Below are 70955 nucleotides of genomic sequence, written 5' to 3' on the forward strand. Positions count from 1 at the left end.
TCCTGGGGTTTCATTTTTATCACAGGAGGTCCCTGTGGTTTTGATAAGTGACCAAATTAGTCCATCCGTTAGTTGACCATTAGTTGATTGTACGGACTGACACGTGGACCAATCAGACGTCGACACGTGGCACATATATTAATTTTTTTAATTAAAAAAAAATATTTTTTAAATTTAAAAAAAAAAAAAAAAAAAAAAAAACCGGAAAAAACTGGGGGTGGCCGAGCCACCCCCTTGGCAATTTGGGGGTGGCTCAGCCACCCCCTTTGGCCACCCCCAGTTCGTCCGTTTTTTTTTTTTTTTTTTTTTTTAATTAAAAAAAAAACATTTTTTTTAATTAAAAAAAATTAAAGAAAAAAATTAATATATGTGCCACGTGTCGACGTCTGATTGGTCCACGTGTCAGTCTAACGGTCAACTAACGGATGGACTAATTTGGTCACTTATCAAAACCACAGGAACCTCCTGTGATAAAAATGAAACCCCAAGAGGAAAAAAATAAAGTTGGAAAACCCTAAGAGGTTTTGGAGTATTTAACCTTATATATATATATATATATATATATATATATGGCTGGACCACCCCCAAGAGACATGGGGTGGTTTGGCCACCCCTGGCAGGCCATTGGGGTGACTCTCAAGCCACCCCTAGCTAAAATGGGGGTATTCTGGCCACCCCCTATGGCCAAGATTAGATGGATGGCCAGTCACCCTTATTTTTTTTTTATTAATTTATTTATTATTTTTTTTTAATCTTAAATAATATTTTATTTTATTTTTTATTAGTAGAACCGGTGTCCCATTTATAGTTCTAGAATTTCTGAAAAGAAATCATAACCATGAATTAAATATTCTTCAATTCATTTTGAACCAGAGAGAATCTTATTCCTTGAGTGTCATGCAATTTGGTTGAGACTATTGTTAAAGGGCCACAAGAACATCGACATAACATATGATTACTTAATTTACTTTCTTAAAGAATGAATTGTCAATAAGGATCGAGGTACAGCTCAAATTCGTAAAGACCCATAATCAAGTTGCAGTCGTTTTCACAAAGCCTCTCTCAAGGATGAGAATTTTAGCAAGCTACGAAGGTTACTTAGATTTAAAGGGGGGTGTATTGACTAAACTTAAATTTAAATAATTTCTTTTTCTTACAAGTTACATTTTTCAAAAAAAAAAAAAAAAAAAGTTACCAAGTTATATTTCGTATAATATTGAATTTGTATTTTATAAAAAAAAATTCAATCTAAACGTTTACTTTATCAAAATGGGTCGTTAATAAAAGTATGACTTCTTGATACATATTTTCGTACTTTAATCGACAACAATCAAACTTGCAATAAGGCCATGGCTATCGATCTTGTAAATTTATTTTATTTTTTTATTTTAGGGTTGTGCCCCTAGCTAATTTTATTTAAACTCAACAAAGATGGTTTAGCCGATAGAGTTGGAGTACGTAGTTTTCAATTTAAGAAACAATCACAGAATGATTTATATTCAATTTCACTAAAATTCTTTGATTTATTATTATTATTTTTTTTTTTTTGAATTTGTAAACAAATTATGAGCTATTATGCCTGTAAATTCAGCTTCTTATGTTGCATCACTACCTATTAAAAAAGGGTTAAATTTACTTTACCCCCTGAAGTTTCAGAAATTTTCAATTCGAATCCTAATGTTTAAAAATTAGCAATAATGTACTCCTCTAATGTTTCAAAAATTTTCAATTAAAACATTTTGTTACTAATTTTCGTCAAATTACACAGAAATCTATAAAATTACGTAATTACCTTCAATGATTTTTTTTTGAAAAAAAATATTCTATCCAATTTGACGAAAATTAGTAACGAAGAGTCTGAATTAAAAATTTTTAAAACATTAACAAAGTACATTACCAATTTTTAAACATTAAAATTCGAATCGAAAAACCTTTAAAATTTAAAAAGATAAAGTGAATTTAACTTCAATTAACAAATTTCACATACTCTTTATTAATTGGTGAGCCAATCAATGGGTCCACCAATTCCTTGATTGGCTCACCAACCAATGAGTCACGTGCCCATTACTAGGTAAATTCCACCATGCCTGTCCCATGAATCATGATGATGATCAAATGCTCATCAACGGTCAATATTTTTTTTTTTTTAATTCATCAAGGGTCATCTCTGACTCTTTATTCTCTTTATTCCAATAGCACTAGCATACAAATATGAATCATTCATAGTAATTTTGCTTCTCACATCATATGGCTAGTAATTCGAATGCAAATGTTTAATATATATGGGACTCACACTCATTTGTGCAAACAAGTTTTTGATGGATCACTTACTTATTCGAGCATGAATATTCTCTCGTATTTATTACTCTAAATGTTCATAATTCGAATATTGGTGGTGGTATGGTAAACCAGGATCTTGATTGCAGGCTACAATGGTAGCTGAAGATAATTATGCAGTCGTAGCTGAAGATGCCTCGATTGTTTCCGCTTTATGGCTAGCTCAATGGTAGTTGAGGCTATAACTTCAGCTTTAAAGAACACAAGACGAACATGCAATTAATGTTATAGAGACATGAATGTCAATCCTTGAAGAACGTCAACCGCACGTTGTCCATCAGGATAGTTGGCAGTTGGGATGTAAAGGAACAAAGCTATCTGTAAACTTGCTTGAGTTAGGTTCGATAAAATTTTACTTGTGTGTGACCCGGTTATTAAATGAGCCATTCGTAAACATGAAATTATATTTGATTATTAAACGATACATACTCGTAAAAAACTCGGTTCGCTCGTTTAAAGTTTGTGAACATACTCTTATATATAAGAGCTCGGCTCGCTTATTAGAGCGACTCGTATATATTTTTATATTTACATATTAATTCTTAAATATATGTATGTGTTGTAATATTTAATTAATAAAAATAACTTATATAGTATATAATTTAATGGTAATAGTTAATCATATGGTCATATCTTAAATAATCTAACCATTAAGTATCTAATGCTAGTTGAATCAACAATTTGAATTGTTAATTATATGATTGAATCGAAACTTATTATACTTAATCATATTATTATAGCTTAAGTATAAATTTCTTATAATTTATAAAATTACATTTAATCTATTAAAACTATAACAAATTTTAGTTGCAAAATTGGTCAACTAGAGCTATTTTTCTTATTAATGAGAGAAGAATACATTTTGATAACACAACATCAACTTCTCTTCGGCCCAAAACGCACATAAAAAACAAGAAAGAAAATAATGTTTGATACCTCTTCCCTCTTAAGTCTTTAGAACAAAGTCGAATTTACACATAAAACGCACACCTCAAAACGCATGCTGAAACACATAAAATGCACGCTCATCTTAATGGTTGCGAGTTGCATTCCACCATTTAATCTGAGTTCATCTCTCTTTTACACATCATCTTGATATATGCACTTCTTATTAATCCCATGATTTGCTTTACTTTCCCCAAATCACCTCCGACTCTTCATTTTGGCTTCTTCCTCTCTTCACTTTTCACATTTGAATGTAACCCTAAATCATCCCAAATCAGACATAATGTTTGATCGATGCTCCTTACCCCTAGTGACCACGCCTCCACCTAGCTCCGCTTCATGCAGGCTATGCAGCAGTGGTCATGACAATGTTAACATAGAGAGGTAATTACGTGACGTGAATATAAGTCTTATTTGGTATAATCTTTCTCTTCTCACTTGATAGATCTCTCACATGCATTCAACTTGTTTCCTTGATGGTTGTATCATTAATAAAATTTGTTTATTATGTTTCGTTGAATTTTTTTTTATACATAAATACAAAATTTAAGTAATCTGATGCAAGCCAAGCTCGACAAAAAATTCAACGAGCCAAGCTTGGACAAGCACTATTCGCTCAAGCTCAGCTTGTTTCCACCCCTAGTTGGCAACCTAGCTGCATAAGCAAAGCCTCTTCCTTTCCTTGCCAGTTGCCTTATGTATATACTTGCTTCCGGTTGAGCACAAGCTTTTATCAATCTCTAAGAAACGCCATGGCTTTCGCAGCTCCCACTCATGTGCTCTTTGTGTCATTCCCAGCCCAAGGCCACATTAACCCTTTGCTCAGACTAGGCAAGAGACTTGCTGCCAAGGGCATGTTAGTCACCTTCTCTACAATCGAAAGCATAGGCAAAAATATGCAAAAAGCCAACAACGTCATCTCCGACCAAGCCACTCCAGTAGGGGAGGGTTTTATAAGGTTTGAATTTTTCCAAGATGGTTGGGAAGAAGATGACCCTAACGGAAAAACCTTGAAGTTTACTTGCGTCAGCTTGAGCTTGCTGGAAAAAACGCACTTCACAAAATAATCAAGAAACACGCCGACAAGGATCATCCAATTTCATGTCTTATAAACAACACCTTTATCCCATGGATTTGTGACATGGCCGCCGATCTTGGCATCCCTAATGCCGTCCTCTAGGTTCAATCCTGTGCATCCTTTTCAGCTTATTATCACTATCACCATAACCTAGTGCGTTTCCCATCTGAATCCGAGCCCAAGATCGATGTTCAACTCCCTTCCATGCCTCTTTTAAATTACAATGAGGTCCCTGACTTCTTGCATCCTTCTAGTCCATTTCAGTTTCTAGGGAGGATCATCCTAGGCCAGTTCAAAAACTTATCCAAACCATTCTGCATATTGATGGACACATTCTTGGAGCTCGAGCCCGAGACCATCGGCTACATGTCGAAGCTCTGCATGATCAAGCCTGTGGGCCCCTTATTCATAAACCCAAAAGCATCAAACACAAGTACTATACGTGGCGACGTCTTGAAAGCCAATGATTGCATGGAGTGGCTCAACTCCAAGCCTCCAGCATCGGTCGTGTACATCTCCTTTGGCAGTGTTGCCTATGTCGTACAAGAACAGGTGGATGAGCTTGCTGACGGGGTCTTAAATTCTAGGATCTCTTTCTTATGGGTAATGAAACCACCTCAAAAAGATTCCATTTTCAAGATGAATGTTCTTCCCGATGGGTTTCTGGAAAGAGTTGGGAATAGAGGGAAGGTGATACAATGGAGTCCGCAAGAAGAGGTGTTAGCTCACCCTTTAGTTGCGTGTTTCGTAACCCACTGCGGATGGAACTCCTCTGTGGAAGCCCTCACCTTTTGATGCAGCGTGACTTAGTAGGTTGCAGCGAAGAACAACAATAAAAGAACGGATAAACAATTTCAGATCTTGAGTCTATCAATGACCTAAGAATTCTTTTAAAAACAATAAATACTCTCTAAAGTTTAAAGGAAAAGAGGAATAAACTCAACTCTGAGTATTCTCATTAATCAAAATCAATAATAAACAACTGTTTTCTCTGGAGGCTATAAGCATATATTTATAGCCCAAAACCCTAAACATAATAAAATATGACATAAATACCCAAAAACCTTAAACCTAATAAAATAACGAAATATTGACTCTCAGAACCCTAATCCTACTAAAACAAGGAAATAAAGACGGCTTAACCTAATTAAAATGCTAAATATAACATAAGCAGCTCCGTGTGCAATCGATCGCTGGTACAAATGCGATCAATCGCAGTTCCAAGGACCTAATGCGCAAGTGTCTGGAATTGCGCTCGATCGCAGGTACATGTGCGATCGATCGCAATTTCAGGGGACCTGCGATCTACATCATTCCTTTGGCATGCCGGTGGTGACATTTCCTCAATGGGGTGATCAGGTTATTAATGCAAAGTTCTTGGTGGATGTGTTTGGAGTGGGGGTGAGATTATCCCGTGGCCTAGCAGAAAACAGGTTGATCTTGAGAGATGAGGTTGAGAAATGCTTACTGAAGGCAACGGCAGGCCCCAAGGCAGTGGAAATGAAGCAACATGCATTGAAATGGAAGGCGGCAGCCGCGGAAGCGGTGGCGGAGGGTGGCTCCTCCAACCAGAATATTCAATCATTTGTTGACGAGATTAGAAAGAGATCATGTGGTGCTGTGAATTCCACGTTAACCACTCAATAACAAGAGACCAACCAGCATCTACTATACCCAACATGCAGAATAAACCTCTCCGTCTCTCTCTGACGAAGTCAACATCTTTCAGTCAACTACTTTGTGTTTAATTATGTAAATTCCAGATTAATCTTTATCATCTTTATCCTTTCTTTTGTAATAATATTTTAGATTGTCATTATCTTGGATAAGCAGATAGTATATTATAAATGCTGTGTTTCAGTATTGGGAGATTCATTTAATGAAATTATTAAATTTATCTTATTCTAGTGAGATGAGACTTATTTTACTGATCAAAATATGTTCAATTCTCAACTATTTTTTATTAGGTGTCATTTTTCAAATGTTTCAATATAAAGAAGAGAAATGATAAAGGTACAACTTTTTAACACAATTTTGGCCAAACTTTTTCTTTATGTGGTAATTTTAAAAAATAAAAATAAAAAAATTTCTTAAGCGTACATCTTATATGGTCTTTTTTTTTATTTTATTTGGTATTTCTTTTTTTTAAAAAAAATATCAAATTAAAAAAGGACCACATAGGATGTTATAGCTTCATAATTTTATTTTATTTTATTTTTTAAAAAAAAAACAATAAAAAAGAAGAAAAAAACAATTGGACCAAAATTGTGATTTTATCATACCTCTCTAAAGAAATGGCCTAAACGGCTTTCTGAGTATATCAATCACTTTAATGGTTGTCAAAGTGAAATAAAAGTATGGCAGAAGGTAACGGGATTTGGATTTCCTGGAATTCTTAAGGGAATTCTAGTTTCTGAAATTTCAGATCGAAGCTATTCATTTTCATCCAAAAGTCATTATCTAGCCACGTGTCCCAGTACTACTAATAAACTAATTTTCCCACTACTAATTAAATAAAATAATGATGATTATTAATATCATTAAAATTTTATTATTATTTTATTAGTAGTGGGACACGATAATGAATCTTGGATGAAAATGGATGGCATGAATCTGAAATTTCAGAAACTAAAATTTCTCTAAGAATTCTAGGGGATCCGAATCCGAAGGTAAAACTTCTATAGGGTCTTAGCACAAACCAAGGCCTTTGTGCCCTCTAATAAGAAGGCGACACGTCAGCGTAGAACACTGTAACAAAAATATGGTGTTCCACCTAATCTTTTTTCTAGAATACATAAAACAAAACACATTCTAGAATAACCTTTTCATATTTTTCTCCAAAATCACCCCAGCCACCAACCTGAGGAGACGCCGCCGGAGATGACGCCGGTACAGAAAACGCCTGGTAAGGACCAAGCTCCTCCCTCTCTCCAGCGCCCCTCTCTCACCGGCGGCAACAGAGAAAAAATTTTCTCTGCTGTCGGTGCTCCCTCTCACACACACACTGGCAACAGAGAAAAAATTTCTCTGCTTGGTCCTTACCCGGCGTTTTCTGTACCAGCGGTGTCTCCTCAGGTTGGTTATTGGGGTGATTTTGGAGAAAAATATGAAAATATTATTCTAGAGTGTGTTTTGTTTTAGGTATTCTAGAAAAAAGATTAGGTGGAACACCATATTTTTGTTATAGTGTTCCACGCTGATGTGTCACCTTCTTATTAGAGGGCACAAAGGCCTTAATTTGTGCCAAGACCCTATAAAAGTTATTCTCAATAAGGGATATATTAAATATGAGATTGGAATGTCTTTTGTAGACCATAAAGAGAGCTATTTATTTGGTAGAGTTGACTTGACTTGTATCCATCCTGGCCCAATTGGTTTTCTACCTGGTTTCGGTGTTGGGCCTGTTGGGCCGTTGGCCTCCTTAACCCGACTTTCACCCTCTTTCAAATCATATGCTATTATTCGGCCAGTGTAAGACGCCGCGCGCACACAACAGAATTTTCTTCTTTGTGAAATCGTCAAGCGAGAGTTTTTTTTTTTTTTTAGAGTTACTTGTTTGGAAAAAAAAGTTATTTGTTGTTTTTATTTTTGAAAAGTGTTTTCAAAAACAAAACCAGAACTATTTTTCTGTTGTTTTCTAACAATTTCCGTAGCTGATGATGCCAGGCCTCATGCATGCCTTGAGTCCCTTTTATAAGGTTTAAACTTTAACAGTTTTTTACTTGAATGTAAATATCATGCTGGTTAATTACCATATAAATGGAGTGTTTTCATGAGGAAAAGATCTTATTTATTATTATTTTTTTTTTTTTGAGAGATGGAAAAGATCTTAATTAACTTCTATTTGTTGGCTTCATTATATTCCAGATTGAGTGGGACCACGGTGGATTTTAATTTTATTCCCAATAATAGCTAAATTTTTCTAGCTTCCTTGTTTAATTAATTATAACTCCTAGCTAAGTGTTACTATTTGCACACTTTTAATTGCACAAGAAGGTCATCTAAATACATTTTCAAAAAGTTTCAAATTGGTAGCTCAATCGGTTGGAGATCACGTCTCATGAAATAGAGATCATTAATTTGAATCTATCTTCCCCATTTCCCTCTCCTTGTGCAGCTTAATTCTTTGTTATTTGTTATTTGTACGAGAAATTCAAACTCATTTTTGGGAGTATATTCCAATTATCCTTTCTGAATAATATGATCATAATTGTATTAAATTGATCTAAAAAATTCCGTTAATTGAATCCATATATGTTGCAGGAGCATTTACCAGAAGAAATTCAGAAAATCGTAATGGCCATAAAAAGGACTGAATATAATTGTGTCTATTATATATATATATGATAAACACAATTCCAAATAAAAATTTCACTATAAAATAAATTTTTTTTCATTTTTCCATACCAAACATTTTTATTTTCTCACATTTTCAAAAAAAAAATATTGTTTTTTTACATCAATCAATTTTAAGTACATATTCACAAAACCCATTAACAAAACACAACCATATGGCTATATCATGGCTTGTTGAAATGAAAGGCAGCGTGCATGCCCTTTAACGAAGGCCGTCAGTGGAATGAGAAGTGTTCTTGACGTGTACTGAGAGGTGTTCGCCTGTTCGGAAAAGATGGAAAGAGGGGCACGTGAATTGCTTGGGTACAGAGATTGCAATAAATTTAAGATCCAAACCCCTTAGGGAGTGTCAAGGCGGTTACGGTTAACCGCTAACCGTAACAGTCTTAACGGTTAGTGAAATAGATAACCGTCCGTTTACCGCTTTTTCAAAATTAGACTTTTTTTTTTAGGCTTTTTGGGCGTTTTTAGGCTTTCTTTTAGGGCTTTTTGAGCCTTTTTGGGCTTCTTTTTTGGGGTTTTTGGGCTTTTTTTTACCCTCTTTTTTTTTTAGTATCTTCTTGGACCCAATTGCTATAAAAAAAGCCCATATTAAAAAATCAAAAATATTTGACCCAAAATTTACATTTACTTATACTTTAAAAAAATTTCCTTAAATATTAAATCATAACCGATTAACTTTTTTTTTTTTTTTTTTTTTAAAAAAAACAATATATATAAAATATATATATATTCAACACAACATATAAAAAAATGTTCAGAATTCAGACAACTGTCACAACATATAATGATAATATATTAATACTTAAATTGTGTTTATAAGAAACACATTAGTCATTGTTTAATCCAATGTCAATTACTTAATTTGATATTATACGAATCATGTCATCATTGTACATTAATAATATGATTCACTTTTAAGTCTGGAATAAAGTATTTGAATTGTCATTGAATCATATGATTACGTATTGATATTATACATTTATATTATTCATATGCATATCTAGACTTATATAGATTTATAACATATATAGACTTATAAGTTTATAACATACATTGAAAATAAGTCTCTAGATATTTAATTGTTGTATTACTATGAATTGATTAGCAATGATCAAGTGATTATATATATGTCATATTATATATGTATAATTTGTTATTATATAATCAAATGATTTAATGATCAATTGATCATGTGATATAATCATATAAATTATAGTGATAATATATTAATACTCAAATTGTGATTTAATTATTTTTAACAAAAATTGTGATTTAATGATCAAGTGATTATATGATATAATCATATAAATTATAGTGATAATATATTAATACTCAAATTGTGATTTAATTATTTTTTAAAAAAATTGTGATTTAATAATCAAGTGATTATGTTATATGTATAAATATTTTTATAATTATAATTATAAAAATATATTATATAAAGTGGTTAATAATTAATACGATTAAGCAGTTAAGTGATTAGCGGGCAGTTTTTAACCGCCCGCATTGGCACCCTACCCCAAAAGAAAAAAAGCTGCTAAAATTAAAAGGGAAAGAGAGTAAACCAAAAGGAAGGCAGATAAAAGTGGAGGTGGTGCTAAAGAGAGAAACCAAGAAAGAGCACATGCCTGAAAATCTTTCCTTTTTGTTTTTTTTTTTTTGGTGGCCCACCATTTATTTGATGCTTATCAAGTCTGTCTTTCTTTTTGTCAATCCCATGTCTATTCCTTACTACCCTCAGGATAAATCCCAGGAAAGCTAAGCCGTCTTTATAGGATTTACTCAAAATGATAGAAAGTGAACTGACGGAACTGTGTGGCGAATCCATCGTTCTCAGTTCCCAGGGTTTCTCTCAGTCTCCGTCCCAGTCCCAATAAACGTGTTTTTTTTAACTATGAGAAATGTTAAAAGAATGAAAAATGATAAAATTCATTATTTTTTAACCATCCTTATAGTAAATGAATAAATCTACCATTGAATTTATGTGAGATTCACATGAGACCACAAATCTAATGGTTGATCTATTGAATTTAAAGAATTATCCCTCCAATGATGAAGTGCGGGTTGTTTCTTACATATGTTACATCCAATGAGGAGAAAGTAAGGTTAAACTGTTACAAGTTGCATCCAAGGAGGAGAAGGTAAGGTGGAATATCATTAGCAACACTATCCTAGGCAAACGTGGTTCTCGAGAAAATGCTTTTTTAAAGAAATAGGATAGATGTCGACTACTTGCATGAGAGATAGGGAGAGAGAAAATTCCACTTACAGCGAGAATAACATGGTTTAAATTATCTTTTTGTTATTTAAACAAAAAACATTAATTGTCACAAGGAGCAACTCAATCAACTGGAGACTACGCCTCATGAAGCAACACTACCCTAGGCAAACGTGGATCTTGAAAAAGGCTTTTTTAAAGAAATATGATAGATGTTGACTACTTGCATGAGAGATAGGGAGATAAAATTTCACTTATAGCGAGAATAACATGGTTTAAATTCTCTTTTTGTTATTTAAACAAAAACATTAATTGTCTCAAAGAATAAGTAACTCAATCGACTAGAGACTACATCTCATGAAGCAGAAGTTACCCTCTCCCCCCCTCCCCCCCCCCCCCCCCCCCCTCCCATCTTTTCCCTCCTCTTGTGTAAACATGTCAAACAAAAAAACATTAATTAAACAATTCAAAACACTCAAAATTATTTTCATATTTATGTGACATACAATACTATTTCAAACACAAATAAAAACACATTAATAAACATACCTAATCATCTTTAACTAGGTCATTAGTTGAAGGAATTCAGCAATTTTCATGGAAATAGCCAGTTTCAAAAACAGTTTATGAAAACGCTACGTACCCAAATGCATAATGCTTAATAAAATACCAAGTTATGAAAAATGTTTAGAAACAGACATTGGTGCAGAATCAAAAGAACCCTACGCGAAGCTCGAAAAGCACAAGTGTAGGGGCCTTACTAGGCATTGATTCACTCAGGATGCTTTAACTAGGTCAGTAATGGGAGGAATTGAGCAAGCTCTATAAGATTTCTATGGCTGATCAAGTCCCAGTAGTTGGGAAAGAGAAGGCGCATTCTTCTGCTCTTAGTCCAACACTCTTGCGAAAGTAGCTAAACCTCCAATCCATCATGCCTTCGGCCTGGCATGTGCTTGTGAAAAAAGATAAAATCATCATTATATTATATAATTGTCCTTCATGAATAAAAAGCTGTTTGTTTGTTATTTGGATCCACTTCACTAATGTGACCCATCACCATGCTCTGACAAGTTCAGGTGGGATTGGTTAGCACCAAGGAAGCATCAAATCAACTCGTTGGGATGGGATTCCTTGAGCAATCACGCTCATGCATAGGCCATAAAAGATCAAGGGTCCTATATTAATTATCACGAAACGTGCAAGTCCTTTTATGGTATTGGTGTGGGATCGAAGAGACATGCCAGTACTTTTTGGGGAAAAAGGAACGAAGCATTTATGTGGTTGGAAGAAGGACACGAGACCAAATGAAGGAACCAAACCGTATATGCCAATGGGCTGGTTTCTCAAGAAAAATTAGTATTAGTATTGTGCCAAGACGCAAGTGATAAAGGGTATTCCTTCCTTGCAGTTGCAGTTGCAGTTGCATTCCTATAATTCCAGCTAAACAATATACACGATGGCAATTGAAGCTCCCACTCATGTGCTTCTGGTGTCCTTCCCAGTCCAAGGGAACATTAACCCCTTGCTCAGACTAGGCAAGAGACTCGCTGCCCAGGGTATGCTTGTCACTTTCTCTACAACAGAAACCATTGGAAAAGATATGCGAAAAGCCAATGATATCACTGACCAAGCCACTCCAGTGGGAGATGGTTTTATAAGGTTTGATTTTTTTGAGGATGGTTGGGAAGAGGAGGATCCTAGGCGAAAAGATCTTGACGAATACTTGCCTCAGCTTGAGCTTGCTGGAAAGAATGCACTTCATCAAATAATCAAGAAACATGCTCATCAGGATCGTCCAGTTTCATGTCTTATAAACAACCCCTTTGACCCATGGGTTTGTGATGTTGCCACCGAACTTGGCATACCTAATGCCGTCCTCTGGGTTCAGTCCTGTGCAGTCTTTTCGGCTTATTATCACTATTACCATAACCTAGTGCCTTTCCCATCTGAAACCGAGCCCAAGATTGATGTTCAACTGCCCTGCATGCCTCTTTTAAAATACGATGAGGTCCCTAACTTCTTGCACCCTTCTAGTCCATTTCACATTTTACGGAGGCTCATCCTACGCCAGTTCAACAACTTATCAAAACCATTCTGCATATTGATGGACACGTTCCAGCAGCTCGAGCCCGAGATCATTGATTACATGTCAAAGCTCTGCATTATCAAACCTGTTGGCCCCTTGTTCAAAAACCCAAAAGCAATTCACACAAGTATCCGTGGCGACTTCTTGAAAGCTGATGATTGCATTGAGTGGCTCAACTCAAAGCCCCCAGCATCCGTCGTATACATCTCCTTTGGCAGTACCGCCAACATAGGACAAGCACAAGCGGATGAGCTTGCATACGGGCTCTTAAATTCTGGAACATCCTTTTTGTGGGTAATGAAACCACCTCATAATGGTGCCCCTTTCAAGTTGCACGTTCTACCCAACGGTTTCATGGAAAAAGTTGGGAATAGAGGCAAGGTGATACAATGGAGTCTGCAAGAAGAGGTATTAGCACACCCTTCAGTTGCGTGTTTCATCACCCACTGTGGCTGGAACTCCTCTGTGGAAGCCCTCACCTTAGGCATGCCTGTGGTGACATTTCCTCAATGGGGTGACCAGGTTACTAATGCAAAGTTCTTGGTGGATGTGTTTGGAATGGGGGTGAGATTATCCCGTGGCCAAGCCGAAAACAGATTGATCTTGAGAGACGAGGTTGAGAAGTGCTTGCTGGATGCAATGGCGGGCCCCAAGGCAGTGGAAATGAAGTATAATGCATTGAAATGGAAGAAGGCAGCAAAGGAGGCAGTAGCAGACAGTGGCACATCCGACCAGAATGTTAAAGCATTTGCGGACGAGATTAGGAAGAGAAGTACAGCTGTGACTTCCAAGTCTACCACTCAATAACAGGAGACCAATGTCGATCCAAGATGGTTCATGGATACAGCACAGGTCTTGTTTGGGCTTTCGAGTGTTAAGGAGATATGCGAAGAATTTGTTTTTGGAAGCATATGAATAAAGTGCAGCAAGTGTTCTGGGAATTATGCCTACTTGTCCACAAACGGAAATTAGAGTGGGTGTAACATGTAAAGTATTGCTAAACATCCACTTGTGTCCCTTCAAAATTAATGTGGTTTTTAAAATTACTATTAAATCAAAATTTAATTGTGATCTACTACAAATTTAATAGTAATTTTAAAAGTCACATCAATTTTGTCCTAACATCAATTTTGAGAGGACACAATGAGAATGTTTAGCATTACTCTGTAGTGTAATAAAAAAAAGAAAATAAAATGGCAAGTTTTTCCAATTTCTCCCAACTTCTAAACTAGCTTTACTAGAATTCATCTAAAGTAGGCGAGATTGGCTTTCTCCAAATATCACTTGATGCCTGTCAAAGCTAAATAAAAGCACATACTCATGCATGTTTAAATAGGGTATTGTGAATAAGTATTGCCTATAATTTAAAGAATCATTTGTGTGGTAGAGTTGCCTCACAAACACATAACTACAAATGAAAAACTGAAACAATCTAGCAGCAACAGGCCTAGGATGGAACCTGGCATCTTTGATGAGTAGCCTGATGCATTTGGAGACACCTTTACTGGACACTCATATGTCCTCTGATGAAGTTTCAGTTTCCTGCTATCCTGGTGGCTCCTTTGCAGTGCAGAAAAGTAATAAAAGATTATAAAGAGACAGTCATCATTGTTGTTTCTGCACAAAAAAAAGATTAAAAAGAGGTAGGTTAAGGATGCGGAAGCTTACAGTGACTATCCAAACTTCACATTGTTTCAAAAATTAGAGATATCTTTCTTCTCCTGTCTTTCTTCAAGCCAAACAGAAAATTCAGATTAAATGTAATAAATACTGGACAATCATCCTTGGACTAAATGGCATATCCTTCCTCCATAAACGAGGCACAGAGGGTGGGGCCACTAGTTCAACTCCGTACAGGTGATTGAGTTGTATATACCAAGCAAAAGAACTAATTTATAAAATACAGAAAAGTAATAAAACCTAATACCACTTTAATTTTGGCTCATAATATCACCATCAGACAGAGAAGGGGGATGGATATCATGACCTTTACGATTTATTTATTTTTTAAGCATGACCTTTACAATATATGTACAATATAGTTAGTCAAATACATCCATGCATTACCAATTTAAAGGAAAAAAAAAAAAAAAAAAAAAAAAAAGGAAAGTACTTCATCGGACCATACAATTTACATATTGCAAGCCAACATTTCAGAAACTACTAGACTTTCCCCATGACCTAAAAAACAAAATCATATGGTCAAAAAGATCTTTCTTTGCATTTACACTCAACACGAAATCTACATGACCATAGTTCTCAAGATAAAGCAACTCGGGTTTGGACTGCAATTCCTTGAGTGTGTGATGCACATCCATCACATCAGCTAAATCATCGTTGCCTCCGTAAGCCATCCATATTGGCAATGACTTGGGTATGTGGCCAAGATCAAATACAGGGGGTTTTGGCTGGCCATATAGCTTTAGGTTTTTGAATAGTCCATAGTCATACTTGGAAAAAGTACCCTTCCGAATCACTGCAAAACATAACGAGATTATTGTAAGCAAAACTGCAAGAAATCAGCAATGTCAAAAAAAATTATAATAAAATAAAAAATAAATAAAAATTGAAGCATTCTAATACATTAGCCTCAACACGTTTGCAACTAGAAAGTGTAAAACAAGCTTCTAAAAATTGAAACATAATGCATGAAGACCACTGGAATTCAGTCTTAATAAGGTTATAAAAATTGACTAATAAAGAAGGCTGCTAAAAGAAAACATCTGGAGCATACTTTGGAATAGATGACGCAAGTTCTTTGAAGATGACGGGTGAGGTACATATTCAAGATAGAAATCCACCCGCGAGTTATTGAAGCAACAATTCTTCCCTGCAATTGCATTGAAACAACTTCATCAGAAGTTAATAAATACACCTAAATATCAAGCATCTTAATATAGCACAAGAGCGCCTTCCGACTTTCGGTTTGCATAAGTTACCATATTGTTACTTTCATACACTGTAAGGTTTGAACTTGAGACTTACATCTACCTCACCCCGCTCCTATTAACCATATATAAAACTTGATTAAAAAAGAATAATAAAAACTATTTGGCCTTCCTTCCAGGAAATAGTAACAGCAAAAATGAGCTAACATTTGACATTAGAGCATCAATTGCATCAAGTAATGACGAATCCAGGAAATGGTTCTGGAAGATTTAAACTACCGAAACGCAAATTGGGAATATATAATAACATATTAAATACTAATCCCAATCAAGGGAAAACAAGTGAACGTATTATTTTCAGAGGGTTGCTCAGTGTTGAAACAGGTTGGCTATGCTATTTGTGCTTCATCTAACATGCGACAAGTACTTCAATCAGATGGTACTTTGATACAGTTCAGAAGGCAACCTTTTTCTCTTTTACTATAGGATAAAAATTTGTTTGTCTCGGTTAATTTTGGGACCCAACATTGGGTCTAGTGATCCTTCAACTATCACTAGCATCAGTCTTTGAATCTGCAGAAAGTATATTTTAATTGCTTGTAGCTCCACTGTTACCTTGATATGAACAATTACAATTGCTCAGGAATGTTCCAGATAAAGCCACTGCATTTGCTCCGCAGAAGGAATACAAAACCAGTATGGAGCATTCAAATTACACTGACTTAAACCTAACTACAGTAACAAGGGTCTTTTCACCTAAGCAAATAGACCTACCAAAATAATTAGTTTGATAAGCAGATGTTTCTCCCATAAATGTATCAAGGATCGGTAGGGAGATCTCATTTCCTATTCACTCTTTCTGGTACTTTCCTTTCCATGCTACAAATACTAGGAATAGAGAATCCATATGAAAGAAAAGTCTAACTGTTGGAATAATGTGCCATTATTATTTGCTTTGATACATTGCTGAATTAGGTGAAAGGTACAGAGAGTGGAATATTGATCAAGGATCCCATCAATTCAAATCCAATATATGCAGCTGGTCTAACTATTGTACCAACCAAATGATCCAAACAATTGTATACTCTGCAAATCTTCAATCTCTAGAAGTCCTGAGAAAGAAACCAGTGTAACAAGGAAAAGTAATCGGATGGGGTTGCAATCATCAATCTGATAACACACAGAATATGGCTTCTGTCCCACAAGATTGCAGAAGAAACTCACAAGAACAACTCCCTCCCCGCAGTTCTAAAACTTCATACCATAACTGGATATCTTTACATCCAAAAAGGGAGAAAAAGAAAAAGAAAACAAAAAATTTACCAGAATACAAAATAACTTCATCCAGAAGAAAATACTTCTAACTAGAGATTGCTGAATTTTATTATTCAGACCAAATTGGCTCAACTCATGGGCCAAAGTGATCATCATATGTCACATTTCATAGCATAGAAAATTCCAGTTAGCGGAACACTGATGTAAAATACAAATATTAGATTCAATATTAATCAAAAATAGTACATTACTAAAGATTTTATTAAATTTAGTCAGACATCTAGCACACCCTTTCCCCCCCTCCCCCATTCTTCCTCAAAAAGAATATATCAAATTTTTTTCCCTAACTGCCCCCCAATTCTCAAATTTTTATACCTACTTGTCCTGAATTATTCTGTTTGGGATGGGACTCAGCTTTAAAAGTTAAGCGAACATTACAGGTTTTGAAAAATGGGAACTTGACAAAGCCTTTATTCCAAACAATTTGGGTCTGCTTCACAGATCGCTTTGTTGACATTCAGCTCTATCTAGGGCCCACATCAATATAGAAACAGGATCCTAAAGTAAAAAAAATGTGATCAAGTTTCAAAAGATATTTTCATCAGTGAATTCAACTCATATTGAAGAAACTATTAGGTTGAAAAATTCACTGCTGGTTGACTTGCATGACCGAAGCCAGCAACATAGATATTTCCATGTAAAAAAAAGGTTGGAAGCTGAACACATTATGCCACATTAATCCTTGAAGAATAGATTGGAGAAAAATATTTCCATCAAACATGTCAAACTGAATGTGTGTGTGCATAGAACAATACGCAGATTGCACATATACAGTCAGATGCCCATGTCCTAACAAGCATATGCACACGTATACAAGCATGAAGAGAGAGAGAGAGAGAGAGAGAATAGAAGAACCTGTTATGGTATTTAGCAAGTCATTGCAGTCTACATGGCCGTCACATATGGAATCCATGAGGTTGACTCCCCAATCACTGAAGATTATGTACAGCACAAAAAAATTAAATGGTAAAGCCTCAATTTTAAGCAAAAGAGGAAGAAAAAGAATAGGATAGAAGTAGTTTAAAACCTTCTAAAGTTCAGTTGATGAATGCCCATGGCAAGAATCATCTGTCCAAAACAAATACATCTACAATCATTTTTAACACCAGAAACCATTTCTACAATGTCATTCAACAAAGCAGATGATGAATACCTGATCAAGATGCATATTAACCATTCTAAGTACAAATGGGGCAGTGATATGCTCCAAGTATGATATGGGAGACAGAAGAGCAGCAGCTTCAACCATTTCCACTATATCTGGCTGAGTGAAAGCAGCCAAAGACATGATTGTACCCTGCAAAGAATGAAAATAAGTTAAGTTTATAGGTAAGCAAGCAGCCAAAAGGCAAGAGGTGTATAAGGTAAAAGAAGAGGTGCAACACCTGTGAGTGTCCAACAACAAAAATTTTGGTGTTAGTTATCGAATTTATGTAGCATATCATATCTGTAAGATCATACAGAGCAAGTTCCTGCCAACTCCAATCCCAAAAATCCTGCAAGAAAAACGGAAGCTTAGTATAGTCGCATTACAGAAGCAGAACATGATTTAGAAACTGCAAGTATAAGCATTCCTGATTAAACTGCCATGCAACATAATTACAGTCTCAGGACACTAGTCAATCCTCAGACAAGCTTATGCTGAGATATAAATCAACATGAATATATTAGAATCATGAGAAAAAAAGGACTTAAGAAATCCTTATATAGCAAAGAGCTTTTCAAGATAAATTGATACTGATAATCTCACTGCAAATTTGAGTATCAATATGTACTCCTTTTTTGATCCCCTTCATCCTCTCCCTCGCTCCTGTTTAATAGTTCAATGCTCAACCCTGCCAGAGTGATTCAGGAATAATGGTGTGCTGACCTATTTCAATTTCTCCATAATTTGTTGATAATATTTACACACAGTTATCATACTCTGTAGCTCCATAATGTTTCATATTGTGCTCCTACCTATTTTATTAACAAAATGCAAGGAATTAATCAGCAGAAGAACCAGACTTTTTACATGCAATTTACAGGCACTCCACTAGGAGCACAACCTACCTTAAAGACACTGGAAAATAACTTAACAATATAAGAGAGATGTGCCATGTAACCTTATCTTTCTCAGACAAACATATATGCCCATGACTCCAACGTGTTCCACGCACATTTCCTACCCAAACATCAAAACCATTATCTGCAAGGATGAAGCCCAACGATTGCTCTGAAGAATCCAGAAACCATACATCACCTCCCTGTTTGTATTTGAAATTTAGGAAACAATGAGATCAAGTAAAGCCAGTGTACAAGTTTAACTCAATGGTTTTAAGTACATAATCCCATTGTTGAAAACTTATATTGGAAGAACAATTTTTCAAGCCACTTTAAGGCACATTTTCCAAACTTACTGTATAGAACTGTTGCAATCACCAAGGGTAGGACAATTTAATCTTTCCCAATGGCATACAGTTGAGTTTCATCTAAAAATAGTGTCCAAATTCATGGTTGTAACAAGTGGTAAACGTAAAAAAACTTATAGCAATAAAGACATTTGAATTTGAAAACACACATACAGTCAGAGAACACTGCCTTGAAAGAAGCAGTATAGGCCTCAACATATAATGACGGGAACATTTTTTTCTGAAGAATTGTTGCTTCAACACCAGAAGAACCCTTTTAAATAACTATCAGAACATAAAATTTAAAGAAACAACACCAGTAGTGAGGACCGAGTAAAGAAACATAGATTCATGACCACCAGTATATTGCATACGAAGTTCCATTTTTGAGACCAAGTAAGCTATATAAAGTCATTAGTAGCAAGAGTGAAAGATTTGTTGCGAACTGAATCAAGCACTCCAACTTGCATAACAATATCAATTCTAACTTCATCCAATTTTTATACCCATAAAACCATTTCAAAGATTTCAATTTTTTCTTTTCTTTTCCAATTTCGGGCCAATTGGGATATAGATGTAGCGAAAAAGATTGAGCAAGCTCACCATGAAAAGCCCATGCTGAAGCAGAACCGGAGGACCCCGCTGTTCATTTATATCCCCAGCACGAGACGACACGCGCTGAAGGGCCAATAAATAACCATCCTTTGTTTGAACCTAAGAATACAAGAAAACTTCAAATTTAAGTTTAAGCTAACGACGATTTAAATAATCAAAACAAGACTAGGTCACTAGAAAACTCAAAGAAACCAAAGCAAGTAAAATCCCAACCCCTATTCCACACTTCCACCACAAATTTCAAGGACAACTTTTGAATTGCTCACAAATTTTACCACAGAATGGAGATAGATGGTAAGGCTATTTGACTCCCAAGAAAATTGAGGAAAAGAAAAGCAACAATTACCAAACAAGATTCCAAAATCCAAAAGCTCAATTTAACTCAGAAAGTCTTACCTGAGTTAATTAATTTTGTTTTTTTTGTTCCAGTAAAGAGAATCAATAGCTCTGAGCTTTCCATTTTCTTTCATTTTCCTCCAGTTTCTCACAAACCAAACGAACGGTGACTAAAACAAAGAATCCTACTCTACTCTTCAATTAAAATACAAATTGACGAGAGAGAGAGAGAGAGCGAGAGAGAGGGAGTACCGTGTGCTCGGAGCAATGGTATCCAGCGGGCCGAATGAGGTGCGCGCACAAAGTATCGTTTGTCGGTCGGAGGCGGAAACTAGCATTTCCGTTGAGGCTGACGGCTAACTGTGCGGGGATCTGGGAGTAGAAACTGAGGAGGAAGGCCAGCACTCCCAGCACTGACCTCGCCATTCTCAGAGATCGGAGTGGGCGGGAAGGGAGGGCAAAGGCAAGGGAAGCGACCATGTCTATTTGATTTTGGTATCCCAACGACAAATGCAAACCACGTTTTTATTCCTAACTAACTCTGTATTAGTTATGGATAAAAGGAACATAGCCTCTCAAAATAGAACCAATTTTTAAAATTATTATTAAATTAAAATTTAAATCATAAGAAAAATTAGTTCGGACCATAATATTAATATTGGGAAATAAAATCAAAATATTAAGTAAGAGTAATGCTACGACCTACAAATCACAATTTTATTTCACAATATTGCGTTAGTCTCAACTAACTTTTTAGATTTTTATTTTTATTAGCGATAATCCATTTAGTTCAATAGTTAATTTAAATATTAAATAAGATACAAAAGAAACTATGGAAGTAATTTGCAAAACTGAATTACTTGTCTTCAAAGCAAAAATGGTCGTCATCCACTTTAGTTTTGATATTGACATCCTTTGTAATATATTTATTCATAAAATTATCAAAAACCCAAATTTTATATAATTACATTTTTTAAAAAAATAAAAAAATTACACGTTTTGAAATCGTGAAATCATAGGGGCTATTAGATCTTGCTTCAGAACCGCTATGAACTTAGATAATTAATTAGCTAACCAAACAGAGATTATTAGAAATGTTTGGTAACCAAAACCAATTACTTGCACTCAAGTGTAACTAAATGAAGAAACCCCAACAACCCTTCAGCGTTGCATATAATATTTAATGAAAGTTGGGTAAGGAGCTGACCTAACAACGGGAAAACTCATCGAGGGTCTTCCAGTTTTTTCCTAACCATAAGCCTGAGGATCATCAGAAACCAACCAACCCTGCATGCACGCATGCATGGTGAACAACCTCGTATCGTACGTACGCGTCGGCGTCGGCGTCCATCTCCCTATATAAACCCGACGATGATAGCCTTCATTTCCACCACCATTCAAACCCAAGAGAACTTCTCTGCCTTGTGAATTTCCTTCAGTCATGGCGCCCTCTCGCAACTTCTTCATCTTAGCTTTCTTCATTGTCTTCAACTTCTCCAGCATGATCAACAGCAGCTTGGCCGCTCGCCATCTCTTACAAACAACGCCGGTGGTGCCAACTTTGCCCAAACCAACATTGCCGCCTTTGCCTACAATACCAACATTGCCACAGCCAACGCAGCCAACTTTGCCGACGACTCAACCGTCGCTGCCGATACCGACAACTCTGCCTCCATTTCCGACCTTGCCCACCAGCCCAACAATCCCAAAGGTCACCTTGCCACCATTTCCAACCCTTCCCTCCTTCCCAACTATTCCAACTACATTTCCTTCCATCCCATTCCTCTCATCACCACCGCCTGCAACCAAAAGCCCTTGAATTATGATCAACAACAGACACCTGCAACCGCATATGGCATAAATGGATCACTTTGCTGTTTGAATTTCTATGGATTCTATACATTTATCTAAGCCTTTATTTATTTCAGTCGAAGTTGTGTGCTTGACCTATGCTGTCAGCAACGTCTTTTTTTTATTGCTGCATTTCATTGTATGGAAATACAGTCTTTTATTATTAGAATTAATATCCCATTGTATGGAAATTACTTGCTGTTCTTATATATATTCTATTTAGTAATTTTACTTCGTTCTCTCTTATTCAAGCTGTATGAATTCATATATAGTGATGATATAAAAAATGTAAGTATTAAAAACCAGGCTAAAATCAAATTTAGTGTTTAGGGTTTTGTACTATCTCAATTGAATATATAATAGGATTCCAATCTATAACATGAATTAATTATAAAAGATAGTGTTGCACAATAAATGTTGATTAACAAATTACTATAGTCCCATTAAAGGCATGCACTGAAGCTGAGAAGTTGATCAGGGTGCAACCATCAATGACCCATGAACACAGTTGTTGAACTATAACTAGAAGCTCATGAATTGGGTTCGCAGGGGACCCTAGACCGGCAATCCACGACAATGGGTGTCAATTGATCAGTACATGGTCATATACGTGTACCCCAAAATGCACAATGATGAGTACATGATCATGTACTACAAAAACACATAACGATCGGGCAATTAATTAGTGTATAATCATGTACCAAAGAATATTATAGTGGGCACGCAATTGGTTAAGCATGTAGCCATATGCCCCATACTAGATTGAACCATTGGATATGTGGGTGTGAAAAATATGATGTGTTTATATGAAATGAGAGTCTCTACTATCAAATTCTGATGTAAATTAGTCCTTTTACATAGTAGTGTCAATACGATTATGGTTAGAGGTTATTGGCAATAACCGCTAATCGTAACCGCCTTGGTGGTTATGAGATTTTACTAATCGCAATCGCTAACTGCTAGGCGGTTAGCGGTTAGCGGTTAGCTACTAACCACCGGTTAGCGATTAGTGAAATAGATAACCGTCCGCTAACCGATTTTTCAAAATTAGGCTTTTTTGGGTTTTTTAGGCTTTTTTTACTACTGTAGCATTTTTTACCCTCATTTGTTTTTTGTATTTTTAGTGTCTTCTTAGGTCCAATTGCTATAAAAATAGCTCATATTGAAAAATAAAAAATATTTGACCCCAATTTACGTTTACTTGTACTTAATCATAACTGGTTAACTTAAAAAAAAAAAAAAAAAAAAAAAAAAAAAAAAAAAAAAAAAATTAACACAACATATAAAAAAAGTTCAACACAACATATAAAAGAAGTTCAAATAAAACATATGATATATATGATTATATGTATTATTTGTTATTATATAATCATACGATTTAATGGTCAATTCATCATGTGATATATATATATATAGTGATAATATTACTAAAATTAGAATGGTAATACATTAATACTTAAATTATGTTTATAAGTAACACAATGTTTAATCCAATGTCAATTACTTAATTTGATATTATACGAATTACATTATCATTACTGAATCATATGATTAAGTATTGATATTATACATTTATATTATTTATATGCATATATGTATAATTATAATTTATAACATATATAGACTTATAAGTTTATAACATACATTGGAACTAAGTCTCTAGGTACTTAAGTGTTGTATTAGTATGAATTGGTATACTTATGACTAATGTCATATTATATATGTATAATTTGTTATTATATAATCATATAAATTAGAATGATAATACATTAATACTTCAATTGTGGTTATAAGTAACACATTATTGAATCTAATGCAAATTACTTAATTTGATATTGTACGAATCACATTATCATTATATATTAATAATATGATTAACTTGAATAAAGTATTTGAATTGTCATTGAATCATATGATTAAGTATTGATCTTATACATTTATATTATTCATATACATATATGTATAATTATAATTTATAACATATATAGACTTATAAGTTTATAACATACATTGGAACTAAGTCTCTAGATACTTAATTGTTGTATTAGTATGAATTGGTATACTTATGTGTTATGTCATATTATATATGTATAATTTGTTATTATGTAATCAAATAATTTAATGATCAATTGATCATGTGATATAATCATATAAATTATAGTGATAATATATTAATACTCAAATTGTGATTTAATTATCTAAAAAAAAAATTATGATTTAATGATCAAGTGATTATGTTATATGTATAAATATTATTATAATTATAATTATAATTATAAAAATATATTATATAAAAAGGTGGTTAGTTGTAACATCCCCAGCCCGTTAAGGCTGAGTTTGCCATTTTTCTTCTTTTTACAACAAAAGTTCTTGCAAAGATCTATAAGGTCTATCAGAGTACTTGATTTTAAAGGATACGATAAATGTATAAAACATTATTCAAGAGATTTTATTACAAGCGAAATTAGAAAACATTAAACTTTAGTTGCGGAATATCATATTATTACAATAATTGATATGAAAAGACTTTGAAAGTTAATAATTATTCCCGCCCCCATTCCGGCCTTCTATTCTAGCGTCCTTTCTACCTGAAAACAAGAAATAAAACTGAATGAGCCCAAAGGGGGCCCAGCAAATAAAATCCACAACCATAAATAGTTTTGTTCCTTATTCTCAGTTTTGATAATTGTTTTTACAAATAAATATACATCCAGCCATAATAATAATACATGTATGTACGGTTGCATCTTCCGTAGCATATACGTATTATTACATCTATTATTAGATCATCGTCATAAATCATCTTTATAAATCATCATCATAATGCATCGCTATAAATCATCATTGTAAATCATCATAATATATCATCGTTGTAAATCATCATAGTAAATCATCGTTGAAATTATATTATCATTTTCTCATATTAGGGCCCATGTACACTATTACCCCTGTGTATGAGGGCTGCGGGTCATTGTGACCATGGCACTGAACTGTGGCCTCAGTCATGCCCGACCGTTAATTAATTCTTTTCTTGGTGCACTCAACGGTCATGTTGATGGAATACCACTTTCTAGCATAGCCTCCGTCAGTGATTTCGCCTCCATCCGAGTATCGGTACAGAACTCCTCTCATTTTTACTTATCTTGGGGCAAAAAATACTCTCCTCCATACATGTGCCCTCATTTGATAACATTTAACTCATTTCTTGTACTTTTCTTTGTACTTCTTTTGATGCATCTTAGGGCAACATGTAAGAGGGTTTATCATTATTCTTCTTTCTTATAATCATCATAATTTCTTAACTTTCTTTTCTCAAAAAAATAGAAACTTTTCCAAATATAAACTTGTTGTACTTAGAAAGAATTTAAAGGAATAGAAACATTCTGAATAATTCTTTTAGAAATCCTTCATGCATGCAACATATCTCCATGACAGGTAATGTAACGACCTAGATTTTAAAACTCTTATTTAAATAATATTAAATAAATTAAAAATATAATCGATAAATTAGAATAATGATATGTGGATTAATGATATTAAATAACTATTTAGTGTTAAAGGTATATTACATTGATTTTTGACCTCTTATGTATATTACTTCAATTCTAAAAGTTTAGCTTCACTAATATGTTTATGGGCATAATCAAACCCAATCTAGTGAATAAATTATTTATATTGGTGTTTAGCAAAGTCATAAATTAATTTGAAGCTTTTCAGTTTTTTAGCCTAAAAAGCAATGCCTTAATTTTCATACTGTCTAAATGAGATTAAAACTGCTAAAGAAAGATACCAAGGCTAGCCACCTTTGTTGAAAGCTTAAAGTCTTCTAGTAATGATAGTTATAGTAAATATCATGATTATAATGATTTAATAAGACAAGTGGCCAAGTGGGAATGCAAATAGTTAAAGCCTAAGTTGAATTGGAAACTTTGTATAGGCCAAAAATAGACTTAAACGAACTCGGATGAAGTCGAACTTAAAATATAAAATGTTTGTCTCGGAGTCCTCTATCTACTCTCAAAATTTCATGTCAATCGGAATAGGTTTGGACATTGAAAAAAGGATCGGAATACACTGCCCTCATTTTGGACGAAAATACTATTTGGTATAGAGCATGAAATATGGACTAGGTTCATTCTTTTGGTTAAATCCATCTCAACCCTTAGATCAAAGGTTTAAAAATAAATCCTAACCATTCATTCTCTTATAAATAGAGCCTAAGCTATAGTCACTTTCACTTTCACTTAAGTTTTTACAATCTTAGAACAAGTAAAATTGTTTGCTCCTCCTTTCATTTTATTTCTTAGTTCTAGTCAAATACCATATAGCCTAGATCTTTCTTATAGTGTTCAAGCGTTTTTCTAAAACTAGATACCTAGAGAAGATTTGGTGGAGTTTTACTTCTAAAGGATTATTGGGTAAGTGTTTCTTGTATAAATATCATGATTTATTGCTTTTATTACTTGTCATCATTTAATTGTTTAAAGACCCAATAAGCGTATAATGTAAAATAAAGTAATGGATACAAATGAACTAATAATAAAGAGTTAGTGGACAAAATCAATTAAGGACTTATAATATTATCTATATATTATTTACTTTACAGTATTTACATTCAGTCATTTCTTTTATGTCATTTAAATTTCTGTTCATATTTCTGACGGTAAGGACCATTTGATCTCATCCCCGAAATATGCATTATTTACATTCAGTTATTTCTTTTATGTCATTTAAATTTCTGTTCATATTTCTGGCGGTAAGGACCATTTGATCTCATCCCTGAAATATGCATTATTTACATTCAGTTATTTCTTTTATGTCATTTAAATTTTAATTCATATTTTTGGCGGTCATCCCCAGAATATGAATTCAGTATTTACATTCAGTCATTTCTTTTATTGTCATTTAAATTTTGATTCATACTTTGGTAGGTACGGACCATTGGTCTCATCTCCAAAATATGAGTTATGTTTTATATATATTATTTATAATACTTGTTTGTATTTAGTGATACTGGCCATTAGCCTCGTCACCAAAAATGAATTCAGGCCTAAAGCTAGTTATAAGTAACTATCTTAGATTAATATAATAAAATGAGTAAGTAAAGATGAAGTGACGGATAATAAATAAATATAAAAGATGAGAGTCTTTAAACAATGATATTATTGGAGAATGAACTAAGTATTGTTTGTATGTATGTATTATATGCAGAAGAGGAGCAGAATACTACACTAAGGAGAGTAAGTATGAATATACTTACTGAGTACTAGCTTTGTTTTATTGTTATAGGAATTCTTATTTTGTCTTATTGATATAATTTTGCAATACAACTGCTGCATAATGTGTCTAATAAAATGGGCTGATAAGATAGCCACCTTAAGAACAAGCTGGGTGGATTGCCGCGAGAAACTGTCGGTATCTCAGTGGATGGGGGTATATAACCGTCCAACAGGCCTAATATATAACTAAGCTGGGGCGGTGTAGTTGCCAGCACCAAACAGGTAAACCTCTAAAGTGTGACGGACATAACGGACGTAAGCGGGCTGAGAGCTCATGAGAAGAGGTCTGAAGAAAGATTATCATAAAACACAAACTAATCTGTCATTACGCTGCATTCACAACTCATTCATTATTATATATTTTAGTCTTTAATCTTATTTGTTCAAACTAGTCTTTTTAGTCTTTATATCTAGGAAAATAGATTACTCACTTGTTTGCCTATGTAAATATGATAACGTCATCTTTACATAGATCTTGATGCAGGGATAGAAAGTGAGGACGATGGTCCTTTTACTGGTTTTGATGGTTGATAGACCATCTGCTGCAGGATTTATGCTTACTCTATGGAGCAAGTCTCATTTATGTTAATCGCTTTTATTATGTATGGTGATGTGTGTAAACTTAATAGATATTACTATGTTAATTTAGGTGCCGTCTGTGGCATATATTTGGTACACCTAGTGTGTACATATGTTGTAATGAAAACCATGTTTCTATTTTATTTAATAATATATCACCTCGAGGTATTTCAGTCAGCTCAACTGTATTGTGTAAGTTATTCCTAGGTCATAGAAAAAGAAAAAAATATACATACTCCGCTGTAAGATTGTATTTTCTAAAGTTGCAGCGTCACGACTTCGATATTTGCTAGTTCAAATATCGGGGCGTTACAGGTAAATAAAATAATCATTTACAGTTTGATACAAGAATAAATAAATAGCATGACATGAAGTAATTTTAGAAGGGGTAGTGAATTTACTTACTTCTAGACTGAAGCTAAAAAGTGGTCTGAATGATCTAGTTGCTCCAATCTGACTAACATTACTAGTATATCTTTCAAACTAATATCTCAAGTCCGTTCTCTCGCGTGTTCTTTCTTTCTTGCAACGCTTTGTCTTGCCCTTTCTCTCTCTGTTTCGTGTAAACACTTTCAGAAAGAAGAAAGACCGAGTAGAAAACGGAAGAAGGAAGAATATGTGGAAGAGAGGATATGAGTGGTGAAAATTGTGAAGGGGAAGAGCTCTATTTATAGGAAAAAAAACAAATACTATTCCGCCTTTCATTTACAATTCTACTTCATTTACTATTTCACCTACCAAATACTATTATACCTACCATTTACTATTTTACCTACCAAATACTATTATACCTACCATTTACTATTTTACCTACCCTATACTATTCTACCTACCAATCTCTAATTACCATTCATACAATATCATAAATTCCTCAAGAATTAACATCATTGCCTAATATGAATATTAATATAATCATAGCATCAAATTAATATTTCTAAAATAAGACTTTCAAAATCTGAGGTGCTACATTAGCGGTTACGGTTAGTAAACCCAATAACCTCTAACAGCTAACCACAAAGCGGTTAGGCGGTTAGCAGTTAATGCGGTTAAGTGGTTAAGCGGTTAACGGTTAGCAGTTATAGCGGATAGTGGTTAGCGGATGGTTTTTAACCGCTCGCATTGACACCCCTACTTTTACAATATCTAATCAACATTTGACACATCATCAATTTAAGAAAAATGCAAAAAATGAAAGTAAGAACAAATACACCGGATCAAAGAACTAAAACACCCCTCACCGTCCAAACCCAGCCGTGGATCTCACCGGCAATGACCCACCTCAAAAACCGTTTCTAATGCCTCAAAGCTCGTTTTTGGATTCAAATTTAAAACCTATAGATGGAAGGTTAACCATTTAAAGATTTTATCGCCCTAAAGGCCGAAAAAGGTGAATCACGGTGCTAGAGGAGGTCACTAATTGCACCGGAGGAGGTGACTCACGGCTAGGTCACGCCAGACCCACTGGCAGAGAAGAAGAGAAAGTGGGAGAGAAGAGAAGAAGAAGATATAAAATTTTCGGTGAAAATGAACAGGAGAAGAAGAGAGAAGAAGAGAAAGTAGGAGAAAAAGAAAAAATTCAATGTTTTTGCTTCTATTCTATCAGGTGTAACTAGTTAGCTAATGTATACACCTTCTATTGGATACTGCAAAACATCACTTTTGCAGATAGACTTGATAAAAGGTTTTCCCATATGAAATATGCTCTTTTTAAATGGAATGAAGTAGGTAAACCCAATAACAAAACTATGCGGGCTAAGGCCCAAAGTGGCCAATACTACGCAGTCAATATCATACTACCTAGTATGGAGTCATGCACCCCAAATTGTACAGGGCAATTGATCATCATGTACCCCAAATATATACTGGTCAACTGGTTATGTAACCCAAACTATATAAGGCAATTGGCCATAACCCAAAATTACACTGGGTAATTGACCATCTACCCTGGATTGGATCTGATTAAATGCCCCAAATTAGATCGAGCAAGTGGACCATGTAATATCACAATTATGAAATCAGGCTCACGCAATATCTGAAGGTGGTAATTTGAGAGGATATATATATATATGCAGTTTTTTCGGGTAATTTTCGGGTAAAGATAAACAGCACGCGGCGTGCGTGGCATGCCCGTGCAAAATTTTTTTTTTAAAAAAAATCAGTTCTCAGTTTTCCCTTATTTTAATGGAGCATTGATTGGGAGCACGCGTCGTGCGTGGCACGCCCATGCACGACACTTTTTTTTTAAAAAAAAAAAATTTTTGCACGCGGCGTGCATTACCCATTTTAATAAATGAACTTTTGGCCAAAAATATTGGGAACAAAATTACGTGTTTGATTCTCCTTCGGATAATGTTGATGTCTGATGTATCTAGCGCCTCTTTTGTTTTGTGAGGCACAGGTGGTATCCCAAGTCGTTTTCCAAATGGAAAGAAAGACCAAATGTCCAAAGTTATGCCAGGTTCAATGTAGCCGCCGGAGAGTTTTCTTTTCCTCCAAGGTGGGAGCCACCCTCACTGGGCACCACATTTGCTTTCTGACGATTCACGCTTCAAAAACATTGACCACTTTCCTTCTTAAACCCCAAAGTCCCGCACTTTCCTTCTGCAATGGCTTTCTCGGAGTTCAGGCCGCTGGACGAGAAGTCCCTGATTGACTACATAAAGGCCGTGCCTTCCCTCTCCTCTAAGCTTGGCAACAACCTCGATGGCCTCAAGATTAAAGAGGTCGGCGATGGCAACCTCAATTTTGTTTACATCGTCGTCGGTCCGGCCGGTTCTCTCGTCATCAAGCAGGTATCTTTTTTCCCCCAAAAGTTTGCTTGTAGATTATCCGAGCATTTTGTTTGTCATGTTGTGTAAAATATTTATAGACTTATGGTTAATAATATATAGGGTTAATTATACTTAATCCCCTCAACTTTCACTTATTTACGCGTAACCTCCCACAAACTACCACCTATCTTACTAAACCTACTTCAACTACCAATTGTTAGCAAAAAAGCCCTCCGTTATCCCAAATTGTTAAAACGGCCATAACGACACCTTGTGGCTGCCGGCCATCATGACAACTACTCTTTAATTTCTTTTAAATATGGAACAAGGAACATCCATTCCTGAAAAAAAATAAGCATGTTATTATTATTATTATTATTATTATATTTAGTTAATTTGTGAGAAGTATTGAGTAGAGACTTGTGAGAAGTATTTTGTTCTTTTGAGATTAATGTTGCGGTTTGTTTTGAAAAATATGTTATCGGTGGGGCCACATCTAGAAATCTATTTGGTCAACTTCTGTAATTTGGGTTAGATTACCGTGTTAAACGTACAATTTTCACATGATGTGTCAAATATGAGAGCCACGTGTTCTCATTTTATTGGTCTAATGACCACGTGCGATATTGATATGGATTCATATATCCATGTCTTATTAGCGTTGATGTGTCTAAGTGACCACGTGGCGTTAACCTCCGCTAGAAATGCGGGAAGGACCATATTTATATATAAAATTCAAACCACATGCACTAATTCTAAAAAGATGCAAATCATAGGGGCTGATTTTTTTTCATCTTTCCCTTTTTTTTAACTAAGCAAATAGAACAAAGTGTACAAATTGTGGTATCCTATCGATCACCAAACTGTCATTAGCCGAGATGTTGTTTTAAAGTCAAGATTCGTTGCAGAAGTTAAATATTTTTAAAAGGATTAAGATGTGTCAACAAGTGGAGATAGTGAATCAATTGAAGTTGCCAGTGATATTGAGCATACTGATCTTTCTAAATCTGAAAATCAAAGAGATGCTAGAGTTATTTGTTTTCAAGCTTATTCTTACAGATAATCTGTTTTACGCGACTAAAATATCTCTTACACTCACAATTCTCACACATTATGGGGCTTTGGTGATCCACATTTCACAATCATCAAAAGATGTATCAAGCTTGGTTGCACTATGATTTAATACTTGGTTGTGTAATTCTTCAGGCTATCCCATACATACGTTGTATAGGGGAATCTTGGCCGATGACGAAGGAACGAGCATATTTTGAGGCACTGGCACTGAAAGAGCATGGGCGCTTAAGTCCTGAGCATGTGCCTCAAGTTTACTATTTTGATCGTACCATGTCTTTGATTGGCATGCGTTACTTGGAGCCTCCACATATAATCCTGAGAAAAGGGTTGATTGCTGGGATCGAGTACCCCTTGTTGGCTGAACACATCTCAGAATACATGGCAAGGACTCTTTACTTTACATCCCTCCTTTATCGTTCCACCACGGAGCACAAATGTGCTGGTATGTGCATGTGATGATCTATATTTGTTCTTTGCTTGTAATGGTGATTTGTGTTTATATGATTACAAGAATTTTATTGGTTCTCTGCTTGTAATGGTGATTCGTGTTTATATGGTCCCTATATTATAGTCTTAACTCATGCTTGCTCTATGCAGTTGCTGAATTTTGTGGGAACGCAGAGTTATGCAGGCACACTGCGCAGGTTGTTTTTTCTGACCCGTACAAGGTTTCTCAATATAATCATTGGACTTCCCCTTATCTTGATCGTGATGCTGAGGCTGTTCGGGAGGATAATGTTTTGAAGATTGAAGTTGCTGAGTTGAAATCTAAGTATTGTTCTTTCTTTGTTGTTGTTTTCTTTTTATATTGTTTCCACTTCCGGTGTCTTATGATATTGAAGAGTTGGCTTTCCTGTAGGTTTGGTGAGAGAGCACAGGCTCTTATACATGGAGATCTCCACACTAGTTCTGTCATGGTTACTTTTGAGTCAACTCAAGTTATAGATCCAGAATTTGCATTCTATGGGCCTATGGGTTTTGACGTTGGAGCATTTCTTGGAAACTTGATTTTGGCTTTTTTTGCACAAGATGGACATGCTGATCAAGTGAATGACAGAAAGGTTTGTCCTGATTTAATAATTGCCTCTCTGTCTTTGGTTTTATGCTTGTTATTTTCTAACTCCCATTTGTTTCCCTTTGAGATATTTGATGGTGTAATAGCTAATTCCAGTAAAATAATTTACATGTAAGATACTGATTTTCAAATGAATTTTCTCTTCTTGGTTGAAATTTGAAAATTCACCAATTGGTCTCCTCAAAATGTTGGGTAACAGAGGAGGATAAACAGGAACATGGGAAATGATGCTCCTCTTAATAGAGTAGGATATTGCCCATCAACAATTTTATGTTGAAAGAAACAGAGCATATGATGTTATAGCTTTACATCAGTGTAGTGTTTTTCTTGGGAGATATTTTCAAGCCATTCTTGGTTGCATACAGTATTTTATGCCTTTTCAATTATTTCTTCTAAATAGTGTCATTTACCTGCCATATATTTGTTTTTTCTTGTTTTGTATGTATTCCATTGCATTTGTAATATATAGTTTTCTTTGTGTTTTCAAATCCATCCGTGCTTTCCCCTATATTTTTATTCCTGCTGGACTATAATCAGGACTGTTGTCTCTACCTACAAGAATCGCTTTTATTTGAGTGTTGTGTTTTGAAAATCTTACTACTTTTCTAATTAATATACTTAGATATATATTTAGAAATTCTGTAGCAATTCGATCATTGAATAAATATATGTTCCATGTTAGTTTCTTCATCAATATGCAGCTCTGAAGTACCTTTTTATTTGTCCATTATCTTCTGGACATAGTATCTAATATCAACAACAAGAGTTATATCAGAGAATCACAGAAGAAAATTGCAGAAATACAAAATAAATTTAAGCCAATACTAGTGAAGATAAAAGACATGAACTTCTTCTTCTTCTTTTGGTGAAGTTCAAGTTCTTTGCATTTCGTTTCTTATGAAACTATCCATTGCTATTTCCTTTTGTGGGAAGCATGACTTATAGGCTTACTAGGAGGTATATCTGATATTCACATTATTGTGCAGACATATAAGGAGTGGATTTTGAGGACGATTGAAGAGACTTGGAATCTTTTCCACAAGAAATTCATTGCACTTTGGGATGAACACAAGGATGGTTCTGGTGAGGCTTATCTTCCTTCAATATATAACAATCCTGAGCTTCAGGGGCTTGTGCAAAAGAAATTTATGGAAGATTTGTTCCATGACACCCTTGGATTTGGTGCTGCCAAAATGATAAGGTAGCAAAACAGATTACAGATTCTTATGTTTTACCATATTTTTTCTGTTTTCATTGTGTAAAATTTTGAATTTATTCTTTTCTCTGGTTTTGAATGTTAACTGTTTGTGCATTTTAATATTAGTAGAGTTGTATTTGATTAAATGGATTATTAATATTCTGCTATATCATCCTTGTTTGACAGGAGAATTGTTGGAGTGGTAAATGTTGAGGATTTTGATTCAATCACTGATGCTAGCAAACGAGCAGATTGTGAACGCCGGGCTCTTGAGCTGGCAAAGTTTCTTCTCAAGGAAAGGAGAAAATTCCAGTCCATTACTGAAGTTGTTTCAGCCATTCAAAAACTACATGCCATTTGAATTAAGAAATTTAGATTTAGCTCAGCGAGTTTCTGAATGTATTGTTTTTATTTATTTTTAAATAAGGGTTTATTAATTGGCATTGCCACGTCAGCATGATAAGATAATTGGAAGATAAATTACTCAATTTTTAATTATCCTTGACTATTGGGAGCTAGCTTGTAAAGCTGAATACTTGTCTTCAGAAAACATGTTGTCATCCCTTGTAATAGATTCACAAATATATCAAATCCAAGATCATGTATGTGCCAATAATTTTTTGGAGGAGTCAAGTTCTATAAGTAGTCAAAACAATTTTGCACCATATATATATAAATTTCCTACTCATTGAGTTGAAGGAATTCCTCTAGTACAGTTTCTAAAAGTGTCACATGTCCTTTGAGCATGTGAGAAGCACATACTATTAAGAAAAACATGTATTTTTTACATGCTAAGAGACCCATAATACTATTAAAGAGTTGTTTGTAGGAAAATTCAAATAACCCAATTTGTTGAAAATTTATGTCCTTACAAAAAAGGAAAAAAAAAAAAAAAAAAAAAAAGGTTCATTATTAACTAAAAATCATATGGTGACCATTACGGTCCTAAATATCCCACGTGATTTAAGTATAATCTTAACCTCTCTCTCTCTCTCTCTCTCTATATATATATATATATATATATATAGATATATAAGCTCTTAAACACCATTCTTTTGAAAAAAGATTTTCAATGGTGAGTTCTATCTTAAATTTGTATCATTTGGTATTAGTCTATTAGAGGCAAGTGTTCTAGATACCTTAAATACAATCTTAACTATGTATATATAAGTAATTGGTCATTCTTTTCTTGCAAGCTGATTTTCAAGGATTGTCTATATATACCAGAAACTTGTATTGGTAACCTACATCAATCAAATTCTTTGAAAAAAAAAAAAAAAACCTCATATAAAACACCTCATGGGGTGAGAACTTAGATTAGGTAACCAAACTGACAAATCCTTGGTAGCCAAAGCCAATCTACTGTGAATTACAGGCATTAAATTAAGAAACCAAAATAACACAAGTCAACTTTTCATGTAGTTTTTCCATGAAAGATGGGTGAGGAGGTTGCCTAACAATGGGGAAAACTCACAAGGCCCGTCTCCCTACTTTTTTCCCAACCATAAACCATGCAAGATGGACGTTCATCTCCCTATATAAACCCCATGATGATAGCCTTCATTTCCACCACCATCCAAACCCAAGAGATCAACTTCTCTGCCTTCTTGTGAATTTCCTTCAGTGATGGCGCCCTCTCGCAACTGCTTCATCTTAGCTTTCTTCATTGTCTTCAACTTCTCCAGCATGATCAGCAGCAGCTTGGCCGCTCGCCATCTCTTACAAACGACGCCGGTGGTACCAACTTTGCCCAAACCAACATTACCGCCTTTGCCTACAATACCAACATTGCCACAGCCAACGCAGCCAACTTTGCCAACGACTCAGCCGGCGCTGCCGACGCTGCCTCCGCTTCCGAGCTTGCCCACCATCCCAACATCAATCCCAAAGTTCACCTTTCCACCGTTTCCAACCATTCCCTCCTTCCCAACTATTCCAACTACAATTCCTTCCATCCCATTCTTCTCACCACCGCCTGCAACCAAGAGCCCTTGAATTATGATCAACAACAGACACCTGCAACCGCATATAGCATAAATGGATTGATCAGTTTGCTGTTGATTTTCTATATATAGATGTTACATATTTATTATCTGTTTCAGTCAAAGTTGTGTGCTTGGTCGTGTGTCAGCAACTTTCTTGTATTGCTGGAATATTTCATTGCATGGAAATTACTTGGTGTCTTATATATATACTTATATGTAGTTTTACTTCATAATTCTCTCTTATTTATACTGAATGAATAATAAACTTCACTTATCAAGACTAGCACTAGTACCAGCAACTTTTGAGTTTCTACATGTTTTGTACCACTCATATATATGCTCACAGCTTCAGCATATATATGAGTGCATGGTTGGTTTTATTGTCGAAATTTTGCTTAACAAAGAGATGGAAAAGAAGAAGGGATTAAACCAAAAAGAGGTTAACATTCTTAAGAGTGTGTTTGTCCCCACGATTTTGCATGTGAAACACATTTTTTTAACATAATCACAGAAGTTCTCCCTTTTGGGGTGCAATGTAAAAAACTTCACATTTTTAAAGCGCAAAAATGGGTGCGTTTTAAAATTCCAAGATTTTAAAGGCTGAACTCGCAATTTACTAAAAGCTTTACAAAGTTTTTAAATATCATGTTTTGAAATAATTATTTTTTTCAAACCGCACGCATAATTTAAAACCGCTAAACCAAAACAACACTTATAAGCTCAAAGTCAAATATTATATAAATTAACTTATTTTAACCACAACTTAAGAATATAGAAACGACAAGATGATGCTTGCATTCGAATAAATATTCCCTACAATTAGTCACCCTAAATTGGTCTTATGGGGGTGGTTCAGCCACCTCTTAAAAAAAGAACTTAAAACTGAGAGTTACCCTTGAAGGTGCTCAGACCATCTTCAGACCTACCGGTTTGGGGTAGTTAAAACCATCTCAAGCCCAAACGGAGGTGATCCAACTATCCCAAGGCTATTGGGGTTGACCAAATAGATCGACTCTAGCCACCCTTCTTTTTCCAATTTTTTTTTAATGTTTTTATTGGCATAGACATGAATTTTGATCAATTTATGGCCGAAACTTGAATGGATGTACTATTTCTATTTTTAGCCGTGTGCGATACAAATTGAAACCTAAAGTGACAAAAAAAATAAAAAAAAAAAGTTTTAAACCACATAGATGTAAAACATATTTAATCCAAGTAATAAACACAAATACATAGGCCTTTAGCCATTTTGGATTACCATATTCAAATTTAACCAACATCATTATACATTTGGCAAATTAGAGGCGTTGAGAACAAATTCAGCATGTTTGAACAAATTCAGCGTGTTTGAAATTTATGACAAAACCTAACGTGTTCCAGCCGAATTTTTCCACACCATAAAAACTTGTGTTATAACTTCTGCATAGAGGGTGGGGTATACAATATCAACCCCTTCTGAATCTTACCACAAGGAGACAAACAAACTAGCCTAATCTTTAACCCAAACCAGTAACTTTCAACCTTCTAGGGCTCAAGTCAAGGGCACAAGTAATTCAGCAGAGAATTACACAGATGCTTGAATCATAAAAATCACAAGCTCTGAACTCCAACAGGGTTCGGCAACAGATGTTATATAGTTATGTCCTTTAATTGCATAACAACCACAATCTAACTACTCCTCTCTTTTTCTTAAAACCCATTAAGGAATGAGTACATTGAAAAGAGGACTAAACTTAAGTTGCAGCCAAAAATCAGTTAAGAACTTATAAATCAAACCAAACTTAGTCTTTCAAACATAGAAAATTGAAGCATCCCATACAAGTATTCCACCTCAAAATTCAAGTTGTTATACTCAATACCCAGAAAAATAGACTAACACAGAACACTGATTGATAATACCATTTAGCTACGACAAGAAGAAAGCAGAAACATCTGAGACAACAAAACTGAGAGGATAGGAGGTGGCCAGTGGGACCAACAAGCCCATCAACGCAGCCTTCTTGCTTCTCTCTCAGACTCAAGCAGGGTAAGTATATCGCCTTCCCTCACGGGGCCTTTCACATTCCTCATAATGAATCGGTTTTGATCATCAAGAAACTTCACCCTTACTTGGGTCACTTGCCCTCTTGAGCCGGTGCGGCCCATAACTTTGACAACAACAGCGTGTTTGACCTGAGATTCCATCCTGCACAAGTACTAAATATAATCACGAAAAATAGATTTTTTTTTTAACAAACGAAAGCATGAACAATATGAACAATTATGCAAATTCTTAAAAAAAAAAAAACAAAATTAGTTATTATCTACATTGAATCCAGACCAAAAACAGATCATTGCAATGACACGTTACAAAAAGAGAAGAAAAAAGAGGGGGGGGGGGGGGGGGGGGGGGTGGGGTGGGGTGTTGATCAACTGCAAAAACAGCTTTTCTAGGACAAATATCCAACCAAATACCAGCTTGCAGTTGATACTTTGTTTTAATTTTCATTACCCGTATAAATTTGCTTTTGCCTTACCAACCAATACAAACAAAATTAAGCAGACAATTCTATCTTGGCATTCTAGCAACCAACATCAATCAATCCCAGGGAGGACTATTTTTTTTATAAGTAATTTGTAAATATATGGAGAGAAAAACGAGATGTGGGGAAGATGATTGTTGACAATTTCAACGGGTGAGAGGAAACACAACTGCCCACCTTCCCCAGATCTATCTCGCAGGGAACTCTTTCGGAAACAGAGTGCACTGATTGTAGCACAAAGCCGATACACACAATCCCTGCTTTAACATTATCTAATGCTTTAATTTGAAAAAAAAAAAAAAAAAAAAAAAAAATTAAACAAAAAGAAAAGGGGAAAAAAAGTAGAGCTACAGCAGGCTTAATCCAGGGAGGAGTTGGGAACAGGAACAAGAACAGAGGGGATTAAGTGAAGATATACTGTAAATCATCTACAAAAAGTAAATTCGCATATTCAAGAACTTTATGCATAGACATACGGCGGAGATGAGTTCTCAGCCCTAAAACGTAACAAGCAAATTGCAATGCCTAAAATGAAATAGAAAGAGAAAAACGCAGAAATGTCAAGAGAGAGAACCTTCAGAAGCAGTAGCAGAGAGAAACCTTCCGAAGCAGTAGCACAGAGAAACCTTCCGAAGCAATAGCAGGCGGCTGCAGGTCTCAGGCTAGGGTTTTTCTGAGAGAAAACGTGTATATATAATAGGGTAAAGTCTAGTAATCCTCAAATTACCTATAATTTCTAAACTTTCAATTTTGATAATTTAACCTTAAATTACTAAAACATTGTTAATGTTTTTCTTAGAGGTGTCAAAAATTACCGGAAAACCGGAACCGGAACCGAAAAACCGGGACCTCGATTCTGGCTCTGGTTTGAAAAATCCAAAAACCAAGTACCCCGATTCCAGTACTGATTTTTGGTACCCGGTTTTTACTAGGAATACCAGAACCGGGTTTCCATTTTATTTAATATATATATATATATATATATATATATATATATATATATATATATATATATATTTACACTTAGGTTTAGGTTTAGGGTATTTTAAAAAATTAAATTTTTATTTCTAAGGCCCAAATATGCAAAAACATTGATTTTTTTAGGATTTTTGGACTTTTTTAAGTTTATTTTTTATTTAGCTAGAACAATCACATCCAAACCCCTTTAATTTAGACAAAAAAACGAATAAATTTTTTAAAAAATGGGCTAACTTATGAAAAAAAAAAAAAAAATTGGCTTATTTTAGGCCCAATACTTAAAATAAGCCTAAAAATCATTTTTTTTTAAAAAACCGGTTATTGGACCGGGTAAAACCGGAACCGGCCGGGAACCGGGACTCCGGTTTCTCGGTTCCGGTTCCGGTTTCTCAAAATTGAGAACCGGGATACCCCGGTTCTGGTTTCGGTTTTGGCAAAAAATCGGGAAATCGGACCGAGTTAACACCTCTAGTTTTTCTGATAGTAATAAAAAAATAAAAATAACCTTATAAATTTCTTAACAATACAAAACTACTCCCATAGATTTGAAAAAATAAAAATATTTAAAAACGAACAAATTTAATTTTTTTTTAAAAAAAAGATCTTTTAAATAAAAAACAAAAATTTTATTTTTTATTTTTTTAAAAAACGAATTTAAAAAACCGAAAAAAATTTATTTAAAAAAAATTAATTTTTTTAAAACGAAAATTTTGTATTTTTTTATGCAAAAATTTTCAATTTTTAAAAAAAAAAATCAAATTTTTTCTTATAAAAAATGTTTTTTTTAAGAAATTTTTTTAATTTGGTATATATATATATATATATATATTCGTTTTAGGTTTTTTCGAGAAGTTTCACTATTTTTTGTTTTTATTTTACTAAGGGTAGTTTCGTCTGATTAGGTGTTAGTTTGAGGGGCATACCGTATATGAACTTTCCCCTATATAATATTATATACACGCTTTCTCTTAAAAAAAAAAAAAAAAAACTTGATGCTATCGCTACCTTTAAATTATAAGTTCGGGTCGGCTAGGTTACTTCGGATAGTATCGGTATCGAACGGGTTTTGCCCAGCCCCGGAGACTAGCACTTTACTCATGTTGGTTGGAAACAGCATCGTTTAGGAGATTGGACAAGAAACTGTGATGGGCCTAGTGGGCCACTTTGCCTTGGCATAGGCTCTTGAGGCCCCAAATATTTTACAAGTTTCCTATGCCTCCTCCTTGGGTGGAAGCTCTCAGGGCAAGTAGAAAATGCCCACTCTACCAAAAGGCTGCAGATTCTAATCTGTTTATCTTCTTATATAAGATAAAGCATCACTAGTCACACCCAAATCCTTATGGACAAATTTTGTCTGTTGAAGAAACAATGGGTTTGTTTGATAATGCATCTTGGGTTTTCAAAAGCATTAACAAACAGATGTAAATACAAAACACTTAAAATTTCTTTCATCTTTATGCCACATTAGAACATTTTTTTTTTCAACAAAAACGTACAATTTAAAAAGTTTTATCAAACTAACCATTTTTTTGTGCAATCTAAACTAATCTCAATCCAAGGGAACAGTCTCCAAGAGGTAGCTCAATCGGCTAGGACCACGCCTAATGAAACGGAGGTCTCAGGTCACTAATTCGAATCCTCCTTACCTCTTGTGCGGACATATAAAAAAAAAAAAATCCATAAGGAACAGATTGAACAAGCAAAAGTACCGGCGTGATCTTAGGAATACATAAGTACAAGTGCAAATATTTGGGTGAAACCAACAAATAGAATGCACTGTCTGACTGCTAAATTTCAACTTTCAAAAGACAATTTGTGAACAAAAAATATGACGATTTCATTTACTACCAAAAGAAAACCAATAAAGGTAAGGCATATTGTAAATCATCTACAAAAGGAACAGTAAAAAAGGATGACAATTTAGTGGTGATGACTTTGGCATCCATCAATCCCTCCATTTCAATTGTTTTCCTGAACATATCAATATTAACTTTGCAGCACCCTGCACAAATAAAAAATCAATTAAGAATAACAAATAACAAAAAAATAAAAAAATAAAAGAAATTACCTTGTAAAATTGGTTTGAGTGTTTCGACAATTCTATAGACGGTAGAAGCATTTGCAAAAATGTGGTCGAGAAATGTATCAAGTACGAGGTGATGAACACATCACTTTTCTTATCGAAGAGCTTATTGATAATTAAAAAATTTCTAGGAATCTCAATAAGAGATTATTTATTATGCTTAATACTATCGAGATTTCAATAAGATTTGGTGATATCTCAAGAAGAACCGTGCTCATCAACATGATCTACAAAGTTTGTTTTTGGCAGATATTTAGGTTCATAAATTTTGGAGACACCACAACTCTACCTGATCGGTTACATTTATTGTATACTAAATTACAACGGTTTTTTTTTAGTATTTTTTTTTGTTATTTATTATTTTTAATTGGTTTTAGTTATTTATTTATTTTTTTGTGTGCAGAGTATTATGCTCTTTAAATCGATTTATTTAGTAGATCGATTATGATTGATGACTTGCTGTTTGAAGTAGATATAAGCGACAAATTGATATATTATTGTGGTGCGAACCTCATATCGATTAAAACAAATTAAAAGAAATTACCTTGTAAAATTGGTTTGAGTATTCCGACAATTCCATAGACGGTAGTAGCATTTATAGACCCTACTTCGAATACACAAATCTTCACACACATTAAAATAATAAAAAAAAAAATTAAAAATTAAAAAAAATCAATTAAATAAAGTTGGGGATAAATTAAGGGTTTGACATAAAAATTATTACCTTAAGCTGATGATAAATTAAAGGTTTGGGATGAAAATTATTACCTTCCTTGAATGGCGTGTGCCATACTACTAGAATCCTGGGGGAGGATTGTCGTTGTCCATGGCTTTAGAGGCGGTTTGGGGACAGGTTCGTAAAAGAAATGGCTCGCAGGTTAAGAGTGAGATGTGGTCGAGAAGCGTCTCGAGTATGCAGGTGATGAACACCTATAAGAAGAGCTTATTGATAATTAAAATCTCTAGTAATCTCAATAAGACATTATTTATTGAGCTTATTACTATCGAGATATCGATAACATCATATACAATGTTTGTCTTTGGCAGATATTGAGGTTCATAAATTTGTTAGAGACCACAACTTTGCATGATCTGTTACATTTACTATATACTGAATTATAAGGTATGAAGTTTTTTTTTTTTTTAAGATTTTTTTTGTTATTTGTTATTTTTAATTGGTTTTATTTATTTATCTTTTCTGTGCAGAGTGAAGAGCATAATCGTTATAGTAAAAAAATCGATTTGAAGAGCATAACACCCTTAAAAAAAAAAAAAAAATAAAATAAAATAAAATAAAATTCTAAATACAGTAAATGTAACACACTAGACACAGTTGTAGGTTCTGTGCAATCTATAAACCTCAATATTTTCCGAAAACAGACATTAAAATATATTTAGAATTTAAGAAACTAAGTCATAGAAATGTAGATTACCTTCTTTGCTTTTGGAGGAGAAAGATCAAGCGAAATGAGATTGTTTTCAGGTGGGGGTGGCTGGTTCTCGAATAGGATTCCAAACAAGTGTCTTCCAAACGGTGACAAGAAGGCTGGAATCCTAGGGGAAGGTTCCAAATATTACTCAATTGAGTGTTGATGATTATAGTTGTTGGAATATTTTATATTTTCTAACTTAGGTTTATTAATATTTTCCTTAACAAGTTATTTATCTTTATGTTAAAATATTTTTGTTCTCCGTTATTATATTTCCTTGTAATGTTTATTATATTATTTAATTAGTTTAGGGTTACTTGATCACTACTCATTGTCTCTCTATAAATAGAGAGTTATGTAATATTGTTTGACATAGTAAATATACAAGATGTAGCTCATACGTCTCTCTCTGCTTCATCCCCATGGTGGATATCAATATCCACATATAAAACATGCTTTGGAAGCTCAGTATCATGAGGTCTTTCCTGGAATTGGACACTGGGTGTATGCTGAAGCTTTGAGAGATTATTAAGAAGCATAGCCCGTATATCATCCAATAATTGGCGTGAATTCTTATTTTCCATGTTACTTGGGGAAAACACTCATAATACTCATGTTATGGCATCTTATGATCAACTTCCACTCCAAGTGCAACCCCTGTCAGCTTCGTAGCACCAGCATCAAGCAACATTTCGAATAGTATAACCACCCCCACCCAATAGCAATAGTGGGACATTAAACGATCTCATAAATCTGACACACTATGCATGACCTTTGATAGAAAGATTGAAGCATCCTAGTCTGTCCCCAGATAAAGAGTCAGCACCACACTGGAGAACCACAACACCAAACCTAAAAACTTCCATCACCTTTTCAATTATTGGCTTGAACAATGGTAGCTCTTGTTATCAATCCCATCATCTAGTGGAACATTAAGGGAGTTGTTACGTGATTGCGTAACTGACCGAGTAACTCGAGCTTCGACAGGATAAGAAGCAGGATCTTGCTTCTTATTCTTACCTATGGTGCTAACTTGGGAAAATTAGCATAGGAAATTGGAGGTTCCTGGGCCTCTTTCAAACAATAGAGTTTGAGAATATAATTTGCATGTCTTCTTATTAAAAGATCTCCTCTTTAAATAGAGGGAACTAAATCTTCTTGGAATTGAGTTCTAGAACTTAGAATTCAACTCCTACAATGACACTTACTCATTCACGTGGAATTCAATCCAGTGAGGATTATTTGTAATTTAAACTAATAGAGATAACCTAAGACTTGAAAACAAGATAACTTGATAAGTGCTGCACTATTATCAATGCAATATATATCCTAACTCAATTTAAATAAAAGACTCCAACTAATAATAAGATAAAGCAAAGCATAAACCTAAGGATGTTATATCTTAATTAAAAGACTCTAACTAACGAATCCAGCATGCAAGACTCCTTCTCACTTTCCAATACCTCCTCTCAAAACATTCCTCCCCCCTTTGAACTGTCCTTGTCCTCAAGGACAATTCTCTGGAAGTTGTTGCTGCATGATAGGTTTGGTTGATGTGTCCATTTATGATGGACCCACCCGATCTTCCTTCTTTTTGCCTCTCTCTCCATCCTCTTCTCTTCCTCCAAACGGTGCACAAGATGTTTGAGGCCTCTTAACTCCACCTTTCGGTTCTTCCATGAAAACTTCATCAAGAGTTTTGCAAAATCCCAAAATATTGGTCCAAGCGTGCGTAACCACTGAGTACCCAAAACTACCTCACATGCATCCATGTGTAATATGAAAAAATCCACCGTGAATGGTTCTCCTTGCAGCCACAACGTTATCCCTGCACATAGACCTGTGCAACTAATTTTGTCTCCACTATCTACTATAACGTGCATCTTTCCAATGGGTTTTGGTTTCAATCCCAATCTGTTGGCTATTTGTAGATTGAGAAAGTTGTGAGTATTTCCCGAATCCATCAAAACGACCACTCCCATTTTTCCTAGATACCCTCTCACACGCATTGTTTGTGGGTCGGTTGTTCCTGTTAGTGCATGTATTGAAATAATCGGTTCCACCCCCATCACATTTGCATCATCGTGGACCTTTTCCTCTTCGTTTTCATCCTCACTCAGGTATACTCCTTCGATGACAAATAATTTTTTACAACGATGCCCCGGAACAAACTTTTCATCGCAATTGAAACACAAACCTCGTGTTCTTCGTTCTTGCATCTCGGAGGTAGATAGGCGACGTGTTGGAATAATTTCTCCCTTGTCCAGATTTGAGGGAGGCAACGGAGGAGTTGTCTCCTTTGGTGTCATGCGCTTCTCGTTTGATATTGGAGGTTTCTTCAAACTCCAATTCCTTGCTTTATACAATCTGGCGAGACCGATGGCTTCGGTTAATGAATTGGGTCTGCCTGCTTGCACCTCTGTCCTCACTGTTCCTTTAAGGCCGCTGATAAAGCACCCTAATTGGTGCGAGTTTGATAACTTGCCAACGTGACTAAGAAGTTGTTCAAATTGGGATTGGTATTCCCTCACAGATCCGGTCTGCTGCAATTTTGTAAGGTCGCCAAAATGATCTTCGAATATGGTTGGGCCGTAGCGTATGTGGAGTGCCTTTTTTAAAGAATTCCAGGTTGGTATCTCCTCATCTTCCTTCCACAATTGATACCACAATTGAGCCTCCTTTTCTAGGTGATAGGCTGCCATTGGTAACCTCTCTTCTTCGGTTGTTCTTTGAAATTCAAAGAATTGCTCCACTCGGCAAATCCAGCTTGTAGGATCGTCCATCCCATTATACTTTGGGAAATCCAGCTTGGCTAATTTCGGTGCCATGGAATTTTGGTTTCCATGGTGTGGCTTGTCACGAGTTCTTGTTGTAGAATTTTCCCCATAATTTTTTTCTTCTTTGGACAACCTTCTGTTGATCTCCATTATTTCCCTGGAGTTCTCGGATAGCATTTTGGCAGATTCCTTGGAGTTCTCGGCTTGAACTCTGGCAGTTTCATTATTCTTCTTTATCATTCCTTCGAACATGGTTTGAAGGTTGGCGAGTTGTTTTTCCATCCGCTCCATACGTGGATCGGCCATCGGGATCGAACTACGCTCTGATACCACTTTGTTACGTGATTGCGTAACTGACCGAGTAACTCGAGCTTCGACAGGATAAGAAGCAGGATCTTGCTTCTTATTCTTACCTATGGTGCTAACTTGGGAAAATTAGCGTAGGAAATTGGAGGTTCCTGGGCCTCTTTCAAACAATAGAGTTTGAGAATATAATTTGCATGCCTTCTTATTAAAAGATCTCCTCTTTAAATAGAGGGAACTAAATCTTCTTGGAATTGAGTTCTAGAACTTAGAATTCAACTCCTACAATGACACTTACGCATTCACGTGGAATTCAATCCAGTGAGGATTATTTGTAATTTAAACTAATAGAGATAACCTAAGACTTGAAAACAAGATAACTTGATAAGTGCTGCACTATTATCTAATGCAATACATATCCTAACTCAATTTAAATAAAAGACTCCAACTAATAATAAGATAAAGCAAAGCATAAACCTAAGGATGCTATATCTTAATTAAAATACTCTAACTAACGAATCCAGTATGCAAGACTCCTTCTCACTTTCCAATACCTCCTCTCATAACAGGAGTATAGTATTTCTCTTTTCCATATCCAATATAACATGGAACATTAAGGGAGTAGTTTGTTTGAAGCATCCAACAAACTTCCATCACCTTTCCATATATATTTTAACAACAGTATCAATCCGACCATCGAGGAGGCTGGAATCCTGGGGGAGGGGGATGGGGAGGAGGCCTGGAGGGGGAGGGTGTGACGTTCCACATCAACTAGGTATGGAGATAGAAATGTGCTTATATGTATACTTACACCCTTCATGATAATAACGCGTTTTAAAGCTGTGATGGTCATAATCCCATCAAAACTCCACAGTTAATCGAGCCTATGAGAGAGTAATATAAAGATGAGTGACATCCTAATAAGTCTGGTTTAGGGGAGCCAACCAGGCCTAAAAACTTCCATCACCTTTCCAATTATTGGCTTGAACAAATAATGGTAGCTCTCGTCATCAATCTCATCATCTAATGGAACATTAAGGTAGTAGTATTTCCTTTTCCCATATCCAATATCCAATGGAACATTAAGGGAGTAGTTTGTTTGAAGCATCCAACAAACTTCCATCACATTTCCATATATATATTTTAACAACAGTATCCATCCAACCATTGAGGAGGCTGGAATCTTGAGGGATGGGGGGAGAGGCTGGAATCCTGGGGGAAGGGGAGGCTGTAATCCTAGGGGAGGGGGCTGGAATCCTAGAGGGGAGGGGGAGAGGCTCAGAGGGGGAGGGTGTGACGTCCCACATCACCTGGGTATGGAGATGAAAATGTGCTTATATGTATACTTACACCCTTCATTACAACAATGGGTTTTAAAGCCGTGATGGTCATGATCCCATCAGAATTCTGCAATTAAGCGAACTTATGCAAGAGTAGCATCAAGACGAATGACCTCTTAAGAAGTCTGGTTCGGGAGAGCCAAAAGCGAACAATATTATATGTTAATGAGGTGTGGTGTTACAAACGATATTGAAGACATTGTCCAGCCTGAGATGGGGGAGCATGCATAAAGCCCATGAGTGTCACTAGCGGACACTCGTTGGGACGTTAAGAATGGACTAATCCCATGAGGGTCGCTAGCGGAGACGTTGGGTCCTAAGATGAGTGATTGTGATGTTCCACATCGCTTAGGTATAGAGATGAAAATGTGCTTATATGTATACTTACACCTTTTATGACAATAATACATTTTAAAGCCGTGATGATCATGATCCCATTAGAATTTCACAGTTAAGCAAGCTTGGAAAGTCTGGTTCGAAGAAACAAAAAACAAGCAATATTGTGTGTCAATGAGGTGGGCCTGGTGGGGTGCTATAGAGGGGAGGAGGCTGGAAAATTGGGCAAGAAAATGTGATGGGCCTAGTGGGCCACTTTGCCTTGGCATAGCCTCTCAGCTTGAGCCCCTCAATTTTCATATCCCCTCCTCCTTGGGTGGGGCTCATAGGCCTGTAGAAAATGCCCACTCTATCCTAAGTGGGCCCGTATCGGTTCCTTCTATCATCAAAGAACAAATAGCATTTAGACAAGTCGGCATAACTTTAGCTTGAAAAAAAGGCTAAAGTTATGTTCCTCATTTTCGACTAGTCCTAGAAACGACCAGGTTCAACGAATCCGCACCATTGATTTTTGTTTGTGTTTTCCTCCAATATAACAAAGTCCACTCCACTCTCCTCAGCCTGTCACGACTCACGCCTCGTCAGAAACCCCCGAGTCCCACTGTCCCTCCACAATGGCTTTTTCGGAGTTCAGGTCGCTGGACGAGAAGTCCCTGATCGAGTACATAAAGGCCGAGCCCGCCCTCTCCTCAAAGCTCGGCAGCAACCTCGACGACATCAAGATCAAGGAGGTCGGAGATGGCAACCTGAATTTCGTCTACATCGTTGTCGCCCCGGGCGGCTCTTTCGTCATCAAGCAGGTGTTCATTTTTTCCAAAAATTTGATCTGTTTTTTTGGGGGTTATGGATAGGCGAGCATTTTGTTGGTCATGATGTGTATGTTTATTGTTGATGTAGAATTTGGTAGATTATTTGGATATTTTGGGTACAATAGCAAGTAATAGTATGCTGTTACCTGTTATGTGCGGATTGAGGAATGGTTTAGTTTGTTCGACTTGGGTGTTGTTTTGTTGCATTTCATTTTTCTTTTTCTAATCTTGGAAATGGGTTTATTGAATTTTCCAATTTGAGAAGCAGAACCAAAAGGAATTTGAACAACGACGTTGAGATGTGAAAGTAATTTACTCTTGGGAAACATATTGAATTCCAGAAGACAAAAAATGTAGCATATTCTTATGGTTAATGTATTCCAATGTTAATGAACTTTTAGAAACTGAAATAACTCTTACAATCAAAAAATTCTCACACATTCTCAAAACATGTATAGAGCCTGGTTAATTGCTAGCTAAATTCATGGTGTTTTGTTACTGTCAAAGTATGTACCTGGACCCTTCCATGTGTTACGGTTTAGCACTTGGTTGTGTGATTCTTCAGGCCCTCCCATACATTCGATGTATAGGGGAATCTTGGCCGATGACGAAGGAACGGGCATATTTTGAGGCACTGGCACTGAGAGAGCATGGTCGATTTAGTCCTGAGCATGTGCCTGAAGTTTATCATTTTGATCGTACTATGTCTTTGATTGGCATGCGGTACTTGGAGCCTCCACATATAATTCTGAGAAAAGGGTTGATTGCTGGGACCGAGTACCCCTTGTTGACAGAACACATCTCGGAATACATGGCAAGGACTCTTTATTTTACATCCCTCCTTTACCGTTCCACCACGGAGCACAAACGTGCTGGTATGTGATATCTATATTTTCTATTTCATATTTTGCCACTGAGGTTTTGTCCTCAGAATGCGTACTTTATGTTTATGTTGGATTTGCAATGTTCTATATTTGTTTATTTTCTACGTAAGGAGTCTTTATTTAACAATATGACTATGTCTTTCCAGGATATCTATAATTACGACTAGGTATGGTTTACATTTGCAAAATAACATTCACGTTAATGTTTAACTTGATGTTTTGGAGGTGCTGATGCATTTATGTATTTGGGTTTTGAATCCCATTAACTGGGTTGCTTTAAGACTGATTGAGGGTGAGAAGAGTCTTGTTCCCTCTTCCCCATTTTGTGTTTCAGCCTAGGTGTGTAAGATTAGGTCTTCTAGAGGTTAGCCTGAACTTTAGTCTGGAAAAGTGATCACAACTTGTCCTGATTTGCTTATTTGCTTTTTACCTGTTTGCCCTTACCATGAATTTATTTTCTACAACTTCTATATTTTGGGTTTGATGAGTGTGTATTCAGAGCATGATTGTCTATCATGATTAGATGTATTTTATTGGTTCTCTACTTGTAACGGTCATGCATATTTATATGGTTTTTATGTTGTAGTCTGACTGATGCTTGCTATATGCAGTTGCTGAATTTTGTGGGAACGTAGAGTTATGCAGGCTCACTGAGCAGGTTGTTTTTTCTGACCCTTACAAGGTTTCTCAATATAACCGTTGCACTTCCCCTTATCTTGATCGCGATGCTGAGGCTGTTCGGGAGGATAATGTTTTGAAGCTTGAAGTTGCTGAGTTGAAATCTAAGTATTGTCCTTTCTTTGTTGTTTTCTTCTTTATAAAATGTAGCAGTTCTATGATGTCTAGTGTCTTATGATGTTGAAGAGTTGCCTTTCCTCTAGGTTCTGTGAAAGATCTCAGGCTCTTATACATGGTGATCTCCACACTGGTTCTGTCATGGTTACTCATGAGTCGACTCAAGTTATAGATCCAGAATTTGCATTTTATGGGCCTATGGGTTTTGACATTGGAGCATTTGTTGGAAACTTGATTTTGGCATTTTTTGCACAAGATGGACATGCTGATCAAGTAAATGACAGAAAAGTATGTCCTGATCTTATAATTGCCTGTCTTTATTTTTATACTTGTTATTTTATGACTCCATTTGTTTCACTTTAAGATATTTGATGGTGTAATGGCTAATTTAGTAAAATAATTTACATGAAAGATAATGATTTTCCAAATGTATTTTCTCTTACTTGTTGAACTTTGAAAATATGTTGACAATTTACCAATTAGTGTCCCCAAAATGCTGGATAAGAGAGGAGGATATTCTGGGGAACATTGGAAATGATGCTCCTTAAGAGCAAAGACCCCTTTCTTTTGCGACCAATATATCCATAAGCCATTTTACTCCTAAAGGACTCTGTGAATGTGATTACAATCGAAATTACTTCACTCTGCCAAACAAACATCAAATGTTACTTTAAATGAAAAATGTTGTCGATCAACAATTTTATGTCGAAAGAATTGGAGCCTAAGATGTTTTAGGTTTTGTGTCTTAATCTTTTATGTCGCTGCAATGTTTTTCTTCGGATATATTTTGAAGAAAGTCTTGGTTGCATATGATTGCTTTGATCTTCCTTATTTCTTTTAAATAGTGTCATTTACCTGCTATATATATATATGCTTTTTTTTTTTTCTTTTTTTCTTCTTTTTTTTTTTTTTTTTTGTTTTCTATGTCTCCAGTTGCATTGGTAGTATATCTGTGCTTTCTAGTAGATTTTTATTCTTGCTGGACTATTATCTGGAAATTTGTCTACCTACAAGAGTTATTTTTATTTGTATGCTGTGTTTTGAAAACCTTACTACTTATCTAATTAATATTATTGGATATATCTTTAGCAATTCGATCACTGAATATGGTCCCTGTTAGTTTGTTCATCAATATGCAACTTAGAAGTACCTTGCAATTGGTCCATTTTCTTCTGGCTTACGTATCTAGTGTCAACAACTGGAGTTATGTTAGCATAAGCATCTGCTGTTCTAGGCTCTAGCCCTAGGTAATGAGTTGTGGGTGTTCAAGTTGAAGGTGACAAAATTGTCTCTTGAAGAGAACCGTACAAGAAAATTGCAGAAATATGAAATGCATTTAAGCCAATACTAGTGAAGTTAAAAGACTTGATCTGAATGTTATTGTGGTTTGTAATCAAAGATAGCATGCAGAACTTGTGATCACGAGTTGATAATAAATGGATGGGCTGTTGGAAAGAGATGATTACTGATTTGTATGATGCTTCGACTCTTTTGCTGTAATATCTTCTTCTTTTGGTGAAGTTCTTTGCATTTGCTTGTTTCTTATGAAACTATCCATTGCAGTTTCCTTGTATGGAAAGCATGACTTATAGCCTGGCTTGGAGTTTTTTACTTATTACTTCTCGTTCTTAATTTATTGTTAAGAGTCATCTCTGATATTCACATTATTGTGCAGACGTATAAGGAGTGGATTTTGAGGACAATTGAAGAGACATGGAATCTTTTCCACAAGAAATTCATTGCACTTTGGGATGAGCACAAGGATGGTTCTGGTGAGGCATATCTTCCCGCAATATATAACAATCCTGAGCTTCAGCGGCTTGTACAAAAGAAATTTATGGAAGATTTGTTCCATGACACCCTTGGATTTGGTGCTGCCAAAATGATAAGGTAACAAGACCGATTACAGATTCTTATGTTTCACTCTATGTTGCGTATCTGGGTGTAAATTTTTCAATAATTATTCTTTCCACTGCTTTTGAAACTTTAACCACATTCACCGTTTAGAATTTACATTCTTAATGCACTGGGTTTTGTGCATCTCTTGAAGACCGTAAATGCTAATTTGAGTCAACATTTTTAACCTGCAGAGCCAAAATTTGAGTTATTTCTTTCTGATTATACTCTATAAAAATCAAACAAGCTGTGTCACCATATATATATATATACATATATATATAATCATTTGCCAGACTGTTTCACCAATCAACTGGGATAAAGGTCATTTGCCCTTCTGAATAGAAGAATGCTTTCTTTAATATAATATGTGCCATCTAATCATTTGCCGGACTGTTTCACCAATCAACTGGGATAAAGGGCATTTCCCCTTCTGAATAGAAGAATGCTTTCTTTAATATAATATGTGCCATCAGATTTAATAACCATATTCTAATATATTTTGATTTTAAATCCTATAACTAATGTTTCTCTTGTGGCATATTCTGATTGACAGGAGAATTGTTGGAGTGGCACATGTTGAGGATTTTGAATCAATCACTGATGCTAGCAAACGAGCAGAATGTGAACGCCGGGCTCTTGAAATGGCAAAGCTGCTTCTCAAGGAAAGGAGAAAATTCCAGGCCATTACTGAAGTTGTTTTAGCCATTCGAAAACTCCAGTGATAGTTTACTTGGATATTTTGGGTCTTCCAATAAAGAGTTTCCTAATATTTTGGTGTTTCTCTTATATACTTTCTGTGTATTTGGGTGCGCTCTTTTGTGTTTCAATGAATTTCGATTACTTATAAAGATCGAAAACATGTTTGTTTAGAATGAACTCTTACTATTTCTATCCAATGTACAATGTTAACACGAAATAAGATTTGATCTTCTTGGTGCTATCGTCGTTGCTTCAGTGCTGTGAATTATGTTTATCCATCCTCCCCTGCACATGAAAGTGGTGGGTGGACTTGTTGATCAGTCTTTTGAATTGTTTTGTTAAAATGCTTATTAGGGAGCCAGAGAGCTTTTGTATTTAGGTAGCTATATATTGAAGGTTTTATTAACCATTAAATGAATCAGACTGTTCATTTTCTTAAGACACCATCTGTATCTGCTTAAACATGTTGGGGGCTATCCACGTCAGCATGAATATGCTAGTCCTCATACTAAATTAGTTGCATTTGATTTACCTTTGTAATAAGCGTTGGTTACGTATGTAACGATTGTATTAAGAAGGTTCAAGCATGCATATATAGTTCATTAAACACGATAAAAACGAAAAAAAAAAAAAAAAAAAAATCCATTAATTAGAAAATTCAAAAAGAAGCTATGTAGTACTAGGAAAGGCATTATAAAGCAATCATCTAATTAAGCAAATTTATTTAGATGATAATGCAAGATACAACATTTTACGATCATATTAATTAATAAGCTCTTAACTAGAACCCTTTAAATATTCCCATACTTTGCTTTGTAGTCACTCCAAAGCTGATCAACAGACTTCCCGAGCAACTCAACAAAAAAAGTAGAATTATAAGAACTCTTCGACTTCTTATTCAAATCAGCCACGAACCCATTTCTAAGACTATTGCAATAGTCCAAAAACCGAGCCGTAACATCGTAGCCACGGTCCCATTTATCACCTTTCCCAGCCTGCACCCAGTGGCTAGGGGCATACCCTGCCTTCAACCTCACGAAATCAGCAATTCCTTCAATCAATTCTCCAGGAGTCAACCCTTTTCCATCCCACTGCCAAATATGTGTCGTTTCATGGTAAATAACCCCTGTGAATTCCCTTTTCAAATCCCCCGAGTAGCCATTGATATATCTTGCGCTAACATGGATCTCGTTGTTGCTAGCATATGCAACTCCATCCATGTCGTCGATAAACAAACTCACTTTCTGCACATTCTTTCTGTCCGCACAATCATCTTCTCGGAAAAGCCTCCATATGAATTCCGTGGCAGAAATCAATGTTTCCTTACCGTATACGCATCCAATATCTTTGTCGAAGCGAATCCCGCCAGAAGTGTTCCTGGCGGTGTTGGTGACTACGTAGTCAACTGCATGAATGCCTTCAATGGCTGCTAGGGTTACAAGGAAAGAGAGGAAAAACATCATGCGGTGAGCCATTGTAGGACTAGGCCAGCTGTAGTGCTAGTTGTTTTTGCTCAAGAAATGCAGAGGTGGTGTATGATTTATAGAGAGTTTAGACTTTTGAGTAAATTGCAAGGTGGTGTTCGCACTACTTGCAAATTAAAATGAGCATTTAAAAGTTTCTTTTCATTTTTTTAATACTAATGAATTTTCAAAGGTGGTAATTCTTACGACTAATTTTCTGATCTATTTCTTTTCTGGTACGTATATGATTTAAGTTTTGAATTGAAGGTCCCTTAATTAATATGAGTTTTTTGCTTGGCCAATTAATTTGAGCTGGGAAATTAATTTTCTCCTGATCATCAACACAATGAAAAGGCTGAGTTTATCTAGAAAACTGAGCAGTTTGGAAGGCCACATTTATTTATTTATTTATTTTTTTTGGGAAAATGCAGTTTACCTCCATGAAGTTTCAAGGGTTTTTCAATTTTAACCCAAAAGTTAAAAAAATTGGCAATCTACCCCCCTGAAGTTTCAAAAATTGGCAATTTAAACCCTCCGTTTAATTTTTCCGTCTAAATGAACGGAAATCTATGAAATTACATCATTACCCTCAGGCTTTTTTTTTAAAAATTTCATCCAATTTAACGGAAATTAGTAACGGAAGGTTTAAATTACCAATTTTTGAAACTTCAGAAGGGTAAATTGCCAATTTTTGAACTTTGGGGTTAAAATTGAAAAACTCCTGAAACTTCAAGGGGGTAAACTGCATTTTTTTCCCGCCCCCGCTTTTTAATTGAATAAGGAAAAGATTATAGGAGAAGATCTTTCCCATTTCTAGTCCAAATAGAAGAGATAATAGGGGATCCAAAGGCCACGTTTACTTCATACACAGAAGAGTGGGGAGCCAAATAAGCGAAACATAATTTGTGTGAAGACAGTTTGATTTCTGTTTTAGTTTTAATGTTTTTTAACAACAAAAACCAAACTGTTTTCACACAATTGATAATGGATGATCGAGTGTGTTTGGGAATTTACGAAAGGAGACTTATTTAAAAGAGGACAATAGAAAATAAATGAAATAAATCAAGAAAGAATCGAACGGAATAGAATGGATAAGACTATTTTTATTTCCTTTTTGTGGATATTAAGTTAATTAAGATTAAAAAAAAAGAAGAAGGAAAAACACATGATTTAATTATTATATCATTTGTTGTTCGTTTATTTTTGTTTTTGATTAATTAATGGAGACTAAAAAAGGTATTCCACTTAATTAATGAGACGAATATGAATTTGGTTCCCATTTCAGAAAAACCCAAATTAAAAAAACGCCAGAACGGTAGGTTCCAATTCTAATTCCCATCCTAATTAATTAGGAACCGTTTAGTAATTGTCCTGATCAGAAGCTAGAGTTGGACAAATTATTAAGTGAAGTCTAATGACCGGCCGTCTCTAGTAAATTCAAATAATCAAAGTGACAAAAGGAACAGGACAAATGGTGCTCTATATAATCCAGATACGCCAATTTTTTAAATCTCTTGATCGAGCCCTGTGTTTTTAGCTGGTGTTAAATTTTGGACTTCTTTCGTGGAGTACCTAGCACTTCCCTTTGCAAAATTGCCAAAATACCGGGGCTTTTGGCACAAGAAGAAACTCCACGAAAGAAGTCCAAAATTTAACACTAGCTAAAAACACGGGGCTCGGTCAAGAGATTTAAAAATTGGTGTATCTGGTTGCATTGCCAACCCCTGAATCTTTGTTTTTTTTTTTTTTAAAAAAAAACAGTATTTTGGTAATTTTGACACTCAGTTGTTAGGATTTAGGAGAAAAATCTAATGCTGCAAAAAATTGAAAGTTCGATATACTAAATTAAAAGATTTTAAACTTTAAAAGAAGGGTAAAGTCCACTTAACCTCCTCAAATTACCACCATAATGACAATCTACCCCCCAAACTATCAATTGTGACAATTTACTCCTCAAACTACCAAAACAATGATAATGTGCCTCTACTTTTAACAAAATGGCAAAATTACCCTTACTAAAATAAAAACAAAAATACTAAAATTTATTTTTTTTTTCAAAATTTTAAGGGTATATTTTTGTCTTATTGAAAATTATATAGGGGTAATTTTGTCACTTTGCTAGCATTGGAGGGGTACAATTTCATTGTTTTGGTAGTTTGTGAGGTAAATTGTTGTAATTGATAGTTTGTAGGGTAGATTGTCATGGGGTGGTAATTTGAGGGAGTTAAGTAGACTTTACCTTAAAAGAATAATTGCAAAAATAATAAAAATTAAAGGAGTTTTGTAAATTTTCTGCTTATTTTTAATTTTTATTTTGGTTGAACATTAATGCCGTTTCATTTTTCCTTCAATTGGTGTGAATGGACTAATATTCCAACCGGTATTAATACAAATACAACCGTCTATTAATTTGTTTACGTGACAATATTTATTTCGTGAAGACCAGGTTCCTTGTCTTCGGCCCTTGGGCACTTCATGCACATATGTAGAGGTGTGCACATTAATTGTTTATCGCCTACCGACCACTTATCGACCGCTACTGAACTGTCACCGACTGACAACTGACTTTTGGCGATCGGTAAGCGGAATAAAAATACTGTTTCGATATCGGTTTGATTCGGTAGGTGGTAAAATTTTTTTTTATTAGTTAACTGACAATTAACCGACTTAGCCGATTTTTCAAGTAAATTTTGAATTTTATCTGATACATTTCTTTATTGTGTTTGTCCAACTTATTTAATTTGTGGTTGTCATTTTGGTTCATGTTCCATGAATTTACTTTTTCTTTTCATTTAAAAAAAATATTATTTACTAATTTTGTAGTTACAAAGAAATTGATAAATCCTAACATAAAAACTTGTGATCGACAATTAATCGACTTAACCAACCACCAATTAACCGAAAAAGTTGAAACTATTCATTGTTGGTATGAAATCAGTTAATTAATCGACTTAACCGACTTTTATGAATTGGTAGGTGAAAATGCTCATTTCGACACCAACCGAACCGAAACTCACACCTCAAAATTGAACATCTGGTCGCAGTTGCGTAATTAAAAAATATTTTCTTCTTTTCTTCTTTGCTTTTATTCTGGACTATGTATGTATATGGACTATTTTGGGCCTTTTCCCTTGCTACAAGTCAAGAAATACGAGCACAATTTGGGAAGAGCTCAGAGTCTCCTGTTCCCACCGGCCGTCACTGCCCTTACAAATTACAATTGCAAGTAATCAAACCATGATGCAAGTCCACATCAGGCTTAAATGATCTTCATATATTCGAATTCCAAATTCACAGATACAACTTGATGCTAATGGTAAAATACTCTTTGGGAGAGATTTCACCGATCAAAGTAATATTTATTTCACAAGTGTCTTTATTTTATCATGATCATAAATTAAATCGACACCAATTTATTAAATCTCTTGGGCCACGTGTTTTTAGCTGTTTGGACTTCTTTTGCGGAGTACCTAGCATTGCCCTTTGCAAAAGTGCCAAAATATTGCGGCTTTTGGCACAAGAAGACACCCTCGAGAGAAGTCCAAAATTTAACACCAGCTAAAAGCACGGGGCTCGAAAAAGAGATTTAAAAAATTGGTGTATCTGGTTGCGTTAAATTATGATCAACCCTGAATCTTTGTGTTTTATACGTACACTAGATTAAAAGATTTTAAACTTTAAAAAGATAATTGCAAGAATAATAAAAATTAAAGGAGTTTTGTAAAGTTTCGGCTTATTTTTAATTTTTATTTTGGTTGAATATTAATGCCGTTTCATCTTTCCTTCAATTGGTGTGAAAGGACTAATATTCCAACCGGTATTAATACAAATACAACCGTCTATTAATTTGTTTATGTGACAATTTTTATTTCGTGAAGACCAGGTTCCTCGTCTTCAGCCCTTGGGCACTTCATGCATATATGTAGGAGTGGGCAGACTAACCGTTTATCGCCTACCAACTACTTATCGACCGCCACCGAATCGTCACTGACCGACAACAGACTTTCGGCGGTTGGTAGGCGGAATAAAAATACTGTTTCGACATTGGTTTGATTTGGTATGTGGTAATTTTTTTTTTTTTATCAGTTAACCAACAATTAACCGACTTAGTCGATTTTTCAAGTAAATTTTGAATTTTATTTGGTAATTTTCTTTATTGCATGTGTTTGTCCAACTTATTTAATTTGTGGTTGTCATTTTGGTTCATGTTTCATGAATTTACTTTTTCTTTTCATTTAAAAAACATATTATTTACTAAATCTATAGTTACAAAGAAATTGATAAATCTTAACATAAAAATTTGTAACCGACAATTAATCTACTTAACCAACCACCAATTAACTGAAAAAGTTGAAACTGTTCATTATCGGTATGAAGTCAATTAATTAATCGACTTAACCGATTTTTACGAATTAGTAGGTGAAAATGCCCCTATCAACACCGACCGAACCAATATTTACCCCTCAAAATTGAACATCTGGTCACAGTTGCGTAATTAAAAAAATCTTTTCTTCTTTTCTTCTTTGCCTTTTTTCTGGACTGTCTATGTATATGGACTATTTTGGGACTTTTCCCTTTCTACAAGTCAAGAAATACGAGCACAATTTGGGAAGAGCTCAATTGCAAGTAATCAAACCACCTGCAGATGTAACTATATGCTGTCTATGTTGTGTTGAATCTTCACCATTATGAATTTTATTTATAAATAATAAAAAATAAAAAAACTAATTCGTTTTTGATGAAAATTAAAGAGTATGTTTGAAATTGTGTTTGAAAATAGATCGAGTTTTAAAATCAAAACAAACTTTCAGCAAAAACTTCATTTTTAAGTTTTTTCCAAAATTGCATTTTGGCTATTTTTAGAGTAAAAAGTCAAATATATATATATATATATATATATCTAGCGTCCAGCTTGGGAATGTTCCACTTACTGAAATCATTATCACCATCAACCAAAATATTTTCATAGTTAACCACGTCCGGTGGTAAACTGGAATTAGAGCTAACAGAAGATGTAGATCTCCACATTATGACACACAAACTAAACTCATAATCACTCACTGGGTGAAGTCTTAAAGGATCTCATCCTAGGTACTCACTCACTGTGTAATCAGTCTCTGGATAAAGGCTTCTTCCTAAGACACCAGACTATCTGCACATACCCTTGGCCTAGCCCTTTGGTGAAACTATCCACACATACCCTTGGCCTAGCCCTAAGCTGAAACCAGAACTATTCGCACATACCCTTGGCCTAACCCACAGCTCTTCTTCACGCCCTGACGCCAACTCCAGGCTTAAGCGGGACTTACAGATACCTCAACACTGTAGTGACGGGGTGGCGAACTACCGTTCCTTACAACAGAGGTGACGGGGTGGTGGACTACCGTTCCAACAAAAGTGACGGGGTGGCAGACTACCGTCTAACACTTAGGATCTCGACATAGAGAAAGGTTAACAGGGGGTAAATAAAAAGGAGGAGGCAAAGACTATGCACTCAGGGGGGGAGAAAGAGAGAAGATGTATAATCAAGGCAGCAAAGAGACCGACAACACTTATGGCTTTGATACCAAAAGGGGGAGGGGGAGGAAGCGCAGTATGCATATAGATGCAGGGGATGAGGGGGAGGTGATAATAGATGCAGAACATAAGCAGTTGAAAATCAAAGCAATAGAACCGTCCAAGATGGCGGTATGACAATTGATAATCAAAAATAAACAACTGAATAGATAACAGATAATCGTTATAGATTATACGGATAAAAACCTTTGCTAGAGTAAGCGTTAGGACTTACTGAAGTAAGGATAGAAGAAGAAGAATCAGAAGGGGAATGGCTGGAGGATAGAGTGTCTCAAGGAACCTCTCAAATAACCTCTGCCTTACAATGGGGGAGGGGAGCCCGTTATATAGGCTTGAGAAAAGTAAAAACAGTAAATTACAATCATGAGCCGCGTTCATGCGGTCAAAAGCAAATAGTAAAAGTAAACAGTAATTGCACGTCTGGCGCCAGTCTGAACAGTGAAAGCATCAATTTGAAACAGTAGATTGTCGGCACTGTAGTGTCGGCGGACAAATCTTGAATAGTGAGTGAACAGTGCATCTGAACAGTAATCCTGCGCGTGTCGTCCGGACATGAACAGTAAAAGTGAACAGTGATTTTGCACAGTAACTCCAAGTATAAATGAATAGTGATCTGTCTAAGATCAAGGAGAACCAAACAATCTGAAACCAGCCGTCCGGGCTAGTTCTGTCGAACTGAACTATACTAGCCGTCATGAAGCCAGTCTTTGAGAAAACCTGAGAAAACTAGCCATTTGAAGGGCTAGACCAAGCTGAACTTTGAGGACCGTTAGGGGCCCAAAAATCACATGAAATCAACCCCGATTTATTCTTCATTGTCAAGAGGACCAATAGAATCAAGATAGGTTTGAATCCATTGCTTCTTTTTAGAACAATATTTGGGGACAGGAGGAGTAGGTGCAGAGTATGGCACAATGGCATCATATCTGCTAGTCATAAGCTCAACTTTTTTAACAATGGGACCAATTTTTGGAGACATTGTCCAAGTTTTGCATTGAAACCATCGCCTTTCAATTTTCTCTTGATTTCTGCAATATCTCCATTTGAGAAACCAAGGGATTCTGAATTCTCTGGCAAAATAAAGCATGGGAGAAAAAATAGGGTTGTAATGGGCAATAAAGCCTTTACAGCCAACATGGGAGGAGAAAAGGTGAAAAGCATAAACAAGAGGACCAGGAAGAACATCAATTGTTAGGCCAAAATAATCCCACCAATGTTTGAACCAAGAGGGAAGCTGGCAATTGAAATCTTCAATGAAAGTTATAAACCAAAAGTGTTTGGACTCGGAATTCTGGTAAAGCATAAAGCGAAACCAGGCATTGACATAGTCATAATATGAGAAGCAAATTGGAGAATTAGAAGATGGAAGGAGCTGAGAAGGGTGAGAACCCCACTCTTCTACAGAGATGAATTTAACAATATAGGCAACAGTCCCGATAGCCGTTAAAGGGTTATCTTTCTTGGGAATATTCCTGAATTTGATGGATTTGGTTTTAATTAGAATATCAGTGAAAAATGATAAATCCTTCAAAGGATGCTCAGGAATCCAATGGAAATGAGCAGGGAAATAATTGAAGGCTAACTGTCCAGGAGTCCTGGAGAGATCTTGGGAAGAAAACAAATATTGAGAAAATGGTAGGGTAACCCAGGGAAAAGACAAAACAATTGGGTTAGAATTTGGTTCCGTCTGAGAACCAGGTTGGGAGCTGGATTCCGTCTGGGAATCTGAAGCAAGAGGAATATAACCATGAAATGCAGAAGAATCTGACTGGACAATAAGTGGGGATTTCCCAAAAACTGTTGAAGTATGGGTTACAGGTTCTCCAAGAAAATCAAGGGGAATCATGTCAAGTGGGATAGAGGGACAAGGCTTCAAAACAGGGTTAACCTTTTCCTTCCCCTTGTTGCTGGCCATTGTGGCACTGCAAGAATTCACGGGTAAGAAAATCAGGTATTGAATTGTTGGAGCCTTTGATGTATTCAATATCAAAATCAAAAACACTTAAAATAGCTTGCCACCTGGCAAAAATCTGTTTTGATGCAATATTTTCAACATCTTTTTTCAAAATATATTTGGCAGATTTACAATCAATCCGTAAAAGGAATTTTTGATTGAGTAAATCAGACTGGAATTTAGTAATGCACAAAACAACAGAAAGTATTTCTTTCTTAATAGTACTGTAATTAATCTGCGCAGAATTCCAAGAACCAGAATGGAATCGAACAATTTGTTCAGACGGTTCTGGGTTAGATTCTGATGAAACCACTTGTTTCAGGATACCTCCAAAACCAATATCAGAGGCGTCAGTATCAACAATCTTGAAAGAATTATCAGAAGGGATGCCAAGACATGGGAGAGTCTTGACATGGAGTTTGATTTCTTTGACAAGAGAAGTATGGATATCAGTCCAAGGGGGAGGATTGCCTTGCAACCTTTCAAATAAAGGTTTACAATGTTTTCGCAAATCCTTGTAGAAATCAGCAATATAATTTAGAGAACCAAGAAATCTTTGAAGCTGTGATTTCTCAGTGATGACATCAGGAAATTTATCAGCAAATTGAATCGCCCTGTCAATAGGACGAATCTGACCTTTAGAAATATCAAACCCAAGAAATCTGATTTTATCTTGGAAGAGTTTGATCTTTTTGGCAGAAACAACAAGCCCGTTATATCGAATAGTTTCTAGAAACGATTTCAAATGTTTCCAGTGTTCATCGATGGACTTTGAGAAAACAAGAACATCATCAATATAGACAATGGTGAAATGGCTGAATGGGTTGAAAATATCGTTCATGATATTCTGGAACTCACTCGGGGCATTTTTCAAACCAAAAGGCATAACATTCCACTCATAGTGACCAAAAGGGGTAGTAAAGGCCGTTTTGTACCTATCACTATCCTTAATCTGGACTTGCCAAAAACCTGACTTTAAATCGAACTTAGAGAAAACAACAGCGTCGTTCAGACGACTGACCAAATCCTTCCTATTGGGGATAGGATACCTAATCCATTCTAACACATCATTGAGGGGCTTATAGTTAATGACTAACCTTGGGGCACCTCGTTCTAACTCAGCATTTTTCATGACATAAAAAGCAGCACAGGACCAAGGGGACTTACTCTTTCGAATAATACCCTTAGTAAGCAAATCAGCAATTTCTTTTTGACAAAATTCTAAAGTTTCGGCATTCATTTGAATAGGCCTAGCCTTAGTTGGAATTTTGTTTTCAGAGAAATCTTTAACATAAGGTAAGGAAACAATATGCTTTTTCCTATGCCAAAAAGCATTAGGAAAATCAGAACAAACAGAATCAACAATCAAGGTATTGAAAACAGAAATTTTTGATTGCAAAAGCTCGTCCGAGAGCTGTTCAGCAATCTTTTTATACCTTAATTCTTGTTTGAGGAAATTGAGTTGTTTATGCTTAGCAGAAACTAAATTTAAACAACCGTTATCAATTTCAGATTTAGTAGCAAAAGGAAATTTAACTTCAAATCCCATTTTTACAGTTGAGACACCAGTGTCATCAATTGTTATGGGGTAAAGCATGGCAATGAAAGGTAGACCAAGAATGACTTTATCAGTCATATTTTTAACCAAAACAGCAGGGATATGAAAACAAACATTGTTTTGACAAACATGAACATTGTTTAATTCATACTTGATATTCATCTTTTCTCCACTGGCTGAATGCAACCGTTTTGTGGATTTTTCAAAATATGTGCTGGGAATTAAACCTTCTTGGATGCAATTCAAATCAGCACCAGAATCAATCAAAGCAATAACATCAAGAGTAAAATCAGGAGAAACAATGATATGCACGTTAGAATGCCATTTGGGAGGAACCACTTTGTTGATTAAATTGACAAAATGGGTTTTTTCAGAAACAGAGATAGGGAGATGCTTATTCTTTTTTAAATCAACCATTTCTTTCCTGGCGTTACGAATCTCGTCTTTTAAATCTGAGATTGTAACTTCTTTGGATTTTTGTTTTGAAAAGTTTTCCAAAGTTTTTTCAGGAGATGTTTTAGCATTGCTTTGTTCCTCATGCTTGGTTAGAACAGAACAAGTACTAATACAACCATAGTTGATTCTATTGAAAAGAGCATACTCAAAACCTTTCATAGGATTGACAGATCCGTCAAAGGTCTTTTGGAAATTAGGTTCCATTTCAATCCTACCAAAGTTTTGTTCAAGAATTCTGACGTTAGAATCAGTTGGTTCTTGAGAGGGCTTTTCAAAATCGGGAAAAGAAACCTTTTTGTTGGCCATCTTTTGTTTAGAAGAACTAGCACAATCATTAGAAAACTCAGAAAGGAATTTGTCAATTTTCTCAAGATTTTCTTGAGAAGTCTTTTGATAAGAAAGTTTTGACAAATCTGGGAGAGAAATCAGAGGATCTTCAAATTGCTCGATGATTCTCCTATCGTTAGTGATAGGGTCCTTATCATGAGTTTTGAAAGGGGAACACTTAATAACCATGTTGTTGACATTAAGAAGAGTGGTCTCAGTAGGAGGATGGGAAGATCTGATTTCAGATTTATCCTCTCTGACAAACTTCTTTTTGACAACGTTCAAATCATTTTCGTCCGGAAAATGTTTTTGGAGAAAGTCAAAGAACAAAATGTGAGTCTGGGACTCGATCATAGCTTCGGCCCATTGGACCTTGATACGATCTCGTTCCTTTTGGGAATACTTGGCACGGTATGAATGCCGCAACTCACGATTTTCTTTTGAAGCAAAATCCTTGTTCAAAGCATTCCAATCAATGACAGAGAAAAAATCTCTGATGTGGGCAGTGATAACATTACACTGATGAGGAAAATCAGAAGGAATAGGAGCAACAAAATCAGAAGCAGAGGGAGAAAGAGATCCACGATCGTCATCCGTCAGTGGATGATTTTTCGTAGAATAAAAAGCAGATGAAACTTGGGAATCAGTGGAAATTCCTTTGAGTTTCAAACCAGGACTAACTGTGGGATGAAGATGAGGAGAATCGTTAAGGGATTCGTCGACATCTTTATCTCTACGACGGAGTCCTTCCGAGGTCGTTGAACCCGCAAAAGAATTCCTTCGTTCGTTAATCAACAGGGGACGTTCAATTCTGTTTGAATATCCCAAATCAGCAAAATTGATTTTAACAGATCCATCCATGTATTGTTGGATGTAATCAAGATTAGAGGCATCGTTGACTACTCGAGAAGGTTTTGCAACATTCTCCAAAAGCCACTCGTTGGGGAGTTCAATCTCAGCCCACCGAATCATTTTTGGAGTTTTAATATGAGCATTCTGAGTAGAGCTCTGAATCAACAGAGTCGATTTGCCAGTATTCTTAATCACAGCACGTGGATCAAGATTTGTTTTCATCAACTTGTAATAAATACGGTAGATGATAGCAACAGGATGGCTACCTTCTTCCATATTATAACCAGATGTGAGAATATTCAGCGTCAGTGCTTTCAGAATATGAACATCGGTTAAACTCAAAGTCATGTTAGGGAAAACATCAAAGTGGACAGGGCCACCAAATAATGAAGACTGAATTAAACCAATAATGCTTGTTTTAAAATCAAGAAAACGAGCATCACGCAAACAAAGCAAGACAGATGCATTAATACCGAGTCGAGTCAAGGATTTGACTGCAACTTGGACAGAACCAATATGCAAAAATCTGAACTTTTTAGCAAGAGCATTGTTCACAAAACGCTTGCTGAACAAGGTAATAGTCTGATTATTACCCGTGACCGGAAAGGTCTGTTCAACAGTTTTAACAGAATATTGAATCTTAAAAGAAGATTGAAACCAAGTAGTATTGTAGACATCCCTAGCGTCCAGCTTGGGAATGTTCCACTTACTGAAATCATTATCACCATCAACCAAAATATTTTCATAGTTAACCACGTCCGGTGGTAAACTGGAATTAGAGCTAACAGAAGATGTAGATCTCCACATTATGACACACAAACTAAACTCATAATCACTCACTGGGTGAAGTCTTAAAGGATCTCATCCTAGGTACTCACTCACTGTGTAATCAGTCTCTGGATAAAGGCTTCTTCCTAAGACACCAGACTATCGGCACATACCCTTGGCCTAGCCCTTTGGTGAAACTATCCACACATACCCTTGGCCTAGCCCTAAGCTGAAACTAGAACTATTCGCACATACCCTTGGCCTAACCCACAGCTCTTCTTCACGCCCTGACGCCAACTCCAGGCTTAAGCGGGACTTACAGATACCTCAACACTGTAGTGACAGGGTGGCGAACTACCGTTCCTTACAACAGAGGTGACGGGGTGGTGGACTACCGTTCCAACAAAAGTGACGGGGTGGCAGACTACCGTCTAACACTTAGGATCTCGACACAGAGAAAGGTTAACAGGGGGTAAATAAAAAGGAGGAGGCAAAGACTATGCACTCAGGGGGGGAGAAAGAGAGAAGATGTATAATCAAGGCAGCAAAGAGACCGACAACACTTATGGCTCTGATACCAAAAGGGGGAGGGGGAGAACCCCACTCTTCTTTGACAAGAGAAGTATGGATATCAGTCCAAGGGGGAGGATTGCCTTGCAACCTTTCAAATAAAGGTTTACAATGTTTTCGCAAATCTTTGTAGAAATCAGCAATATAATTTAGAGAACCAAGAAATCTTTGAAGCTGTGATTTCTCAGTGATGACATCAGGAAATTTATCAGCAAATTTTTGAAATTTGAAATATATATATATATATATATATATATATATATATATATATATATATATATATTGAAATTTTTTACTAAACACGTCAGCTTTTTGTTTGGTACAGTTTTTTATGTACTAAAATTATTTTTTAAGCTCTCTAACGCAATCTCAATCAGGCTTTAAATATCAACAGCTACCATTAATGACTTTTCGAACTCATCTTGGAACATAATATAAATTGATCTGTCATCTGTGTACGTATATATATTTTAATTTCTAGCATGTCTTAGCAAATGTATATTCACAATGGGAACTTTTTGGCTTATATCATAGTAATTTGAGTAATGTCAGGGACCATATTTTTATCTTTTTTTTTTTTTTTTTATCCTCCTAATGTCTAAAGTTGATGTGACTTTCAAAATCACCATTAGATCAAAATTCAAGTATAATTCATCTAAAATTTAATAGTGATTTTAAAAGCCATATTAACCTTAGAAGGATAAAAAAAAAGATAAAATAATGGTCCCTAACATTACTCTAGTAATTTTTCACACAATTATTATAACACAAATCATGAAATGGCCTTTGAAAATGTTTAAAACATAACTCCATGCAAGTCCACATCAGGCTTAAATGATCTTCATATATTCGAATTCCAAATTCACAGATACAACTTGATGCTAATAGTAAAATATTCTCTGGGAGAGAGATTTCACCGATCAAAGTAATATTTATTTCACAAGTGTCTTTATTTTATCATGATCATAGATTAATACTGCATCTCGATCATCTTATTAATTCAAACTAATATACTAATTATATCAGTTATAGGCTTATAGCTAAGCTGCCTAATTAATTTCCATATTGAGCCTTGTAGTCACTCCAAAGCTGATCAACTGTCTTCCCTAGCAGCTCCACGAAGTAGTTGTCAGTGTAACCATCTCTCATCTTTTTGTTGAGTTCTGCCACAAACCCATCCTTGAGACCATTGCGGTAGTCTAGAAACCGCGCCGTCACCGAGTAGCCCTCGTCCCACCGATCCCTGCCCCCTGGCTGCACCCAGCTAGAAGGCACGTAATCAGCCTTCAACCTCACAAAATCAGCAACTCCTTCAATCAATCCTCCGGGAGCTTGATTGTTACCATTCCATTGCCATATGTGTACCATTTCATGGTAAAGCACCCCATTGAAGTCCAACTTGATATCCGCCGTTATGTTTCCGATATAGTTGGCACCGACGTGGATTTCGTTGTTGCTAGTGTACGCGATTCCGTCCATGTCATCGACGAAGAGGCTCACGCGCTCGACGCTCTTTCTGTCCACCTCGTTGCTTTGTTGAAAGAGGTTCCAGATGAAGTTGGTGGCGGATGCCATCGTTTCCTTAGTGTAGTCGACGCCCAGCTCATTATTGAAGCGGACACCGCCTGGGGTAGTTTCCACCCGGTTCGTGACAATGTAATCAACTGCGTGGGTGCCATGGAGTGCTGCTAGGACTAGAAGAGAGGAGAGGAAGAAACTGAGGTTTGCCATGGTTTCTTTTAACTCTGTTTTTCAGGCTTAATTTGCATTGTGTTCTTTTCCAATGTATTTATATAGGGTTGGCCTAATTGCAGGTTCCTTACGCAATGTGGAGTACGTTTGTCCTACTGCTACGGTACGTAAGAGCCGCGTAACTAATTGGAAATTTCCAAAATGTCATTTTTTTCTCGAGGTATTAGTTACAGGCTGATCTTTCTGGCCGTGTGATTTGGGTAATGCTATTCAGAAGCATTCTATCAGCAACTCATCCGCACCTTGCTTATCAATTTTTTTATTAAAAAAAAAACAATCACGAGTGATGGACTAAAAGCGGGTTAGATTTCAAATGTTTCATTCTTCCCCCAAATCCCCAAAACGTTTCCCTCTCTTCCTCTCCCACGCTGCTCCCTCCCTCCCCTCATCTTCCGCCGCCGCCAACCTCCAAGCAATGCCGCCACCGAACGCCACCCATGCCACCACCGGTTAAGCCGACCATCCAAAACCACCGAACGTCACCAGCTCTAAATCCGTCTCTGAGTGAACTGAACACGCTGACGTTTACCTCAGCCATTGCCGTAGCCATCGCAGGTATGCGTCTTCTCTCTGAGTGTTGCCATCTTTCCGTTTCTTGCCTTTATTGTTGTGCTGCTGTGCAGGTGTTGAAGCAAGCCTCTAGGCTTTATGCTGCGAGCTGGGTCCGGGATACCGGACCGGAGCTTCGGCCAAATGATTATAAGAAGCATGAAGAGAGTGAGAGTAAGAGCGAGGATAAGCCCGGTGGAGCAAAAAGTAAGACTAAAGAGGAAGAACCATCGGCGTTGGAAGATCTTGGTAAGAATTTCATCACTTTCTTTGTCATGGTTTTGTTGTCAGATCAATGTTATGAGTTTTGGGGCCATTTGGGTTTTGTGGGGGTTAGACTGTAGGTGGGTGAGGGTGGACTCCAAAATTTTTTAAGGGAAAAAAATTCCGTAAGGCCCAGCCCCCACGATTGTGCTCTAAGTCTAGGCCTATCACCTGCTTGTAGAAAAAACTGTGTGGATTTTCCTTGAATTTGTAGTTTATTGAGTTGAATTCTCACTGTGCGCCTCTGTTTTTATTAAGTGACTTACATAATTTTTTCACATTTCCTCTAGGGATTTGATAAGAGAACATAGCAAGAGAGAAGTGCCAACCCCCATTTCTAACGAGTTTGTTGCGATTGCTACTATATACGTTTTGATTTTTTGGTTTCGGTTTCGGTTTTGGTTTTATTTTAAGAACAGAAAATCAAAACAGCTATATGTATTTTGATTTTTTTGTTCACAAATGAAGATTGAAACTATATATGTTAGGAGGAATACAATGAAAAATAAATTTCAAATTATGTAAGTGATTTATTTTAACTTACCTAACTCCAAGTTCTTATGGTCAGTCACACGTAGTAACTTTGATCTTCTCAATCAAAAGAATGATAAACATTGTTGATATAATATTTCTATTGAGCTGAAAACTATAAGTTTTTGCTCTTGCAGGCATTGTTGATCAACTTCCAAAGATGACCATTGTTCTATTAGTTGATGAAGGCACAATTCCTGATCATTGCCTGCTTTGTGACGATATAATAAATTTTCTTATGCTCATTAAGGATGCCATCATAGCAAAAGGCTTATCAAGGATATTGACGGCTTCATATTTTTATATAATTTTGTACCTTGTTGATTTAATTGATTGGTTTAATTAGATATTTGGGCGAAATGATTTTTTGTATTGCTGAAGGATTTGACATTTATTGGTAATCCTGATAGTTTTGGGAGATGATTTTTTTGTATTGTTGAAGGATTTGAGAATTCCGACTTAATAATAATGGTTTCATATTTATTGTAATGTTGACAGTTTCATATTGTTATATAATTTTGTACTTTGTTGATTTAATTGATTGGTTTAACCGGATATTGGTGTGAGATGATTTTGTATTGCTGAATTAAAGATTTTGTGCTTGGTTTTTCTGGAGTTGGGATATATATGTAATTCTATAATTATTGGGTGTGAGCTGAAGTTCTAGGCCATGGGTTTTGGTCGACTCTATTTCGGAGATTGTTTACCAGTCAATTAAGGATTCAATTACAGCTTTCTTCTTGCTTCTTTGAGGTTACTGATTCATGCAATTTCACTTACCCTATCAAAACCCTATAAAAATCCTACAAACCCATATATTTTCCCCAACCATTATCCATCAAACACCAACCATATTTAGCTGCTATCCAAATCTCCTATAACCTAATTCTCAATTCCTGCAACTTTTCAGCCACCAAGTTACAATCTTTTCACTCTCAACTCAAACTGCAAACAGCAAATACGTTTATAAGCCCTGAAGCCACAACATGTAAACCCTAAAGTCCTCCATAAGCACTTGTAGCCATATTTCTTAATCTGTCCTACGCTAGGTATATAATTTGTTTTTTTGTTCTATCATCC

General features: G+C 35.6%; 7 protein-coding genes, 1 long non-coding RNA gene, 1 other non-coding gene and 4 pseudogenes across 12 annotated transcripts; 6 read left to right on the forward strand and 7 right to left on the reverse strand.

The window, feature by feature from the left end:
• Nucleotides 1-4034: 4034 nt before the first annotated feature.
• LOC132177250 (gallate 1-beta-glucosyltransferase-like) lies at nt 4035-6114 on the forward strand (annotated as a pseudogene).
• A 5495-nt stretch (nt 6115-11609) lies between these two features.
• LOC132179447 (gallate 1-beta-glucosyltransferase pseudogene) lies at nt 11610-13953 on the forward strand (annotated as a pseudogene).
• A 291-nt stretch (nt 13954-14244) lies between these two features.
• Nucleotides 14245-21102, reverse strand: LOC132179346 (lipase 1). 2 transcript variants are annotated; one of them, XR_009439909.2, is made up of 10 exons: nt 20840-21102; nt 20240-20350; nt 19352-19492; nt 18632-18742; nt 18400-18543; nt 18274-18314; nt 18102-18178; nt 15758-15853; nt 14692-15499; nt 14245-14583 (listed from the first exon to the last, which is right to left on the reverse strand). XR_009439909.2 is itself a non-coding variant. In XM_059592050.2 (9 exons), exons 1-9 carry the CDS (start codon nt 21065-21067, stop codon nt 15177-15179), a joined length of 1272 nt encoding a protein of 423 aa, XP_059448033.2. In that variant the 5' UTR covers nt 21068-21102; the 3' UTR covers nt 14245-15176. The 2 variants fall into 2 exon arrangements, 1 of the variants encoding a protein (XP_059448033.2); XM_059592050.2 differs by having other exon boundaries at nt 14245-15499.
• Nucleotides 21103-21992: 890 nt separating this feature from the next.
• LOC148586145 (uncharacterized) lies at nt 21993-22649 on the forward strand. Its single transcript, XM_088515299.1, has one exon. The coding sequence runs from the start codon at nt 22029-22031 to the stop codon at nt 22404-22406; it is 378 nt and encodes a 125-aa protein (XP_088371425.1). The 5' UTR covers nt 21993-22028; the 3' UTR covers nt 22407-22649.
• A 4163-nt stretch (nt 22650-26812) lies between these two features.
• On the forward strand, nt 26813-28473 carry LOC148586146 (uncharacterized). 2 transcript variants are annotated; one of them, XR_015911858.1, is made up of 2 exons: nt 26813-26856; nt 28190-28473. It is a non-coding gene; the product is annotated as an uncharacterized LOC148586146 (long non-coding RNA). The 2 variants fall into 2 exon arrangements; XR_015911859.1 differs by lacking the exon at nt 26813-26856 and adding an exon at nt 27655-27678.
• A 2193-nt stretch (nt 28474-30666) lies between these two features.
• On the forward strand, nt 30667-35015 carry LOC132178666 (methylthioribose kinase). The gene is made up of 6 exons (XM_059591155.2): nt 30667-31088; nt 32274-32583; nt 32739-32913; nt 33001-33202; nt 34203-34417; nt 34601-35015. Exons 1-6 carry the CDS (start codon nt 30903-30905, stop codon nt 34773-34775), a joined length of 1263 nt encoding a protein of 420 aa, XP_059447138.2. The 5' UTR covers nt 30667-30902; the 3' UTR covers nt 34776-35015.
• A 925-nt stretch (nt 35016-35940) lies between these two features.
• LOC148586147 (uncharacterized) lies at nt 35941-37348 on the reverse strand (annotated as a pseudogene).
• Nucleotides 37349-38169: 821 nt separating this feature from the next.
• Nucleotides 38170-39624, reverse strand: LOC148586148 (small ribosomal subunit protein eS28). Of its 2 annotated transcripts, none has more exons than XM_088515793.1 (2): nt 39522-39624; nt 38170-38584 (listed from the first exon to the last, which is right to left on the reverse strand). In XM_088515793.1, the coding sequence occupies exon 2, from the start codon at nt 38581-38583 to the stop codon at nt 38386-38388; it is 198 nt and encodes a 65-aa protein (XP_088371919.1). In that variant the 5' UTR covers nt 38584; nt 39522-39624; the 3' UTR covers nt 38170-38385. The 2 variants fall into 2 exon arrangements, with proteins under 2 accessions (XP_088371919.1, XP_088371918.1); XM_088515792.1 differs by having other exon boundaries at nt 39496-39601.
• Nucleotides 39039-39185, reverse strand: LOC132180192 (small nucleolar RNA snoR135). The gene has a single exon (XR_009440080.2). It is a non-coding gene; the product is annotated as a small nucleolar RNA snoR135 (small nucleolar RNA).
• Nucleotides 39625-43807: 4183 nt separating the features above from the next.
• Nucleotides 43808-47615, reverse strand: LOC132177252 (histone deacetylase 19 pseudogene; annotated as a pseudogene).
• A 1039-nt stretch (nt 47616-48654) lies between these two features.
• On the forward strand, nt 48655-53495 carry LOC132177173 (methylthioribose kinase). The gene is made up of 6 exons (XM_059589412.2): nt 48655-48968; nt 49543-49852; nt 50473-50647; nt 50743-50944; nt 52332-52546; nt 53109-53495. The coding sequence occupies exons 1-6, from the start codon at nt 48783-48785 to the stop codon at nt 53275-53277; spliced, it is 1257 nt and encodes a 418-aa protein (XP_059445395.2). The 5' UTR covers nt 48655-48782; the 3' UTR covers nt 53278-53495.
• A 550-nt stretch (nt 53496-54045) lies between these two features.
• On the reverse strand, nt 54046-54729 carry LOC132177108 (uncharacterized). Its single transcript, XM_059589328.2, has one exon. The coding sequence runs from the start codon at nt 54727-54729 to the stop codon at nt 54046-54048; it is 684 nt and encodes a 227-aa protein (XP_059445311.2).
• A 12876-nt stretch (nt 54730-67605) lies between these two features.
• Nucleotides 67606-68527, reverse strand: LOC132179676 (uncharacterized). The gene has a single exon (XM_059592430.2). It carries the CDS (start codon nt 68508-68510, stop codon nt 67833-67835), a length of 678 nt encoding a protein of 225 aa, XP_059448413.2. The 5' UTR covers nt 68511-68527; the 3' UTR covers nt 67606-67832.
• Nucleotides 68528-70955: the final 2428 nt, after the last annotated feature.

The sequence above is a fragment of the Corylus avellana genome, chromosome 4 (assembly GCF_965113065.1).
Source record: "Corylus avellana chromosome 4, dhCorAvel1.hap1.2, whole genome shotgun sequence".
NCBI lineage: Eukaryota > Viridiplantae > Streptophyta > Magnoliopsida > Fagales > Betulaceae > Corylus > Corylus avellana.

What these genes read in the sequence shown, in the direction of transcription:
- LOC132179346 (XM_059592050.2), bottom strand. Translation starts at nt 21,067, where the DNA reads ATGGTCGCTTCCCTTGCCTTTGCCCTCCCTTCCCGCCCACTCCGATCT. An exon ending in CATCAACTGAACTTTAGAAG is followed by an intron (nt 18,179 to 18,273) that starts GTTTTAAACTAC and finishes CATAATCTTCAG; the next exon opens with TGATTGGGGAGTCAACCTCA. An exon ending in CTTGCTAAATACCATAACAG is followed by an intron (nt 15,854 to 18,101) that starts GTTCTTCTATTC and finishes ATGCAATTGCAG; the next exon opens with GGAAGAATTGTTGCTTCAAT.
- LOC148586145 (XM_088515299.1), top strand. Translation starts at nt 22,029, where the DNA reads ATGGCGCCCTCTCGCAACTTCTTCATCTTAGCTTTCTTCATTGTCTTC.
- LOC132178666 (XM_059591155.2), top strand. Translation starts at nt 30,903, where the DNA reads ATGGCTTTCTCGGAGTTCAGGCCGCTGGACGAGAAGTCCCTGATTGAC. An exon ending in CACGGAGCACAAATGTGCTG is followed by an intron (nt 32,584 to 32,738) that starts GTATGTGCATGT and finishes TGCTCTATGCAG; the next exon opens with TTGCTGAATTTTGTGGGAAC. An exon ending in GTTGCTGAGTTGAAATCTAA is followed by an intron (nt 32,914 to 33,000) that starts GTATTGTTCTTT and finishes GCTTTCCTGTAG; the next exon opens with GTTTGGTGAGAGAGCACAGG.
- LOC148586148 (XM_088515793.1), bottom strand. Translation starts at nt 38,583, where the DNA reads ATGGAATCTCAGGTCAAACACGCTGTTGTTGTCAAAGTTATGGGCCGC.
- LOC132177173 (XM_059589412.2), top strand. Translation starts at nt 48,783, where the DNA reads ATGGCTTTTTCGGAGTTCAGGTCGCTGGACGAGAAGTCCCTGATCGAG. An exon ending in GCTCTTTCGTCATCAAGCAG is followed by an intron (nt 48,969 to 49,542) that starts GTGTTCATTTTT and finishes GTGATTCTTCAG; the next exon opens with GCCCTCCCATACATTCGATG. An exon ending in GGTGCTGCCAAAATGATAAG is followed by an intron (nt 52,547 to 53,108) that starts GTAACAAGACCG and finishes TCTGATTGACAG; the next exon opens with GAGAATTGTTGGAGTGGCAC.
- LOC132177108 (XM_059589328.2), bottom strand. Translation starts at nt 54,729, where the DNA reads ATGGCTCACCGCATGATGTTTTTCCTCTCTTTCCTTGTAACCCTAGCA.
- LOC132179676 (XM_059592430.2), bottom strand. Translation starts at nt 68,510, where the DNA reads ATGGCAAACCTCAGTTTCTTCCTCTCCTCTCTTCTAGTCCTAGCAGCA.